General features: G+C 35.3%; 4 protein-coding genes and 1 long non-coding RNA gene across 9 annotated transcripts in view; 1 reads left to right on the top strand and 4 right to left on the bottom strand.

Annotated features, from left to right (window-relative positions):
- Positions 1-33,386: 33,386 nt before the first annotated feature.
- Positions 33,387-34,247, bottom strand: LOC112016049 (dehydration-responsive element-binding protein 2F). The gene has a single exon (XM_024048540.2). The coding sequence runs from the start codon at positions 34,245-34,247 to the stop codon at positions 33,387-33,389; it is 861 nt and encodes a 286-aa protein (XP_023904308.2).
- A 5,220-nt stretch (positions 34,248-39,467) lies between these two features.
- LOC112016036 (uncharacterized) lies at positions 39,468-47,971 on the bottom strand. Of its 4 annotated transcripts, XM_024048528.2 has the most exons (8): positions 47,816-47,970; positions 46,927-47,103; positions 46,596-46,792; positions 46,360-46,467; positions 44,219-46,209; positions 43,880-43,955; positions 42,694-42,880; positions 39,468-39,736 (listed from the first exon to the last, which is right to left on the bottom strand). In XM_024048528.2, exons 2-7 carry the CDS (start codon positions 47,024-47,026, stop codon positions 42,722-42,724), a joined length of 2,631 nt encoding a protein of 876 aa, XP_023904296.2. In that variant the 5' UTR covers positions 47,027-47,103; positions 47,816-47,970; the 3' UTR covers positions 39,468-39,736; positions 42,694-42,721. The 4 variants fall into 4 exon arrangements, 3 of the variants coding, with proteins under 3 accessions (XP_023904296.2, XP_065618293.1, XP_023904298.1); XR_002883282.2 differs by lacking the exon at positions 43,880-43,955 and having other exon boundaries at positions 47,816-47,971; XM_065762221.1 differs by lacking the exon at positions 39,468-39,736 and having other exon boundaries at positions 42,481-42,880.
- A 12,187-nt stretch (positions 47,972-60,158) lies between these two features.
- On the top strand, positions 60,159-64,499 carry LOC136062745 (uncharacterized). 2 transcript variants are annotated; one of them, XR_010624455.1, is made up of 4 exons: positions 60,159-60,347; positions 60,429-60,571; positions 61,450-61,543; positions 61,682-64,499. It is a non-coding gene; the product is annotated as an uncharacterized LOC136062745 (long non-coding RNA). The 2 variants fall into 2 exon arrangements; XR_010624454.1 differs by having other exon boundaries at positions 60,429-61,543.
- Positions 64,500-69,359: 4,860 nt separating this feature from the next.
- Positions 69,360-70,022, bottom strand: LOC112016066 (uncharacterized). The gene has a single exon (XM_024048564.2). The coding sequence runs from the start codon at positions 69,865-69,867 to the stop codon at positions 69,667-69,669; it is 201 nt and encodes a 66-aa protein (XP_023904332.1). The 5' UTR covers positions 69,868-70,022; the 3' UTR covers positions 69,360-69,666.
- A 940-nt stretch (positions 70,023-70,962) lies between these two features.
- The window catches only part of LOC112025718 (uncharacterized), a gene marked incomplete in the record, with an annotated part of 24,819 nt that continues 23,692 nt past the window's right edge, over positions 70,963-72,089 (bottom strand). Inside the window, 2 exon segments of the mRNA XM_065762213.1 lie at positions 70,963-71,102; positions 71,228-71,329. Of these exon segments, the coding sequence (XP_065618285.1) occupies positions 70,992-71,102; positions 71,228-71,329 (213 nt within the window).

Genomic DNA, 72,089 nt, shown 5'->3' with positions numbered 1-72,089 from the left:
ACCTCTTCAGATCCCTCATTGAAGGGTAACTCCACATTAGGTACCTGGGTGGTAGAGACAGGGATGGAAGACAGAGTGACAACCAACAAAGACCCATCCTTAATTGCCTGAGAAATGGTAAAAAAAGGATCGCTTGTAGAAATAACCGGTGGAGGGGCGACAAGAGAAGCTTTCTCGGTCTGGGTCATCGCAAAAGGAACAACTCCCTTTGGGGGAGTGGAAAGCTCAGTAGAAATAAGGGCAGACTCTTCAATGACTCCCCCTTTAACAGAGGGACTATCCTCTACAAGAACTGGCCTTAATAAAGGAACTAGAGCCTTAGTAGGAATCTCCCTGGTAGCAACAATGGTGGCAGAAGCCATGGCCTCGGTAACAATGTCAGCATCGTCAAAGAAGCCCTTCATGTGAATGCTAATAGCAGCAGAAATCTTCTCCTTCTTAGGACAGTACCCTCGGTAGAAGCCATACCAGTACCAGCACTGGCTTCAACAAGAGCCTCCTCAATCATGGGGTGGTAAACAGAATTGGGCCTGTCATCAATCTGAAGAAAAAAAATGATGAAATAAAGAAGAGGGTGATTGAGACAAAGAAAGTGATAAACATATGCATAAATGAGGAAAGCAAGGTTAGGAAAGAAATATACCTCAGCCTTGGGCTCATCAAGCAAAACGAACTGAGTAGCAAAAATGTCCTCTTTATGCTTGGACTACCAAAGAAAAGGAAAATGCATGCATATAGTTAGCCGTAGAAAAGCACACAAAATAATAAAAATGAAAAGAACAAAACAATTAGAGATAACATACTTTCCTCTTGGTAGCGGCAGATCGGGCTAGGGGAGATGTCTTCCACTTGCTGCCATGGGTCCTACTAGAAGGAGGGGCATCTGAAGGTTGCCTTGGCATGGAAGGCCTAAACTTGGTCACAATAGATCTCCTAGCACAATGGGCTCTAGTAGAAGGAGGAGGAGTGCTCTCAAGGACTATGTTACCGATGGGAGGAAGGCCTCCCATGTAAAGAACTATATTTGAACAAACCTCGGAAACATCTGCACCCTTCTTGGTAGGCTTGGGTTTGGTACACCTAGAGGCTGAGCCCTTCTTTGTTGATGCAGGAAGATTCACCACATCCACTCTTTTTTCCCAACCATGGGGAAACTAGCTCATGTACAAGAACCATCCTTGCTCTTTCTCTTGCCACTCAAATATAGCAGACCTATTTTGCTTCTTGGCATAGGCAATCACGAATTTGGTAGGGAGAAGTAGTCAAGGGTTCGAAGAGATTATGGCATGCAAACTGTTAGGAGGAATGAGAGAGAACCTATGGCTACCTAATACTTCCTCATTGAAGGAAGTCATAACGGCCTGCCAATAGGCATGCATAGGGGCAATACAAAGACCCACCTTTTGGGAATTGGGAATGGTGACTGCATTGAAGAGCTTACTCCAAAACTTGAAGGCATATGGGTACAAGAAGGGGCAGACTGAAGTAGTGGTGTCTAGAAGTAGAGTGAAATCAACAGGCATATCCTAGTCAAGTCCAAATTGCCTCGTCACTCTATGGGTAGAGTAGTGCACATACCGATGCCCCTTGTCAACCATATAAGGCAGCTACCCAGCATTGGTGGTAGCCAAATAAGTGATCCCCTTCTCATTATTTGCCACCAATGAAGTGGTCATGTCAGCAATACCTATAAAAGGCCCATCACAGAACCAGCACAAGTGTACCCAGCACTGAAGTCCCTGCAAGCCCTCTAAGAAAAGCCCATTCCTTTATCAAAAAACTCCACAATAGAATGACCAAAAGGCTTCAACCTAACCTAGTGGTATGCCAATAGAAACTCAATGACAAACCCCCACCCCTTCGGCACAAAAGCCTGCAACACCCTTGGACAAGACTGGAACTTCTCCTTGGCATAGCAAATTGATTTACACTTAGCCAAATCCCTATCACATTGCTCCCAAAAAAGGTGTTGTAGGATAGTACTGTGAACAGATAAAGTAACTATATGGCAGGAATCTACCTGTCTCTCATCACTCCACAGAATATCCAACTGAACATACAAATGACCCAAAAACAAAGGAGCCAATGGCAGACTCACTCCAATAGAAATCTTTATGGCTAACTAAAAGTAAACAGGCATCACCGTGTATTGTGGATGAGAACCAAAGATAAACTTACGAAGCCAAACTATAATGAATGCGGCAATGCAAGCTGCAGTAGAAGCTTTCAAGAAAGCCCCAATCCAGTTGGACAGCTTCGTGTTCCCACTGCTAAGCCCTTTCTCAACTCTGCCTCCAAGGCCACCTCCTCAGCAGAAAGTTGGATATCGAAGGGATCAACATCGCCGAGAATGGGAAGCAAAAATTGATTGGCTACATCCTCTAAAGTCACAGTGATTCCACCATAAGAGAGGTGTGAGTGGCGCTACAACACTGGCGGACCAAATGGTAGAGGTTGAATAAATTGTAGTAATGGGACAAACACCGAGAGGAAACGATGGCCTTCAATATGCCAGCCTATTCACACGGGCCTATAAAACTCGTATCAGAAAGCTCTTTGTCCACCCACTCCTTCCATCCCAATGATGTACCTAACCTAAATTCGAAGAGGATAGGTATAGGTAAATCCCAATGATGTACCCAACCCAAGAAATTTCAAAATCACGCCGTTCTATGGACAACCAAACATGGCCTAGCGGAGGAGGCGAGTAGTCACTGGGCACCACTAAAAAATGTGAGTGAATGTTGTACCATAGATCTATAAGAGGAGTGCATTCACTATTGGGATCGCAACTCACTTCCTCCTTCAGAGAACGAACTGATTTAGAGTGGGGAGCCTATTCACCTTTCTTGGCCTCTACAGGTGGTTCATCAATGATGACCTCCTTTCCCTTATGGCAAGAAGAACCTTCACCTTTCGCAAGTGACATAAAGGGAAGATTAAACGGTGAGGACGGTGAGTGTGGAAGTATGCAAAAAGTGAAATGGAGAAGAGAATGAGAGAAGAAAAGGGAGTTATGAGAAAGTAAGGGGTATCTTAAAAAGGGGAAAGTGAAGAAGTGGGAACAAATAAGAACACTAGGAAGAGAAACGATGGGCCAGCAATCAAAAGAGGTAACATATTAAATGAAACAGAGGTGGTGCTTCAGAATAATTGCTAAACTGAGAAATTTGAAAAGACAAGCTTGTTCATAGTAGAAAAGTGAATATGGTAGGGACCACTGTTCAAAAAGCCCACGAAAGAAAATCACAAAGGCATTTGCATACGAATTGCAAAAGAAATCCACATGCTCAGGGGGCTGAATGTTAAGGCCCAATTTTTTTTTTTAGACAAAGGGCCCAATAGCAGAAGAAGCCCAATGATAAGGAAAGATGAGAGGGAAAGGAAGTGGAAATAGGTAATTAGCCAAATGTGCCAATGTGGCGGGAATGACAACCAAAAGGCCCATAGGCACATCAAGAGGTAAAAGTAAAGTAAATGGGCCATGGAAACCTAAATAAAAAAGTAATTAGCCCAATGGGCCAACATGCCTGGGAATGACAGCCAACATGCCCATAGGCACAACAAGAGATAAAAGTAAGGTAAATGGGTCGTGGAAACCCTATGAAAGAGGTAACTAATCCAATGGGCCAACATGGCATGAAAGACAGCAAGTAGGCCCATGGACATAATAAGAGGTAAGAAATAAAGTAAATGGGCCATGGAAGCCCAATGAAAGACGTAATGAGCCCAATAGGCCAACATGGCAGGAATGACAACTAGCAAGCCAATGGACACAGCAAGAAAAGAAGCAATAGGTGCAAAAGCCCAACAGGCCAGATAGATAGGGATTTCTACCAAGACGATGTCCAAACCCATGAGGAAATAAGAGAAGATAGTACAAGCCCAAGAGCCCATGCCCTTCATGCTATGGAGGATAAGCATAAACACGAGAGACACGTAGCAGAATGAGACATGGCAAGAATGCCAGAAATGGTGTGGGAACAAAAGAAGACAGATGTAAAGGGTAGTAGAATTCACATACAAAGGCCAGAGCACCACCTACCTATACCAAGCCAATACGGGAGAGGCGGGCCCTATAGAGACAAGGGGGGAGTTGCCATCTAGTTTTTGCAATGGTCTAGGAACCATATATATAGCCTCCTTTTGAGGAAAGAAATTTGATCTTACTGCCAAAGTATGGGTTCGGAGTTTGGGTACACTCTTGGGAAGGTATTAGGCACCTAAGATCGCCCAACCCTAAGGTCGGCCTCCCATCATTGTGTCTTAATGTTAACCCTATTAAAAAATAATTCAATACTTGTATTCTAGACTCACACACATGCTAACATGCATCTAACATACAACATGACATCTTTCATCCCAAAATGCATATCCATCCATAAAGTAATAAAGAGCCAAAACCACATAACCCTAACATTCATCTAATCATGGCATCAAGGCATCCATCACATCACAAAACACTAATACATCTAAGCATGCTCCATCATATCATACCAAGGTAGTGAAATAAGCATTGTGGGCAGACATAGATTCATCACATGTTTCCCAATATATTTAGGCATGAAATTACACATCAAACAAGCATATTTATCATATCAATGCATGAACATTTCTAATGCATGACTTGCCCTTCACTTACCTTGCAGCAACTCAGCACCTATGGCATTATACATGAGCATGTGAATGCATGTTCATGGCATCAAATACAAAACCCTAATCTAAGCATGTTGAAAGACAAACAAGCATGTGAGGTAGAGGCACAAATACATATCACCATATGAAAAGGCTTTAAGAAAAGGGCAAAGCATGTGAAACAAACCAAACAAATAAAATAAGGAATTTGGATTAGGGTTTCTGGACAAGTGCCTGCGTGCGCAACCAGAGGCCTGCATACGAAAGATTTAACCTGTGTATGCATGCTCATGACATGCGTTAGAACTATAAAACTAACCTAAGCAAACATATAAAAGCCTAAACTACACAAAGAAACAGGATCAAAACTAAAAAGAAAGACAGAAAAGGAAAAAGGAAGAAAGAAAGAATACCTTAAAGCAAAAGCTCCTAGGCTTGATTTTTGAGCATTCCCCTCAGTCAAATCTATCACAATTTAATAAAACAGTGATTAGAAACTTTAAAATCAAAAAATTGGGACTAGAAAATTTCCCAATCAAATAAAAATGACTTGAGGGTGTTTTGTGAAAAACTCCCTTTGGATTCACTATTTTCTAGTGATCTTAGGTTTTTCTCGTGGGATTTCTGTGTGTTTTAAAAAGGCACTATGTAAGGCTTTTTATAGTTGAAAAGTAGGAGTTTGGAATGGCTTTCAAACGATGTGGGATTCATTTCAAACCACAACCATTATTGTAGAAAACTTGCCTTTTCCACGCTTCTGAAACTCTAGCTGCGTATGCAAGAATGTGCCTATGTACACATGCTTTAACCCATGCATGCAGGCCGCTGCCCATGTATGTGGGCTGAGGGCCACTTTGGTTTTTTATTTCCAAAAATAGATTTTTGTGCATTTAAAAAGTGATATTTTTCATTTTAACAGTGCTTAAGTCAATTTGATATCTGATTGGGCTTTAAACTGGCCTTGGGCCTTAAAGTTCAAGCATCATTGGGGAATGGGGGCCCGAGTCGCAAGGGGTACAAAATGTGGTATCTACATATGCCTCTCTTTTGATTCATGAGCTTCACTAATAGAATCAAAAGAATAAGAGACAAAACATTTTGTTTCAATGTACAGCTCAGACCAAACCCACGCACAGACACACATCACGCATACATGGGGCGAGGTGCAACTCCACAGAGCTGCGTGGGATTCGTATGTCTGAAGTCCCACATTTACTACTTGGGAAATGAGTAACAACAGGTTCACCATCCCAGAACCTATTTTACCATTTGCAAGCAAATGGCAAGTGACTCACTATCCTAGAGTCACTTAAAAAGAAAAAAAGAAAAAAAATTAGGGTGCTCTTACGAGCTAACCCAATAAACAACAAAAGGATATAGTCTTTATGGTGACCATCAAGGGCTCTTGCCTCAAAATTCTCCGGGTGACTTGTTCCTCTTGTCTTCTTCACTTCTTTCTCTACCTTTTCTAGTGAGGCTCTTGCCTCGGGTTGACCTTACTCTCTTTCTCTATCACTATCTCAACCCTTTCCTATCATGCCTACATATTCAACTCCTGAAGGATATGTTCATGAGTTGTCTTGATTGTTGGATCCACTAGAGATGGTGAAAACTTGTTAAGGAGTAGATGTGCACGGAGAGGAATCTTCTACCTCTCATGACTTGCTTGGGAATGAGAAACTCATTGAGGAGTATTATGGATGGACTCGCTGAGGAGTAGTGTAGATGTGTGATCCACTAGGGAAGAATTTTTTGCTTCCTTTATGGTTCGCTAAGGACTTTAAGGAAGAATCTTCTACTTCCTCGCTGGAGATTTTTTTTTTTTTTTTTTTTTTTGGTGTATTGGACTCACTGGGAAAGAATCTTCTACTTCCTTACTGGGGATTCTTTGGGGAAGAATCTTTTGATTCCTCACTAGAGATTGTTTATATGCGGTTGGGCTCTTCAATGAAGAATCTTATGCCTCCTCTATGGGGATGCTATTCATTAGGGAAGAATCTTTTAATTCCCTACTGGGGATGGTGTTCTTGATGTGCTTGAACCATTGAGAAAAAGTCTTTTACTTCCTTACTGGAGATAGTGTTCTTGATGTGCTTGATCCGCTTGGGAAGAATCTTCTACTTCCTCCATGGGGTTGGTATTCTTGATGTGTTTGAACCATTGAGGAAGAGTCTTCTACTTCCTCACTGAGGATAGTGATCTTGATGTGCTTGATCCACTAGGGATGGTTTTAGGATGTACATGCTTTATTGAGGGAAGAGTCTTCTACTTCCTTTACGCCTAACTAGGGAGTCCTTTGATAATTTTGTGCCTAAATGGGGAAATCTTAAGATGTCCCTCCTTTTGTCTTTTGAAAGAATTTTTTTTTTTTACTATTCATAACTAAACTATACGTAGTTTAGTGGTGAGGCCTAAACTACACATAGTTTAGCCATTAGGTGTGTTCTCACCTTTTCATTTTTCCCAATGATTACCAACCATTTCTTTTTCTTCTTCATTCCCTTCACCTCTCTCATCTCTTTATATTCTTCATAACTCTTCTTTTTTTTTCTCTACAAAAACCTCCTTCTCTTTCTTTTCTCCATTTCCTGACTCTCTCATTCTCTCAAACTCTCTCATTCTCTCATTCTCTCATCATCTTCTCCAATGGTGCCCAAGGCCAAGAAGACCTCCTATGTCCTTTCTTTCGATGCATTCCATCTCACCTGCTAGAGTGGGACAACGAGGTTGATGAGGTCTCCACCATTGACATACCTGCTAAAGAATCTCATTCCCACGGCTAAATCTATAAGTGCTTAGGTTTTGTTATGGTATGGGTTTAGATGAAAACCTGACATCTTAGGAGGTGTAGGAACATGTTTAGGATTGATTTTGGATCATACATGCTTGAAAATATCAAAGAACTGCTTCTGTCTATGTTCTTGCGCATGTGGGCTCAGGCCTGCATACGCAACTTGGATTCATGTGTACGCGACTCTGTTCTTGCATACGCAGGTCTGTTCTTGAGGTTCTGCTTACATGGGAATGGGCTTGCATACACAAGGTCCTGTTTTCATGCATGGGCTTTAGCTACATACGTAAGACGCCTAGTAGAAGCCCTACCTACCCATTTTCACTTATTTTTCATCTGTTTCACTCCCATATGCAATCCTAACACACCTTCTTGTCATTTTTGCACCCGAATATCACTATATCCTTCTTTTTATCTTCATCCTGCATCAAAACATTATTTTTCCTAAATTCTACTTGAATTAGGAATCTCATGTCATTTGCTTCTTTTTTGTTTACAATCATCATCCCCTTATGCTGGTAGGGGGAGCACCAATAAGGTGGTGGAGTGGTACAACCTTCTTGTCCCTGAAAACAAGGCCTACATTTGGGAGGCGAGCCTTGAGCCTATCATTGGTCTTCTTCCGGAGAAGTCTACGAGTGCTACCTTGGTGCAGTGCCTCATTAAGAGGTGGTGGGATACTACCCACACCTTTCACATTGCTAAACGGGAGATGACAGTGACTCCTTACGACTCCTATCGCATGATCATCCTTAGCTTCGAAAGGGCCATTATCAGTTTGGACAGTGTGTTGAGCATCTAGCTGGGTCTTCACATGTTAGGGAGGAAGTACTCTATTGAAACCGTCTGCTACTTTGACTTGGTATCGGATTACATGCTTCTCCCATAAAGGACTACAAAGGAGCATGTCCGTATGGCTAAGGCTTTCCTTCTTCACTTGTTGGCGATTTATCTCTTTGCCAATGGTGGGTAAACGGTGTTTTTCAAGTGGTTGAACCTCTTTCAAGACTTTGCAAATGCACGGAGGGCCAACTGGGGGCAGGCATGTCTTGCTTATCTTTACTCTACCCTCGACACTCTTAACCGGGGCACCTTGCAGCAACTGTGGGGCCTTGGAAGCTCATTGAGGTTAGTTCTCTTTCCATTTCTTGCATTCTCATTTGTAGCTTGTAGTCTTGCAAATTGTATTAACTGTTGGGATTAGTGCCCTTAAATCCTATTGTATAATGCTATGTATGATATTATGTATAACATTATGTTTGATATGATGTATGACTTAATATTGTAATTAATAAAGTTGTTTTATTATTATTATTTGAAATAATGGTAACATGAATATTTGGACATTATCATATAGTCCATGAGATGCATAATATATGATTTATGTGAAAAGTCACAGAAGATATAAATCACAAGTTCTTTGTAAACTCATAATTTAGTTCGTAGTCGGTGATGAGATTAGGCGTTTCATCTGCGAAGACTATAACATGTCAACTAAGATGATTTGTCTTGATCATGGAAGTGGTGACTTCAAGTTGATATGTTGATCTGTTTTAACAGTTAAGACATATTGAACTGGACCACTGTGAAATTTATTATTCTCCTAATGACTGTCAATTAAATAATAAATCTTACGACTTCTATTTGCATAAACTCTTAATCCTGAGAGAATAACGGACTTGATCATGAAGTGTAGGTTGCTTTGATATATCAGGAATGAGATCTAAAGTAATGGTCAAAACCTCAGTATGTTGGGCAACCACATCTAGTGTTGATGGAACATATATTCTCAAGATGGAATTCATAGTCTCTTAACGGAGATATAAAATATTCCCTTGAGATAAGTTTAATGTGTTTGTTATTCAGAGAGTTAGGCCTAACCAGTTTAGTAAGACTAAAGTATATATTTATGAAATTGGATTTCATAAATATATGATGAATAACTTAAAAGAATTAAATCGGGTACTCAAGGACTAAGATGTAGTAATTCACAAAGTGGTAGTCTTCATTCATGACTTTGTGTTATTACGAATATTTTATGAAGGGTTGCATATCCAAGCCACATACTAAAGCCCAATTGGGAAGGCCAAAAAGGCTAGCCCAATTAGATAAACAGATATAGAGAGAAACATACAGATTTTATATAATACAATGAATTTGTATGTATGTGAGTGTTGGACACTCTTCAATTCTCACTAGAACAAACTCATATAATTGATTGAGAGACCACACATCTTGGGTGTTAGTGGAATTGGAGTGAAGATTGAAAGTTTTCTCAAGAACTTCTGAATTTTCGATTTTGAATTTCACTGCTTCAAGGTACACTATCTTATTCTTTAATTCTGAAACTTATATGGCACATGTTGACAATTATGAATGAAGTAGATCCGTTAATTTAATTTTTTCGCTACGTACATGTCTGTTTCCATCATATGGTATCAGAGCGTTCTTCAATTTCCAATATGTTTAACATGTTTTACGAGTTTTGGAATTAGAGATAATAGTTTCATGATGTTAGAAGATTATATGTGTATTTAATTTTCTACATGGTTGTTGAAACTATGATTTGATGAAAACTGAAATTGATGTTATGATGTTGTTTAAATTTGAATTTAAGTAAGTTAAGTTGAACTTTAAGGCTATAGCATCAATGGAATTCAGTTTTGACATCAAATTTTGTCTATCATGTTCATATGGTGGTGTTTGTTCATAAAAAAAACCACTGGAAATTGTTCAGACCTTCCCTTTGAAAACTGAAAACACGGGTTTTTCGCGGGTTAGCTTCCCGCGAAGTTACCCGCAAGAAATGCTTCTGGAGCACAAAACCTTTTCGGGTAAGCTTTACTCGCGAAAAAGTCGTGAGACAATAGCGAAAGTTTCGGTCTGATTTTTTGAGTTTTCACTATTTTGCCTAAACTCAATTTTGCAGGAAAAGCTTAGTCGTGAAACAATAGTGAAAGTTTCTATTTGAATTTTGTGTTTTCACTATTTCATTTTGTGAGAAGAGCTTAGTCGTGAGATACTTGTGAAAATGCCACTGAAGGGAATTTTGAATTTTTTCTAATTTTTTCTTTTTAATAGAGTGCAAGGCAATGTGTAATTAGATTATGCGTGTTTTATAATTTAAAAAAAAAAAAAAAAAAAAATTAAAAGTATTGGACCTTCGAATATGCATGATAGCTTATGAGCTAAAGAGAGGTAACCTAGTGGGCTTGATCTTGGCGGAGACCCTCAATGGTTTGGATGCCTTTCATAAGAAGGAAGCAGGTTTCTTTGCAAGAAGTCCACTTCTCCTTCAAGTATAATCCCTAACTTCTGCATAGATTCTCACCTAGCGGATCCCTCTAATTTTTGCATGGTTGCCTTTCGGTTTTCAACCATCGAAGCAACTTATATTGTCTTTCATTTCCTTTTTCTTTTTTTTCTTTTTTTTTTCACTCATGCTCTCTTTTCTTTTTTTTTCTTTTTTTTTCTTTTTACTCCTCTCTCTCTCTCTCTCTCTCTCTCTCTCTCTCTTCTTCTTCTTCTTCTTCTTCTTCTTCTTTTTTTAGATATGGCTATAGGAGAGGCTTCGATTGCTTCAACCTCCCACCATACCTCTCAGCACCTACCTCCCTAGGCATCTTAGGGACCGCTGGCTTCATTAGAATGATATGGGCTTTAAGGTGAACATGGAGTTTATGGATCACCTCAAGGAGATCGACATTCAGTGGGTCGTGGAGTGGTGGCACATCCCAAGCATGGTCCATAGTTGGTGCAAGGATTGTTATGTGACTCTAGTTGGACTTCATTACTACTCATACTACTCCACTTGTTGTATCTTAAGGCAATCTAGAAAGCATCAAGGAGCTTCTCATGATGAAGGCGCCTTCCACACTGCGATGTTTACCAATAGGATCTTGGGCAAGATTAGTGAGGCTTGGCCTCACCATAGGGTCACAAAAGGCATTTTTCCTCCTCAATACATCTACCCACTGCAAGGTACAAGAAATGGTTGGAGGATGACATGAAGTGAATTCTAAAGGATGAGAAAGCTTACATGAAGACTAGCAAGAAAGCAAGGAGGACTGAGTGACCACCTCAATGTGCCCCATGTTTTACTTTTCTGCAATTTTATGATTCCCATGTTTTTGTTTTTGAATTTGAATTTAATAAAGGATTGTAATGTTCTAAATCCCCTATGAAAACAATCTTACCGTCTTTTAATTTGAGCAATAAGGAAATAACCTTTTTATTATCTTTTCTTATTGTCATTTACTCCCTTTTTTTGCTTCTCTTCTCTTTTTCCTTTGCCATGTAATTTTTGCCCATGACATCCTTTTGAAAAGTTTTGCCATGCCCATGGTATTTTCTCCTAATTTTTGCCTAGACCGCCATTTCGGGTTTTTAATCTAGAAGGGTTCCTTTTCCTTAATTTTTGCCTAGGCTGCCCTTTTGGGTTTTCAACCTAGCAAGCTTTTTCCTTTTTCTTTTTTTGTTTAGATGTGGTATTTCCGAAGTCTATCCATTTTAATTGGGCGAAGCATCTCTTCCCTATCCAAATCTGTGATTCTTGTAGCACCTCCAAACATGATCTTTTAATGATAAAAGGCCCAGACCACCTTGGCTTCATCTTTCGTATTAGGTCAAAAATCTCATCTCTAAGCACCTTTAGGACCAAGTCTCCTTCTTTAAGGTTTCTCAGTTTCACCTTCTTGTTAAATGCCCTAGCAATCCTTTTTTGGTACCCCTTGTTGGGGTTTATGCCCTAAAAATCCAATTGGTTTGCATGTCATGAATAATTAAGTTGTTTAATTATATGAGACTATATATTTATGAACTAATGGGACATTATCTTAGTCCATGAGATGCATAGTATATGATTTATGTGAAAAGTCACAGAAGGTGTAAATCACAAGTTCTTTGTAAACTCAGAATTTTAGTTCGTAGTCGATGATGAAATTGGGCATTTCATCTGTGAAGACTATAACATATCAACTAAGATGATTTGTCTTGATTATAGAAGTGGAGACTTCTAGTTGATATGTTGATATGTTTTAAGAGTTAAGACATATTGAACTGGACCACTGTGAGATTTATTATTCTCCTAGTGACTGTCAAATGAATAATAAATCTCACGACTTCTATTTACATCAACTCTAAATCCTGAGAGAATAATTGACCTGATCATGAGATGTAAGTTACTTTGATATATCAGGAGTGAGATCTATAAGTTATGGTCAAAACCTTAGTATGTTGGGCAATCGCATTTAGTGTTGATGGAACATATATTCTCAAGATGGAATTCATAATCTCTTAACGGAGATATAAAATATTCCCTTGAGATAAGTTTAATGGGTTTGGTTATTCAGAGTGTTGGGCCTAACCACTTTAGTAAAGAATTACTAAAGTATATATTTATGGAATTGAATTTCATAAATATATATTGAATAACATAAAGGATTAAACCGGGTACTCAAGGATTAAGATGTAGTAATCTACAAAGTGGCAATCAACATTCATGACTTTGTATTACTACGAATATTTTAATGAAGGAGTTGAATATATAATAAAGTCTTGGGATATAATTTATAGATAAGGCCTAGAGTGCAACTATATTTATATAGTGGTATTAAATATAGTTAATGGTAACTTTGGACTTGTCAAAAGTTGACAGAAAAGCCCAAGGCCCATTGGAGCTAGAGTCTTGTTGGTCCCTTTTGGTCCCACTCCAAGCCACATACTAGAGCCCAATTGGAATGGCCCAAAAGGATAGCCCAATTAGATAATCAATTGTATCTAAGGAGAGTAACATATAGAATTTCATTAAGGGCTTTTTCAAGAGACTTTTCATTAAGTCTTTTCATGAGAGTTCTCATAAGAAATGAAATGGTTTTCATGTGAGTGTTGGACACTCATTATTCTCTCCTTGGAAATTGATTGAGAGACTACACATCTTGAGCATCAAGTGGAATTAGAGTGAAGATTAAAAGTCTCCCAAGAACTTCTGATCTTCGGTTTTGAATTTCACCGCACCACGGTACGCTCTCTTCTACTCTAATTCTAAAATTTACATAGTGCATGTTATAGATTGAGAATGAAGTAGATTCGTTAATATTCTGCTGCGTACATGCTTATTTCCAACACCCCTGTGCATGATATTGTCCCCTAGCCCTCTTCTCATCTATCAAAGCCAACTATTTATATCTCACCTTAGCCCAATCCTCTTCTAGTACCTTGGTTTCCACCAATACCATCAAAGATTGTATCTCTACCTCAATAGGAAGCACCGCCTCACTACCACAAACCAAAGAGTAAGGTGTTGCCCTAGTCAACACACGGATAGAAGTTCTATAACCCCATAAGGCAAACGGAAGCTTCTTGGCCCAATCTTTGTATGTCACTACTATCTTGGCTAGGATATTCTTCACATTCTTATTAGCTACTTCTACGACACCATTAGCTTATGGTTGATACAGTAAAGACTTGTGATGCTTAATGTTGTACAACTCCATGATCCTTTAATCCTCCCCCCCAAAGTGGGAACCTTTATCAGAAATGACCTCTTGGGGCACCCCAAACAGGCATATGATGTTTTTTTCTAAGAACCAAGACACATGTTTAGCCTTCAATACGAAATAGGAGGCAGCCTCCACCCACTTAGTGACATAGTCAATTGCCACCAAAATGTATTCATGCCCATTTGAAGCCTTAGGATCTATCCTTCCAATCACATCTATGCCCCAAACCGAGAATGGCCATGGAGAAGTCATGCTATACAACTCACTAGGTGGTACATAGTTCAAGTTGGCATGCATCTGACAATCATGGCAACTCTTCACATAGTCCACACAATTGGTACCCATTGTATTCCAGAAGTACCCCATCCTTAGGACTTTCTTGGCCACAAATCCCTCGACAAAATTCTTCCATTACTCTCTCAACTTCTTCCTTATTCAAGCAACGAAGGTGTATACCATCATAGGATCTTCTATAAAGTTGTCCTCCACATAGGATGTATTGTGTTGCCATCATCCTAATGGAAAGACGTTCTCTCTTCTCGGCACCATCTGGAACTTCTTCTTCCTCTATGGTCATTACTGAAGCTTCAGTTTTCCCTTTGTGCACTTCCTCATAACTTTGCTCAATTTCCAAGGGTCATGTCCATACTCCCTCAGGTACCGTGGAGGGTAAGGTAGCTAAGGTATCCGTAAATTGATTTTAAGCTCTACAAATGATTGTGTATTCAATTTTGTCAAAGGTCTAGGTCAAGTCCTCCAAATATTGTTGATAAGGCTTCAAATGTTCCTCCTTCACCTTGCATGACTTTTGTGCTTGGGCTATAACTAAAGTTGAATCTCCAAAAACTTCAACCTCTTTTACCCCTAATTCTCAAAATTCTTCCATTTCGGCAATACAAGCCTCATACTCAGCCATGTTATTAGTTGCTTCAAAGTTTCAATTTGATTGTCAAAGGTATGTGAGATCCCTCGAGAGTGATCAAGAGTATTCCTATCCTATTCCTATATTGGTTTACAGATCCGTCAAAGGATTCTTGACACAGAAATCAAACACAACACTCTCGAGGGATCAGACACGACACTCCTTTTGATAGTTTTTCTAGCCACATACTTCAAATCGAATTTTGCTAACAAGATCAACCATCTTGACAATCTTCCACACTTGCTACTACCCATATTTGGAAAGGTAAGATGATATGTCTCGATCTCTGTACAGCCCAAACAAATGTAAAGTATGACTTTCGTATGGGAGTGTATCTAGTCTCATAATCATGGAACCTCTTGCTCAAATAGTATATAGCCCTCTACGCCCTCTTGTGCAAGCATACTTCCAACCACATCCCCTATGATGGAAAGGTATAGGAGTAAAGGTTTCCCATGTTGTGGAGGCACTAAAATAGGTGGGTGGAAGAGATATTCCTTGATAAGTTCAAAGGCTTTTTGGCACTCATTGTTCCATGTATGTGGTTCATTTTTCCATAGGAGTTTGAAGATGGGCTTATAAGTAGAGGTGAGCTTGGTAATGAATCGACTATTGTATTGTAATCAACCAAAGAAACCCCTAATTTCTTTCTCACTTTTGGGTGCAGGCATCTCTAATATGGCTTTAATCTTGATGGGTCAACTTCTACCCCTCTATCACTCACTAGGAAACCTAGCAATTTTTCGGTGGTTACTCTAAAGGTACACTTTTGTGGGTTCAATCTGAGCCTATATTCTTTAATCCACTCAAAGAACTTTCTCAAGTTTATGGTGTGGCTACCCCTATCCTTGGATTTCACTATCATATCATCAACATATACCTTTAGCTCATTATGCATCATATCATGTAGCAAGGCCGTAGCCATCCTTTAGTAGGTTGTCCCAGCATTCTTGAGGCCAAACTACATCACTGTGTAACAATAGATTCCCCATTCGATAGTGAAAGTGGTTTTGGTCATATCTTTGGAAGCCATCTTGATTTGGTTGTACCCCAAGAAACCATCCATGAAAGACATCATGACACTTCCCGCCATGTTATCCACCAAGACATCAATGTGAAGGAGAGAAAAGTCAACCTTAAGGNACTCATGCTCTCTTTTCTTTTTTTTTCTTTTTTTTTCTTTTTACTCCTCTCTCTCTCTCTCTCTCTCTCTCTCTCTCTCTTCTTCTTCTTCTTCTTCTTCTTCTTCTTTTTTTAGATATGGCTATAGGAGAGGCTTCGATTGCTTCAACCTCCCACCATACCTCTCAGCACCTACCTCCCTAGGCATCTTAGGGACCGCTGGCTTCATTAGAATGATATGGGCTTTAAGGTGAACATGGAGTTTATGGATCACCTCAAGGAGATCGACATTCAGTGGGTCGTGGAGTGGTGGCACATCCCAAGCATGGTCCATAGTTGGTGCAAGGATTGTTATGTGACTCTAGTTGGACTTCATTACTACTCATACTACTCCACTTGTTGTATCTTAAGGCAATCTAGAAAGCATCAAGGAGCTTCTCATGATGAAGGCGCCTTCCACACTGCGATGTTTACCAATAGGATCTTGGGCAAGATTAGTGAGGCTTGGCCTCACCATAGGGTCACAAAAGGCATTTTTCCTCCTCAATACATCTACCCACTGCAAGGTACAAGAAATGGTTGGAGGATGACATGAAGTGAATTCTAAAGGATGAGAAAGCTTACATGAAGACTAGCAAGAAAGCAAGGAGGACTGAGTGACCACCTCAATGTGCCCCATGTTTTACTTTTCTGCAATTTTATGATTCCCATGTTTTTGTTTTTGAATTTGAATTTAATAAAGGATTGTAATGTTCTAAATCCCCTATGAAAACAATCTTACCGTCTTTTAATTTGAGCAATAAGGAAATAACCTTTTTATTATCTTTTCTTATTGTCATTTACTCCCTTTTTTTGCTTCTCTTCTCTTTTTCCTTTGCCATGTAATTTTTGCCCATGACATCCTTTTGAAAAGTTTTGCCATGCCCATGGTATTTTCTCCTAATTTTTGCCTAGACCGCCATTTCGGGTTTTTAATCTAGAAGGGTTCCTTTTCCTTAATTTTTGCCTAGGCTGCCCTTTTGGGTTTTCAACCTAGCAAGCTTTTTCCTTTTTCTTTTTTTGTTTAGATGTGGTATTTCCGAAGTCTATCCATTTTAATTGGGCGAAGCATCTCTTCCCTATCCAAATCTGTGATTCTTGTAGCACCTCCAAACATGATCTTTTAATGATAAAAGGCCCAGACCACCTTGGCTTCATCTTTCGTATTAGGTCAAAAATCTCATCTCTAAGCACCTTTAGGACCAAGTCTCCTTCTTTAAGGTTTCTCAGTTTCACCTTCTTGTTAAATGCCCTAGCAATCCTTTTTTGGTACCCCTTGTTGGGGTTTATGCCCTAAAAATCCAATTGGTTTGCATGTCATGAATAATTAAGTTGTTTAATTATATGAGACTATATATTTATGAACTAATGGGACATTATCTTAGTCCATGAGATGCATAGTATATGATTTATGTGAAAAGTCACAGAAGGTGTAAATCACAAGTTCTTTGTAAACTCAGAATTTTAGTTCGTAGTCGATGATGAAATTGGGCATTTCATCTGTGAAGACTATAACATATCAACTAAGATGATTTGTCTTGATTATAGAAGTGGAGACTTCTAGTTGATATGTTGATATGTTTTAAGAGTTAAGACATATTGAACTGGACCACTGTGAGATTTATTATTCTCCTAGTGACTGTCAAATGAATAATAAATCTCACGACTTCTATTTACATCAACTCTAAATCCTGAGAGAATAATTGACCTGATCATGAGATGTAAGTTACTTTGATATATCAGGAGTGAGATCTATAAGTTATGGTCAAAACCTTAGTATGTTGGGCAATCGCATTTAGTGTTGATGGAACATATATTCTCAAGATGGAATTCATAATCTCTTAACGGAGATATAAAATATTCCCTTGAGATAAGTTTAATGGGTTTGGTTATTCAGAGTGTTGGGCCTAACCACTTTAGTAAAGAATTACTAAAGTATATATTTATGGAATTGAATTTCATAAATATATATTGAATAACATAAAGGATTAAACCGGGTACTCAAGGATTAAGATGTAGTAATCTACAAAGTGGTAATCAACATTCATGACTTTGTATTACTACGAATATTTTAATGAAGGAGTTGAATATATAATAAAGTCTTGGGATATAATTTATAGATAAGGCCTAGAGTGCAACTATATTTATATAGTGGTATTAAATATAGTTAATGGTAACTTTGGACTTGTCAAAAGTTGACAGAAAAGCCCAAGGCCCATTGGAGCTAGAGTCTTGTTGGTCCCTTTTGGTCCCACTCCAAGCCACATACTAGAGCCCAATTGGAATGGCCCAAAAGGATAGCCCAATTAGATAATCAATTGTATCTAAGGAGAGTAACATATAGAATTTCATTAAGGGCTTTTTCAAGAGACTTTTCATTAAGTCTTTTCATGAGAGTTCTCATAAGAAATGAAATGGTTTTCATGTGAGTGTTGGACACTCATTATTCTCTCCTTGGAAATTGATTGAGAGACTACACATCTTGAGCATCAAGTGGAATTAGAGTGAAGATTAAAAGTCTCCCAAGAACTTCTGATCTTCGGTTTTGAATTTCACCGCACCACGGTACGCTCTCTTCTACTCTAATTCTAAAATTTACATAGTGCATGTTATAGATTGAGAATGAAGTAGATTCGTTAATATTCTGCTGCGTACATGCTTATTTCCAACACCCCTGTGCATGATATTGTCCCCTAGCCCTCTTCTCATCTATCAAAGCCAACTATTTATATCTCACCTTAGCCCAATCCTCTTCTAGTACCTTGGTTTCCACCAATACCATCAAAGATTGTATCTCTACCTCAATAGGAAGCACCGCCTCACTACCACAAACCAAAGAGTAAGGTGTTGCCCTAGTCAACACACGGATAGAAGTTCTATAACCCCATAAGGCAAACGGAAGCTTCTTGGCCCAATCTTTGTATGTCACTACTATCTTGGCTAGGATATTCTTCACATTCTTATTAGCTACTTCTACGACACCATTAGCTTATGGTTGATACAGTAAAGACTTGTGATGCTTAATGTTGTACAACTCCATGATCCTTTAATCCTCCCCCCCAAAGTGGGAACCTTTATCAGAAATGACCTCTTGGGGCACCCCAAACAGGCATATGATGTTTTTTTCTAAGAACCAAGACACATGTTTAGCCTTCAATACGAAATAGGAGGCAGCCTCCACCCACTTAGTGACATAGTCAATTGCCACCAAAATGTATTCATGCCCATTTGAAGCCTTAGGATCTATCCTTCCAATCACATCTATGCCCCAAACCGAGAATGGCCATGGAGAAGTCATGCTATACAACTCACTAGGTGGTACATAGTTCAAGTTGGCATGCATCTGACAATCATGGCAACTCTTCACATAGTCCACACAATTGGTACCCATTGTATTCCAGAAGTACCCCATCCTTAGGACTTTCTTGGCCACAAATCCCTCGACAAAATTCTTCCATTACTCTCTCAACTTCTTCCTTATTCAAGCAACGAAGGTGTATACCATCATAGGATCTTCTATAAAGTTGTCCTCCACATAGGATGTATTGTGTTGCCATCATCCTAATGGAAAGACGTTCTCTCTTCTCGGCACCATCTGGAACTTCTTCTTCCTCTATGGTCATTACTGAAGCTTCAGTTTTCCCTTTGTGCACTTCCTCATAACTTTGCTCAATTTCCAAGGGTCATGTCCATACTCCCTCAGGTACCGTGGAGGGTAAGGTAGCTAAGGTATCCGTAAATTGATTTTAAGCTCTACAAATGATTGTGTATTCAATTTTGTCAAAGGTCTAGGTCAAGTCCTCCAAATATTGTTGATAAGGCTTCAAATGTTCCTCCTTCACCTTGCATGACTTTTGTGCTTGGGCTATAACTAAAGTTGAATCTCCAAAAACTTCAACCTCTTTTACCCCTAATTCTCAAAATTCTTCCATTTCGGCAATACAAGCCTCATACTCAGCCATGTTATTAGTTGCTTCAAAGTTTCAATTTGATTGTCAAAGGTATGTGAGATCCCTCGAGAGTGATCAAGAGTATTCCTATCCTATTCCTATATTGGTTTACAGATCCGTCAAAGGATTCTTGACACAGAAATCAAACACAACACTCTCGAGGGATCAGACACGACACTCCTTTTGATAGTTTTTCTAGCCACATACTTCAAATCGAATTTTGCTAACAAGATCAACCATCTTGACAATCTTCCACACTTGCTACTACCCATATTTGGAAAGGTAAGATGATATGTCTCGATCTCTGTACAGCCCAAACAAATGTAAAGTATGACTTTCGTATGGGAGTGTATCTAGTCTCATAATCATGGAACCTCTTGCTCAAATAGTATATAGCCCTCTACGCCCTCTTGTGCAAGCATACTTCCAACCACATCCCCTATGATGGAAAGGTATAGGAGTAAAGGTTTCCCATGTTGTGGAGGCACTAAAATAGGTGGGTGGAAGAGATATTCCTTGATAAGTTCAAAGGCTTTTTGGCACTCATTGTTCCATGTATGTGGTTCATTTTTCCATAGGAGTTTGAAGATGGGCTTATAAGTAGAGGTGAGCTTGGTAATGAATCGACTATTGTATTGTAATCGACCAAAGAAACCCCTAATTTCTTTCTCACTTTTGGGTGCAGGCATCTCTAATATGGCTTTAATCTTGATGGGTCAACTTCTACCCCTCTATCACTCACTAGGAAACCTAGCAATTTTTCGGTGGTTACTCTAAAGGTACACTTTTGTGGGTTCAATCTGAGCCTATATTCTTTAATCCACTCAAAGAACTTTCTCAAGTTTATGGTGTGGCTACCCCTATCCTTGGATTTCACTATCATATCATCAACATATACCTTTAGCTCATTATGCATCATATCATGTAGCAAGGCCGTAGCCATCCTTTAGTAGGTTGTCCCAGCATTCTTGAGGCCAAACTACATCACTGTGTAACAATAGATTCCCCATTCGATAGTGAAAGTGGTTTTGGTCATATCTTTGGAAGCCATCTTGATTTGGTTGTACCCCAAGAAACCATCCATGAAAGACATCATGACACTTCCCGCCATGTTATCCACCAAGACATCAATGTGAAGGAGAGAAAAGTCAACCTTAAGGCATGTGATCATGAGTATCAATGTGATGTTGAGCTATCTCGGGGTCAATTCCAGGCATATCTTCATAAGACCATGCAAACACCTCTTGAAATTCCATAAGGAGTTCTTGAAGATCTTTTCTTTCTTTTTCATTTAAAGTTGAGTCAATTTTAATTAAGCGTGGATTCTCATCATTGCCCAAATTAATAGTTTCAAGAATTGGTTCCACAGGTTCAATCTTCTTTTCCAATTGTTTATTAATTTCATTTTCAAATTCATTTAAATCATTTAAGGGTAGAATTTCAATTTTATGGGACACATCAAACTAAGTCAAATCAGAATTCATCTTATTGAAAATATTGAAAAGTACATTGGAATTTGCATTACAAAACTCTTTCCCCATGTTTTTAGAATACCAAACCCAAGTCCAATTATTAATGGGCCCCACAATAGGCATGATGAATTTGGAAGGATCACTTGGCTCTTAATTAGTGATGGCAAACACATCCCCACTTGTCTTCATCATGGTCTTCATTGTTTCAGTATCCATGTAGATAACCCAATCGACCTCTTTTTGTATCTCTTTGATCACCATAGTAGGCTTCTCCTTGAAGGTGAGCTTTTAATTAAAGAACATTTCCCATCCCAGATACACCTTTCCATCTTTGCCTACCCAAGGTTCGAGGAAGCCATAATAAGGGAAGTTTCCCCCTTCCTTCATGAAGTTCCCATTCAAAGTGCCTAGGTATTTCTTGATTCTATCACAATCTTCAAAGAATACTAAACCTTCCCTCATCACTTGAGTCTTGAAGTTGGGGAACTCAACTAACCCTTTTCCTTCTTTTCCAAGGCCCATACTAGGCAGGAATCCCATGTTCTTCATCATTGCAATCACCTCATGGCTACAAAAAAGGAACAAGTCAGTTAGCATACTGAAAGTTCAAAATGTGTCCAAAACACCCTTGAACGTTTAGACCCCAAAATATAAAATATCAATTCAAGCTTATAATCAAACAATTAATGTGTGGAACATGAACATAAGCCAAACACAGAATTGATAACTAATCTATGCCAAATATAAACACATCCACAACAGTAAATATAAGGCAAAGATAAAGGGAAGGAAGATGCAAATACACGGACAACACACGATATGTTATCGAAGAGGAAACCCAAGTCCTCGGCGTAAAACCTCTCTGCCGCCCTCCAAGCAGTCAAATAATCTACTAAAGAATGTAGTTGGGATACATGAACAGTAGAAGACCCTTCAAGCCTAATCTACCCAAGTACCTAAGCCCTCCAAACTTCTTGCTCTAACGAGGTTTCGCCGATCCTATTTCTTCCTTAGCTTCACAGATTCCGCTGCTAGACCATAACATCAACCAATGTATATTGCTTCCTTCCAAACTACTTCCCTTAACACCAAATGAACCTTCTCACAGACATAGGTGTGGTGAGATAAGAATTTGGTCAATGACCTCTCAAAGGTATGACAATGGAGAGGAAGAGAGTAGAGGAATTTGTAGAGTCTCTAATGTAAAGATTGGGGATGAGGCAATCTTGTTTTTCTCTAGGGTTTCTCTCACAAAAATTCTCTCTGGAAGCTCTCTCAAATTAGTGGGTATAAAGGTCTATATATAGTGGTGTGTGTTTGGAATACAAAGAGTCAGTTTTTGCCAAACAGGGCTGATTGGCAGCTTGACCTCGCGGCTTGTCCAAGTCGCAAGTTCAAGTCACGACGTAACGACTTGGCTAGCGTGGGACTTTTGTCCTATAGTGCGACAGCTGGCGCGACCCTTCAGCTTCCCTGTGTGCTTCTCACGTGCCTGCATTTGGTGGCTTGCCAGTCGTAAGTCAGCTGCGAACCCTTGCTTTCTTGCACATACTTGAGCTTTTCTTCACCTCTTCTCACACACTACCCTTACAATAATCCCACCTAAATACAGGGTTACTAAGTGCTAAATTACATGCAAATTGGCACAGAATAAAGCTAACCATTGAGACCCCAAGTATTGGCTGGTCTCCATCGACAATTGCATTTGCATAAAATTCTTTTACCAGATTTTCATATGCATCATCAAGGTCTGAGAGGAGATAATCCAATCCTTGTGGGCAAACCATTGAGGAATGCTGGTGTCAAAGAGAGAATGTTGGTTAGAGACTCTTTCAATCAATGGTGTAGCCTTTTTGAAGTAATTTTCATAAATCTGAAAAGTAGCATACGATCGGAACTTGTTCGGATCGAAGACACCAGATGGGGAACGAGTCCTTTTTGGTGTAAGGGAGAAATTATCAATTTCAATGACAGGCTCCTTTCCTTTGCTGCTACCTCCTTTCACAGCTGATCTCTTGAATGGAGACATTTTGACACTGCAACATGATTTAACACACACAAGAGACACCAGACAAGACACCAAACATTATTAGCAAAGTGTCAGTTTCACACTATGGATATCGAAGAAAATCCTAAACTCTTGAGGTTTAGGTTCAAATCATGACGAAGAAAATGAGAATACACCCAATAACCAAATTAGGTACACAAGATAAAGAAAAATAGTGTATATACCATCACAAACAGAGATTATAACCAGTAAATCAGGAACCCATGTTCAAACATGATAAACCACAAACCACAATAAATCTCCACAAAACATGAAAAGATGCCCAGAGCAGTAGGTATGAAGGGAAAGAGAGAAAACTCATACCTTTTTTATGAAGATTTGAGAAGAAATGATGCAGAGATGGATAATTTTCAAAGAAATACTCGGAGTGTTTGTGAGAGCGAAATGGGGAAGACAATGAATTATCACAATAAGGACGAGGGAAAAAACTGAAAACCATTTTAAAATTGTCTTCAAAATGCAAAACACGCATTTTTCGCGACTGGATCAAGTCGCCAGTAAGTCACCAGGGTAAGCTGCGAACCACTATCAAGCAAGATTTTTGAAAAATCTTCTAAGTGTTTTTCGCGACTAGATGGTCTACCCGCAAGATAATTGCTAGGGGAGCCGCGAAAATCTCTGTGTACCCCTCGGGACTAAACCTTCCAACCGCAAACAAGTCGCTACACTGAGCTGCGAAAACCACAAAAACTCAAATTTTTGAAAATTTTCTAAATCTTTTTCGCGATTGCAGCCTTGACTCGCCAGTGACCCGCGAAAACTCTCAGAGTGAGCTTTGCGACTGAAGCATGCGACTGGACCTACCCGCGACTGAGTCGCCAAAACAGGGCAACACTGTTTTTGAAAATTTTGACATTTTTGTAAAACAAAATACTTTCCAAAAACAAACTAAAATACTCAAAAATATTTTTGTGTTTGATCAATAAAGATTGAGCTTGTGAAAACACATTTAATCAAGTACAATCACACAAATGAATAAGGCATTCATTGAACATAGACTTGTGTGTTTTGTATGGATATCAAAAATGAGATAGTTCTTAGTCTAATGTGAAGCTTCAATGATCAATTCAATCAAAGCATACACAACTAGTACTAGATAATGTGACCTATCTCAATTATAGAAACATGCATATACGACCTCCCACACGCACTTGATAGCAATTCTTTGAAACTTTTCATTTGGCTCTATATTCAATATATCATGGCACTTTTTGAGCAAAGTAAATCTCTTTTTGAGATAGATGCCTGAAATTTTTTATATTTCAATTGATGAGTTAGCCTTTGGCTTTTTGGGCATCAAATATTTTATTTTGGTCGCTTTCCCTTTTTCCTAGTCGAATACTAGTATGTGCAACAGGCTTTTGCAGCTCTATATCTCTTTTCATTTGGAGATTTACATTTAGAGAGCTCTTTTAAGTATAAAAATAAAAAGTGGGAAGATATATAGGCATGAGTCTATGCATGTCTCAAGATCAACAAAACCATTCACTAATCATTCATGACAAGGTTGAAGATCTATTTACAACAATCACATAGATTTCAAAATTTCTTCCACAATGATATGAGTGCATGAGAGACAAGCTAAGCTCGTTAAATGCACAAAGCCATTAGTACAAAGGTACAAGGCAAAACATGTTTTGAGACAAAATTCAACAAAGCTGATCAAACTTTTTGGATTTTCTACTTTTTATGTGTTTTTGGATTTTTGACACAAAAGTAGTAAAAGATTGATCAAAAACAAAAAAATGTAAAAACATTTGAAACAAGACAAAAATACACAAAGAGATACTGGCATGAAGCACACAACTAAGCATAATCACAAACATAGGAAGTATTAATGCATGGACATGTTGTAATGCTTATGCATGAGTACCCTTTGTCACCCACACGTCACGTGCGTTTGGGGTGATATCCTTGACAGATCGAGTACGAGAATTGGGACTGTCAAACCTTCGTGTGAAGCTCTCCAAGAAATTGGTGAAGGCACCGATCATCTTCATCACGTCCATCATTCCTGGATCACAGTTTTGACTTCTTGGTTGCTCACCACCCCAAGACCTATTGTCGTTTTTTCTTCCTCGTGGCCGAGGAGCACTTGCATTGTTGTCTGCTCTCAGTTTTTGACAGTTGGGTTTGGTGTGTCCTTGTAATCCGCAATAGTGATAAACATATTCCGTTCTCGGACCCTGTTGTAATCTTGGAATTGATCTCCCTCTAGCTCCATATCTAGATTCTGATTGATTACGAGACTTATTTATCACCCGTTGATCAGCCACATTCTTCTTCTTCTCAGCCTTAATTTTCTCAGGACTGGACCTATCCACAGTCGTCTCCTTAGCCGTCACAAACTTCACTTCTTTGGTGACCTTAGTTGACGAGCTACTTCCACTGGTGTATCCTAAACTGGACTTGTCTAAGGCATGTTTCTGAGATGAAATAACATCATCTAGTTTCTTGAAGGAGACTCTATCTACCTTGGCATGAGCTTGCACTACCTCTTGCGAAACCTCACTTTTGTGTAAGCTTCTGATAGCTCACCATTTAGTGCTTCAATCTCACACTTTGCCTCTTTGTATCTTACTAGCAGATTTTTGTAGTCGTCCTGGGCTCTCTTCATCTTCTTCACAGCTGCCTTTGCTACCTTGGTATACTCACCTGATTTCTCAAGAAGCAAGGCGTAATTCTTTTGAAGACTAGATGTATCTTCTTCTTCTTCAGCCTTTGATTCTTCAACAATCCCAATGGACTCCAAATCAGAATATTCGCCAAGTTCCTTCATAAGTGAACTCAAATCATCTGATGACTCCACATGTGTAATGGTCATGAATGCGGAGTAGTTTCCTTCTCCGTCACAACTCTCTTAAGAATCAGAACTCGGAGAGTCTATATCACTTAGTGTTGTGGCATACGCCTTACCTCTCCTTCTCAAGAAATTTGGACACTCTTTCTTGAGATGCCTATGGCCATTGCATTCAAAACACATAATGTCTGAAGGAGATTGAAAATCCTTCCCTTCTTTCCTCGTAAGCTCTTTCCTATCACCTCTTGAAGATGAAAATTTTCCTCTATTGAATGGTTTCCCATTGTTCTTCATCTTTAGAAATTTGCGGAAGTTTTTTGCAAGATATGCTACTTCCTTCTCCACTCCATCTTCTTCGAACGGATCATCCATTCTTTCGGTAATGGTTTTAAGAGCAAGCGATTTACTCGTCTTGTGGGAAGGCAGTTCCAGCTCATAAGTTTGGAGAGACCCTATCAATTCTTGGATTTTGATCTCATCCAAGTCTTTGCTTTCTTCTATGGCTATAATCTTTGCTCTAAAACTTTCAGGCAAGGACCTCAATATTTTTCTCACCACCTTAGTATCTTCAATCTTCTCCCCAAGATTGAGTTTAGCAATTACAATTTCATTGAGCTTCCCATAGAATGAATCAAACGATTCATATTCACCCATCTTGAGCTCTTCAAACTTGGTGGTAAACATTTGGAGCTTTGTGTTCTTCACCTTCTTAGTACCTTCATATGTAGTCTCCAAAATCTCCAAACTTCTTTGGCTACGGTCATATGAGAGATCCTGTGAAATTCATTAGGAGACACACCACAAAAAATAGCATTTAAAGCTTTACTGTTAGCATTGGCTGCCATAAGAGCTGCCTTATCCCAGGTGGATTTTTCAGCCTCCAGCCTGGTCTAACTTATTTCAACCGCATCCCACACGGTGTCATCAATAGAGCGTATAAATGCCCTCATTCTAACTTTCCAGAAGGCATAATTGTTACCATCAAAAAATGGTGGAACATTTAAGGATTGAGACCTATCCATCTCAACAAGGGTCAGGGATCACACTCAAGTATTTAAACCATAACAAGTGTACCCGCTCTAATACCAATTAAAAGTTCAAAATGTGTCTAAAACACCCTTGAACGTTTAGACCCTAAAATATAAAATATCAATTCAAGCTTATAATCAAACAATTAATGTGCGGAACATGAACATAAGCCAAACACAGAATTGATAACTAATCTATGCCAAATATAAACACATCCACAGCAGTAAATATAAGGTAAAGATAAAGGGAAGGAAGTTGCAAACACATGGACAACACACGATGTGTTATCCAAGAGGAAACCAAAGTCCTCGGCGTAAAACCTCTCTGCCGCCCTCTAAGCGGTCAAATGATCTAAAGAATGTAGTTGGGATACATGAACAGCAGAAGACCCTCTAAGCCTAATCTACCCAAGTACCTAAGCCCTCCAGGCTTCTTGCTCTAACGAGGTTACGCTGAACCTACTTCTTCTTTAGCTTCCTGGATTCCACTACTAGACCATAGCATCAACCAATGTATATTAGTTCCTTCCAAACTACTTCCTTAGCACCAAATGAACCTTTTCACAGACGTAGGTGTGGTGAGATAAGGATTGGTCAATGACCTTTCAAAGGTATGACAATGGAGAGGAAGAGAGTAGAGGAATTTGTAGAGTCTCTAATGTAAAGATTAGGGATGAGGCAATCTTGTTTTTCTCTAGGGTTTCTCTCACACAAATTCTCTCTGGAAGCTCTCTTAAATTAGTGGGTATAAGGGTCTATATATAGTGGTGTGTGTTTGGAATATGAAAAGTCAGTTTTTGCCAAATAGGACTGATTGGCAGCTTGACCTCGCGGCTTATCCGAGTCGCGAGTTCAAGTTGCGACGTAACGGCCTGGCCAGCCTGGGACTTTTGTCTTATAGTGCGACAGCTGGCGCAACCCTTCAGCTTCCCTGTGTCCTTCTCACGTGCCTGCATTTGGCGGCTTGCCAATCGTGAGTCAGCTGCGAGTCCTAGTCGCGAACCTCTATTTTCTTACACATACTTAAGCTTTTCTTCATCTCTTCTCATACACTACCCTTACAATAATCCCACCTAAATACAGGGTTACTAAGTGCTAAATTACAAGCAAATTGGCACAGAATAAAGCTAACAAGATGGTTGATAAATTTCAACCTTACACATACGTTTCATCCTTTAACCCATAGTCAATCATATTCACGAACACAAAGCCATTCATTTAAACTCGCTTCCTCCTTCCTCAAACCTACAAACTGGTGCTAGAATCTCACCATCTCCAAGCACTATGACAATCCCTCCTATCCATGGGATCTTCATAGTTTGGTGTAGTAAGGAGAGGATTGCCCCATCGGGGTGAAGAGGATTGCCCCATTGGGGTGAAGCCAAGCACTACCCAAGAGAAAGTTGTAATTTGGGGTGTGTCCATGACATGAAATTCCACAATGGTTTCAATTGTTCCAATCTTGCAATGAGCCTTGAAAGTACCCATGACCTGCTATGGAGTGCTGTCATATGCTCTTACAGTTAAGGGAGAAGGAATGATAGTCGCCATTTCTAGTCCAAAAGTGAGGGCAGTCCTAAAGGGATAAACATTCAAGGCAGACCCATTGTCAATAAGCACCATTGGAACCTTGGCACCCATGCATTCAACGGTGATTTGCAAGGGTCTAGTGTGAGTAGCTCCTTCGAAAGGGAGATCTTCATCGGAAAAAGCAAGGAGAGGGTGTGAGGAACCCTCAACTCCCATGAGAGACAAAACTTCTTGTGGTGTAGTTTCTATAGGTACTTCTTTCCCATTCAAGGCATCTAAGATGCTTTTGAGAGGCCATGAGCAAGCCTTATGCAGGCACATGAGCTTGGGCCTTTTTCAATTGCATTAAGACCCTATCTTCTTCTTCTTTATTATCTTCTTTCCTCTAGGTTCCGTGGGCTAGGACCCTTCCCTTAGATCTTGAAAGTTCAATATGGGTATGAAACACCTTTGAACGTTTAGACCCCCAAAAACAAAAAAACAAAAAACCAATACAAGCTATATAACAAACAACGTATGTGCGGAAAATGATAAATAGCTTATATCGGAATAGAGACACAATCTAAACCATAAATAATCATACACACAGCAGTAATTAAATGGTAAAGATAAAGGGAAGAGAAATGCAAACACAAGGACAACACTCGATGTGTTATCGAAGAGGAAACCGAAGCCCTCGGCGTAAAACCTCTCTGCCGCCCTCCAAGCGGTCAATAATCCACTAGAAAATGTAGTTGAGATACATGAACAGCAATAGACCCTCCAAGCCTAATCTACCCAGGTACCTAAGCCCTCCAAGCTTCCTGCTCCAACGAGGTTGCGCCGAACCTTTTTCTTTTCTAGCTTACCAGATTCCGCTATAGCCCATAGCATCAACCAATCACCATTAGTTTCTTCCCAAACTGCTTCCCTAAGCACCAAATGGACCTTCTCACAGATGTGGGTGTGGTGAGATAGGTTTTGGTAAATAACCTCTCAAAGGTATGACAATGGAGAGGAAGAGAGTAGAGGAATTTATAGAGTCTCTTTAAATGAAGATTGGGGATGAGGCAATCTTGTTTTTCTCTAGGGTTTTCTCTCACAAAATTCTCTCTGGAAGCTCTCCCAAAATGATGGGTATAAGGGTGTATATATAGTAGGGTGAGAAGGGAATACAAAACGTCAGTTTTTGCCAAACAGGGCAAGTTGGCGACTTGGTCTCGCGGCTTGTCCAAGTCGCGAGTTCAAGTCGCGACGTAATGGCCTGGCCAGTCTGGAACTTTTGTCCTGTAACGTGATAGCTGGCGTGACCCTTCAGCTTCCCAGTGTGCCTCTCGCGTGCCAACTTTTGGTGGCTTGCCAGTCGCGATTCACCCGCGAGCCCTAGCCGCGAACCTCTGTTTTTCTTGCACACTCTTGAGCTTTTCTTCACAACTTCTCACACACTACCCTTACAATTTTTCCACCTAAATACAGGGTTGCTAAGTGCTAAATTACAAGCAAATTGGTCACGGAATAAAGCCAATTAAATGGTTGATTAAATTCACCCTTACAATCTCCCCCTTTGGCTATTCCGTGACAAAACCCTACAACAGACTTTAGACTTAAACGTGAGTTGGGAACAGTTGGAAAACTCACTCACACCTAACTCTAGATTCTGTAAAGCTCTTGAACATATGAATAAGTAACTCCTGAAACACAATAACATAGCAATATCATTGTATGCAGAAAACTTAATATGCATATGGAGTAAAATAAGCATGATCAAGCAAAAATGAACATAAGCATAAAAGCAATAATTCATGACAAGATCAACACCAGTAGTCACTTAAGCAAAAGTGATTACTATGTTCATTCACACAAGGAATGAACATCCGGACATGCAAAAATGATAAACTCAATTGAAGAGTATCATTTGCAAGTCCAACACTCAACCAATGCATAGAAACATATATGCATCTAGGAACAATCCTACATGGGCACAAGAGTGTTGTACTTAAGATAATGCAAGACATTAACAAGTACCAAAGCACAAAGCACAAAGGCTGCATATGCAAAGTTTTGCAAATACATGGCACAAACCATAAAAGCCTACAAACAGTGCATAAGAACAAGAAACAACCCTCAAAGCTTACAAAAGCAACAATGGGAAAGATTAAATCCTAATCAGAGTGTGCCCACTCTGATACCACTTGATAGGTCACAATATGAATGACCCCTTGTGATTAACCCTAATTAATTAATTTAGCCAAGTAATTAATTAATCAATTAATCATGCAATTTTATGGAAGCACAAACAAATCACCAATCAACTAAATATACAGCGGAAAATAAATAACACGGTGATTTGTTTACGAATGGGGAAAACCCCAATGGCAAAAACCCCACCGGGTGATTTTCAGGTCACCATTCCCGAAACTCCACTATTATCAAATCAAGCGGTTACAAGTAAAGGAATCCCAAGTACCTTACCAACCTACAGTTGAACCCTTACCGCAATACCCAATTGGACTTGATCTGTAGTGACAGTCTCCACCTTTGATGCACGGCTCCCAAGTACGTGATTAACCAATGCGCGGATCCAAGTACGCGACTTCAGAACACCAACTGAGGAAGAATGGTTGGCTGCAAAGTTCTTCAGTTCATCCACTTGATGAATAGCAGGAAGATGCTTGGTTACAAAACCCTATGGTGCAACACAGCAACTTCTTGATGGAAGATGAACTAGGTCAAGAACTTCGTCTGTTGATCACAATTTGCTTAAACAGAGTTTGCTCAATGATAATGCAACTTGTGTCACCCTAGACGGCTCTTAAAATAATCCTTTTATATGTTTAGGGTTAGAAGAAAAGAATGCTCAAAAACAGATTCACGAATCCCAAGAAAATCATATTGGAAATCTAACTTTTTAAATCTCGACAGATAGCAGGTGTCGAGGTAGCTGTCGAGAGGTGTCGAGCTTTAAAAACTTTGCACTTCAGCTTGCTTTCTCTTGGACAGACTTGATGACTTCAACACTTGACCTTGAAACATTGTTTCTTGAAGTATTAAAAACACCTAGAACTACCCAATTACAAGTAGAGTGCGTTTTGTCAAAGGATTAGCCAATTTACATAAATAAGTGACATATGTTCTTAAACAAGTTAAAACATATATGTCCTAACATACCATATGAATAGCAATGAATCATTTTCTAACAATATTGTAAGGTTCATATTTTATGTAATTGGCATATCTTACAAACAAAACGCACTTTACTTGTATTTGAGTCTTTGTTTCTAGTGTGTTCAAGAAGACTTTGAAGCTGACAAGACTGCTCAAGAAACTAATCAAGAAAAGCTGAAAATGCAAATTTTGATACATATTCGATACCCATCAATATCGAGAGTTAAAGAACCTCGATACTTGCTTGACACCTCTTGATCTATCAAGTCTCGAGTCATTTGAATATAAAATTCAGTTTTTGGCCCATGATAACTTGGCTTCCTAGGGATAAAATTAATGCGATATTTATGGTGTGTTTAGATATCGCTTATTTGCTGAAAACTGAAAATTTATTACTGAAAACACTGTAGTAAAATAATTTTTAAAAGTGTGAATAGTGTTTTGAGACCCAAATTTACCTAAAAATCTGCACTTTGTTGAGTTTGGTAGTCCATGAACAGTGCCGTGGGACCCACCATTTTTCAACAAAATGCACAAATTTTCATCCCAACGTTTTGCAAACGCACGCTTGATTGTGAAAAATTAGGTTACAACCTAGTTTTTTATATTCTCATGTTATTCCAATGTAAAAAATGCAGTTTTCGGTATTCTTTTAATGAAATTTGAAATTTTTTGTATATAAAATGATCAATAATGGATAAAATATGGTATTGACAATTTTATGTCACATTGTGTCACATAAAAATTAAGCCTGTTAGTCATATTATTAATTGAAAAGTCGATATTAGAAATCTATGATGATCCTTTTGTACCTAACAAACAACGCTTAAGGGAAAAATGTCCCTCTTGTGCCAGTATTAGGGAAAGATATTTTGAATAGTAAATATTTCTCCATTCTCAATAGAATAGTAATACTTGTTTCATACAAATTGTTTTACATATAGCTCCAAAAAACAATTGAAACCGTTGGGTTGTGTGTAAAACTAAACCCTAAAAAGGTCTGGGTAATAAACATAGTCCCTAATGGAATGCCAGATGTCAAAAGCCCGGGTAAAGGATAATTAAAGTTTGCTGCATGTGATTACTTTGTAACATGTTTACCTGTAAGTTCTTCAGTTAGTCAGGGACTATGCAAAATCATGCTTGGATACAAGATAATTCCATGATGTTGATTGGATAAAATGACCCAATGTTTAATCAGAAAAAACAAAAAGATCCCTTCTTTTGAAATACTACCAACGTAAGAGTGATAGAACTAGCAGTAGATTTAAAGCCAAACTGAACTACAATAGCTTAGCTTAACCGGTGACTGATTTACCCATTTCTAACTGATTTTGAACTCAGCTGAAGCTAAATCCTACTCGTTCCAAAATCAGCTAATTCTCTCAGAAATTCCAAATGGAAGTAGGGAAACTCAGTTCCTCATTACAATCATAAACTTGGAGGTTACCCAGTTCTTCTCCTTGATCAACAATCCCATGCATCTCAATCAGTGCATCCCAATTGAAAGTCTTGTCAGCTAAGGCTCCAAGTTCTTCACCATAATCTTTCAATGGAGAATCTGGCACCGCAAAGCTTCCTGTGGCATCAGTTGTTTCTGACTGTCTCTCTTCCTTCAGTATGCCCAGCTGCTGAAGAAACTCATTGAGATCAATCTGTGGTTTCTCCTCACAAGCTCCTATCATCTTGTCTGATGGAATTTTTGCGTCTTTCCCCTTCGTGGCTGGATTTTCTACTTGGGTTTTCTCACTCATGTTCTGGACTTGATCAGCTTTTGAATCACAGGAAGATGAACTGGAAGAAGGGGTATGATTTTGAACCCCATTTTGCTTCAGTTCTTGAAGCCTCTGATGAATGACATGAACACTAGGTTGGGCATTTATATTGAGCAACCCACAAGAAGGAAACATGGAAATGAAATTCTTGGAAGGAAACCATTTGAATTTTTGGGTCTTGATAACAGAACTGGAGTGGTGGGGCTGAAGGTGAGGAAGATTGAGATAAGCATCTGGGCCATACAATCTCCTTGCGGCCTCATCATAAGCCATGGCAGCTTCTTCAGCTGTGGCAAAAGAGCCTAACCACAGTCTAGTTCTCTTCTTAGGCTCTCTTATCTCAGCAACCCATTTGCCCCAAGTTCTTTGTCGAACACCTCGATACTCACACGAGGCGTTCTGAGGGCCACCTTTGCCTCTTGTTGGACCTTTCTTCCATGGTTTTAATGGAGATTTTCTGCAATTTTCCATGGCCTAGTTTGATTTTGTGGGTTAGAGGAAGCTAAGTGAGGGAGTGAGTGTGTGTTAGTAGCAGTAGGAGTTGGGGGAGTGAGGAAAATGGGTTGAAAGGCGCGGGATATGTAGGGAGTGAGAGTGTAGATTGGTTTAAATGTGTTCACGTTTGGGGAAACTTTTCTAGCCCATGTGACCCTTAGTTAAGTCTATGTATAATAATAGTCAGAGAGTTTCAAATCAGCTCTGTTTGCTAACATTAACATCCATGGATGTGTGGATGAATCTATGCATGCTCTTACTCATGATCAATGCATTATTTCACTCCATTTATTTTTTGTGATGAGTCTTCGTTTGAATTTTCTTTTTCATCAAAATGATAAATAAATAAAAACCCTTTAATTCTAAAAGTCACTATATTACGATGGATTGAACTCCAAAATTTTACGTATAGAAAGAAAAAGAATCAAAATTTTAAGAATGCATAAATCATTCAACATTACCTTGTATTAGTTGGTTTTATGTTTAATCCTATAACTATATATAAAGGCTAGATTGAATGCCTATCATGGTTCATATATAGCTTCCCTTCCTTTCTTTTAATTTCGTTTTTATTTTTTATTTTTAAAATTCGAAATAGCATCTCTTCCTTTAAACTTCGCAAACTTGGTGGAGGTAGGCTTTGATTCCAATATTCTAATATGAAGCCGACAGATTTAACAATCAACATAATCAGTAACTTCTTTATTTAGCATTATAAAAATAAAAAATGGGTTCCTTCCTTGAATTAAAGTATATATCAAACAAGAAAGTCTTTTGCCTTTTTCTGCCTAAAGATTTGATGCTTTTAAGATGGACCAGGTAACAAATATAAAATTAACACTCTTAACACTTTTGTACTTATTAATTAGTAGTGGGGTGTATCCAACATATAACCCCAAAAAAAGGGACCCAATCCAATATTTCAAATTGGTTTTTGTAAGTTAGTGAATTGAGTTGAAATTTTATTTTGAGTTTCGGATTGGGTTGGGTTCAAATTGATAGTTTTTTTTTTTTTTTGACCCAACCTGATCCATTATAAATATAAGTTTATTTAATTATCATTGTTTTAATTTTTTTTTTAGTTTGATTTATTTTTGTATTTTAAGAATTAATTTCCATGAATTTGGAAATCTACAGTATAATTTTAGCGTATTATGTTTTTTGTAATAATTTATTAAAAATTTAATAAAAGTTCAATATTTTTACAATGCTTGAAACATATAAACACAACCCTCCGAGTTGATTCAACTCAACTTGCTCCATGTGGTTTGATGAGTTGGATTGAGTTGGTTTCTATGTATGTAATGGGTTGAGTTGGGAATTTTTCAACTTGACAAACTTAAGTTGAGTTGAAAATATCATCAAACCCAACCCAACACAACCTATGAACACTCATTGTTGGAAATTCGTATATTTCATAATGTCACTCTATATGTGATCCCATGTCTTAGATATAATTAATAACAAAATTATTGTAGCCTTGTAGGAGTACTAGTTACCAATTCAAACTTTCTTGAGTTGTTACAATATTCAATGGATAACCATTTTATTTTTATAATTAAAAACGGGTCTTTTTTTTTTTTGGTGTGTGGCTATGCTTCAATGACTATAAACTAGAAGGAATTACAAGCGACGTACTCTACCCTACAAACATACTCGATATGAGGTGGAGGTTACCTAGAAAAAAAAAAATTTAGAAACTTTCTAGTTTTAAACCGAATCTATGTATCCTTGCGATGATGTTCACAACTAATTAAATTGGGTAAAAAGTGTAGCTCTCACTCTCACAGAATATATACTTCATTTTTTTTTTTTTTTATAGGAATATATATACTTCATTTGATTTATCGTCTATGCTCTAATGAGCATGAGTCAATGGAACGCTCGTAAATTTATACTTTTTTGAGTATATCTACGAAACCAAAAACATATAAATATTTATGACTACGTGAGAATAAATTTGAACATGCTTGAATGGGACAAGAGACTGAGTTGAACTCCAATAATATGATTTAAAATAGTGACCCAAATTTTGCAATTTCTAACAATCTTGTAGACAAATATTTTTAAAAAAAAATTCAAAAGAGAAAAACACAATTTTCTAATGAATAATGATTCTCTTACTTTGATACTATGACAAATTACCAACTGTCTCAAAAACTTTAATTTTCTAATAGTTTTTTATATTCTTGTCCTCGTAGATGCCACTGGAGTCATGCCGAAGTATCAATTGAACAAGTAGTGACTGTGAGCGAATACTACTAGTTAGATTGCATTAAATGTTGAGGTGGTGAGTGGAATTTTTGGCAAGATTGCTTTTTTGAGTCAAATGATAAATGCTTTGAATGAAGTCCCACTATCTCTTCCTTGGATTCTATAAGCGTTGGTTCTCCATAAATCTAAAGAGCTGAATGTTTACCTAGAGAGAGAGAGAGAGAGAAGACGCACCTCACAAACATTTTACATTTTCACGAGCTTTATTTCACATGTTTTCCTGCCATTCACAACCTGATTCCCGGGACTCTGTCCTTCACCCTTATCCCATGCTCTCTCTCTCTCTCTCAATGGAAGTACATTCTTACCAATAAGTCCTGCAAATCTCAAAATCATCTCATTTATAAACAAGGATTATGACATGAGATAATCACGATTAATGGTTATGTAATCGTCGTAATAAAGAGGATGATAACTTTGCAAGAATTTTGCAATTTGCTAATCTTGTAATTGTGGTTTTAAAGTTGCACTTTCTGTTTCTCTTTGTGAAACACGTTAACAAGGAGAATATTACAATAGCTAAGAGATTTTAACATGGGAGTTTCATGACATACAAAACAGCATGATTGCAAACCATATCTTATGAATGAAGAATATATATATTTTTATTTATTTTAATTTATTTTATGAATATAAAGTACTTGAATTTGAGACTTGAGAGAATTCTACTCTAGGGCTGTGATGGACGTATCTCATCATAAATACATTATGAGCGTAATTTTACTAGGAAATTTTCAGCTCATAACTCACTCAGCATCAACGATACTCCCAATCAGAGATGGTAAAACTAAAAGTAAAACCCAATTAATAAAACAAAGTCAAATTAGAGGAGAACCATGAAGTTGACCTTTGTATGTTGACAATGATTTTACTTAACCAAAAACAAGTTTTGATATCCATTTATTTTTTTCAGCTGAAATTATGCATAGGATTTTTACGATTTTCCGTTTAGGAGTTATACGTTCTTCAATCTTATATGGCTTGCAATTTAACCTGAGATACATTAGCCTTTTCTATGTTATAAGATATTACGCCATGTGACTATTGGTGAATAAGCAAGAATTATTAGGAGTTTATTCTTTGTCAGTTGTCAAAATTCAGATCCTCATATTCTCTCTGTTGGAGTGGAAAGTGAGATGTGGGAAACTTGAGGAGAGAATGGTGGGGTAATTACAATTTTCCTCTATTTGGTAAAGAGGAAAATGCAGCACAAAGAAAAAGGGTTGGAAGAGTATTTTCTCCCCAAACCCACAAAATCTCTCTCCAAAAAAAATTGGAATTGGGTTTGGGATCGATAGTCCCCAGCTAAGATAAGTTGGCAAATTTGCAGTTTAATCTATATCTCTCAAGTGTATTTATAAGGTATAGTGTTAAGTATTTCAATTTATCCAATTATTTTATTCTCATATAAAAACGATGCATAGAGAAAACAAAATACAATAATAAATATGATACGTTTACTTTTATATAATGCCATCTAATAATTAAAATTCTCTTCTTTGTACCAAACACACGACAAGCATGAATATCTTCTTTTCTCTTCTTCTTCTTTTCTCTTCTTCTTCTCCTCCTTTTTTTTTTTCTTTTTTTTTTTTTTTTTTTTTCATACCTCCAATTTTCATCCTCGTAAACATGATGTCATCTACACTAATTTAGCTAATTACATTTTTCTCTCATTTCTACCGAACACACGACAAACAACAGTATATTCTTTTTCTTTTTTCTTTTTTTTTCATCCTTCCTATGTTTACCGTCCCCCCACTTTTTATCTTGCACCCAAACATAATGTTCCCCCCACTTTAGCAAGAAATGCTTAAAAGGGGAAGGAAGAGAAGAATTCCATTTTAACATTTCCATTCTTTCTTAAACTCCCAAACAGAAGAATAAATCAAACATTCTTATAAAAAAAATCCCTTTTAGTTCATTCAAGACCCGTTTAGATAGAACTTATTTTGCTAAAACTGAAAACTAAAAACTAAAAATACTGTAATAAAATAATTTTTAAATGTGTGAATAGTGCCGTATGACCTATTTTTAATGAAAAAGTTGCTAAAAAGTAAAGTTTGTGGGCTAGTAAACAGTGCATAGGTGTACTGTTTACGGAAGAAAAGTCAAAATATATGGCTGAAAAAAAAAAAAAAAAAAAAAAAGTGGAAGGAAACGTGGACGTAGAATAAGTATATCCAAACGGATACTCAATATCTTTCTTCCTTTCCACTCGAACTATTATTATATATTAAATTCATCACATGCGCTTTGTGTGTGCAATAATACTCTTTTTTATTTATTTGTCTATTTTGATTTAGTGTTATAATGTTAAAAAGTGATAAATAAATAATCATTTGTACTTTTTTTTTTAAAAATAAAAAAGCAAGGTAACGTAAAATAATGTTTAAAAAACAAGTAGAAATAGTGTCCTTTTATGCTGAATGAAAAAGATAAAAGAAAAAACCCTAAAACTTAAGAATAATAAATTACTCTTTTAACTAATTTATGTTTTTAATTCAAAATTATTTAACTAAAAAATAGGAGTATATTAAAGAGTTTAAGAATTTGTGTGGTAGTATTTTAGTATGTAAAATATTGAAAACTAAACTGGAAAACTGTTATTAATAGTATAGATGAAAAGTGCTATGTTCACAATAGTTTTACAGCATTTTTACAACAAATCATAGATGGTTAGTCATTATTGGTTCTAATTTGAATCTATTACTAAAATTATTTTTTTGCTCCGCTAATAACAATCCGTAACAATCTACTGCTTAAGATTTATTATGAAAATGTTAAGAAAATATCGCAGACATGACATTTCTCATTATATATACATTATAAATACATGGTAGCTTTTGTTCTCAGTATAAGTTGAACTATCAAGACAAGTTAAAAGCGCATCTGCCTCAATCTGTGGGAGAAAGAAACAGCAAGAAGCAAATATAAAACGAATTCTATATATTTTCCTTTGTATTGGGAATGATGATAACAAGAGATGCTAAGTCCCTATTCAACTCACGCAAAGGCCAAGTGACAAGTGTTTGTCACTTCTAGCACCCAGAATCCAGATAACAACAACAACAACAACAAAAATAATAAAATAAATAAATAAATAAAACCACCACCTAGCAGTGTGATCTCTGAGGTCAAGAATCAAAAAGAACTTTCTCCCTCCCTCTTCAAGTTGACCACCTGTACAACTGTCAAAAATTGTGAAGAAATGCATTATTTAGATGAACTTAACAGCCATTGGGATAATAGTGTTAAACAAAACAGCAATAAGACCTATGTTGCTAGGGATTTTTCACAACATGTGTTATGTTTGGGAATTCTCACAAAGAGTTCCTTTAGGTTTAGTAGAACTTTTTGTGAGAATTCCCAAACATAACACATTTTGTGAAAAATCCCTAGCAACATAGGTCTTAAGACATAAAGTAAACTCCAAACAAAAAAAAAAACCAGTACGAATCTCATAAAGAAAATGTAATTCAAATTCTTATAAATATATAATTGAATTTCATTATTCATGGTTTAATTCCCAAAAATTTATCCACAATGATTGGTGCACACAACTAATTTATATATCTATATATAATAATAATAAGTGAAGCTGAGAAAAACTCAAATTAGAATTTTAAATTAAAGTTTTAATTTTGCGCTATGTGTCCTAAATATTTATTCTTAAAAAGTTTTATTTCTTAATTTTAGAATTGAATGTGAGACCACATAAAAAATATTCATCCAAATAAGTTATTAAGTACAAAAATCAAAGAGTCTAAAATAAATGAATCGTAAAAAAAATTAAAAAAAAAATAATGCTTCAGAATAATAAATAAATAAACATAGACAATTTATATTTTATATCTAATAATATCCTTACAAAAAATTTTAAAGAGTTAACAAAATATAAAAATAACTATCAATAGTATTTAAATTATATATATATAGAAATTATATTATGTATCTTATTGTATATTTTTAAGTGTATCCATACATATGCATAGAGTTACAAGTTAGTATTTTGTAAAAGCTCAACATTTTACTAGTAATTGCAAACTGCTCTATGTCCTAGTTCTTTATCAGGACCAATCCATAAGAGACCAGCAATTAAAAACTTAAGACCAGCTAATCTATCGTTCCTGTAGTTTTCCAAAAACAGAAAAACCGTTTCCAAGCCTTAACATGTACCAACAATTGGAAGTCCACTGTACAGATTCTGAATCTAGAAAAAATTGTCCCTAGCCAGACTGGGATCACAGTCCACCATACCAATTGAGATAGATAGCAGATGTATTAGGGTTTTATTTGAGGTTCCAAACCCCAGCTCAATAATATTAATCATAATATATTTCATGGTTGTTAACTGGTTCCTATTTTCATCAACAAATGATTTCAATTTCAAGGGACACCCTCAACAGGAATCCATGCTTTTAGATTGTACACTAAATAGTAAAAATCTATTGAGCCTCTATAAATATATGAAAAAGAAAACTCAACAGACAATGAAAATCATTTAATACAGTAAACACTTCATTGATAGCATATTAAATTAATATATATAAAATTCAAAAGAAAAAAAAAATGCTGTCAATGTATACTAATAAATATAAATAAATAAATAAATAGATAGATAAATTAAACGTTAAATTTGAAAAAAAAACCCCCCCCCCCCCCCCCCAATCAAACACTATCCCATAACATTTTCTCCCCACCTTTCTCTCCCCATTTCCCATCCCCACAATAATCACCCCAGCCAAATGGTCCCTCCATAAATAAAAAAAAATCAAATCATCCATAGGAATTTTTTTTTTTTTTAATTAGTACACATCATCCATAAGTGACAGGTTGTTATTAGTGAGCAAAAAAGTAATTTCAGCGGTAGGTTTAAATTAAAATTAATAACAATTTACCACTTATGATTTATTGTGAAAATGTTATGGACGTAGCACTTTTCTAAGAATTATAATTAATAAGTAAGTTTTCTCTTACTTTATCAAAAGTAAACTGTATTTACATCATCCATAGGAATTATGATCAATAAGTAAATACAGTTTTCTTTTGAAATATTTCAAGATAAGATTGATCTTATTTAAACTTTGACACCAGAGGCAATCGTAATAACTACAAGTCATTGGATCAAAGTGATTCAAAAAAAAAAAAAAAAAATTCATTGGGTCAAAGTGAGATATCAAGGGCAGATCAAAAGGGCAAAATATATCCCTATATCAATATGCAAGCTGACCGGGACAAAGCACTTTGTTTTGATCATAGTTAGTAGAACACTCATAATATAAGGTATGCTACATGTGGTTATTTTTTCATTATAAAAGACTCTCATTTACTGTCTGAAATAAAAATGCTCTGAAAACACACTTTTAAAAAGATAAATAAAAAATTAAAGCATAAAATACATATTAAACTTTTCCATAATTATACTTGTACAAAACTACTTCAATTTGACTAAACTTTGATACTCTTATTGGCACTAAAATTGTTTATTGTGCTAAGGTGTATTATTATATAAAACAATAACATTATAAAAAATTAATATATATATATATATATTTAAATGTTTAGCTATTTATATTAAATGTCAGCATTTTCATACTATTATTCCTGCCTTGGTGGGGTTCCACATCATAAAATAAAATAAAATAAACATTTTCATACTATTATTAATAATCTTGAATTTTTATTTGATTCACTTGATTTTTTATTATTATTTGAATGATTGAATCTCAACGTCCTATGTATGTATGTATATTATTATTACTAGGTTTAAAAAAACAAAAATCAAATCTATCGAACCCGTGACCTTACCCTCTTACCCATTCTTGTGGGAGAAGGAAGGGTCGTTTGAAATACAACAAAAAATTGAAAACTAAATAAGTAAATATAATAATATTTAGTTGGCTGTTGATAACATCATATGAGAATATACAAATAACATACGTAAGCTACTAAATTTGGATATAATAAAAGAAATGATTAACATACAGATGTTCTTTCAGCCCCAAAATTTTAACACAAATTCACAATATACTTATATACCTGTAAGTATTTCTATTTATGCTTTATTCATACTGTTTTTTATGCCAAATTTTTAAAAAACGTTTTTAAAAACTTGAACTGAATGAAACACATATGTAACTCTTACCATATATAATCCGTCTATATATTACAAACTACTGTTTTGACTTGGGAATTCTTTTGCACATGTTCCTCCATTTGTCCTTTAGGTCTATTGTCGTACGATCTGATCGAAACACATCACCACCAAATTCCAAAATGTTCTTCCATGGGATATTACTGTCGTTGGGGTTTGCAAGTTTCTGCACTCCCTCCTAAAATAGGGAAAAAAAATCAATATTAGAACTTAAGACATATGCAACCTCCTAAAAGCAATGATATAGATACATGATATATATAGATACATGATATATATATATATATATGTATATGTATATAATCTGAGATGAACACAGCAGACATGTTAATTATTGAAAATTAAAATATGATACAAGAGTACTTTAATCAATGATTTACATAAATAAATATTCTTAAACTCATATTATGCTAAATTTTAGTATAAAACATAGATTGATCTAAAGGACATAAAATATGTTTGAATAATAAAACTAATTAAGACAGTATTAGTTTCATAGAGAGAAGTGAGATTGAGGGAGAAAGAATAGGAAAGCTAAGTATCCCCTCATACGTGTCAGGGTGTGGCCTAGCAGTTGGAAGCTTGGGATAAATTGTAGACCCAGACATCCAAGTTCAATCCCCACTAGGAGTTCCCCTAGATTACCTGATAAATGGTTCCAATGGGTGGGGTTGTGCGTTAGTGGTTTACTCCCTAGAGGTGGGTCCAAAGGGCCCTGCCCTGGTGAGGTTGCATGTCATCAAAAAAAATGATCCCCCCCATATATGAGAGTTTCTGTATTGAATTGATGTTTGATACATCTATGACCACTAGTTTGAAGTACCAGTGCTTCTTAGTGGAAAAACAAAAATTAAGAATATAAAACCTGTTATTGTATATCTCATCAATGAACCACTGGCCATTAGTCCTAAATGAGAGCCACAAGCATACAACTTATCACGCCGACTAATAGCAACTCTCATTCTTCATCAAATGCAAGCACATATAAAAACTATAATTTTTTTATTTTTTGGGAAATTCTGAAAGAGAAAATATAAAATTTTGAGATCCAGTCTTAAATATGAACTTGAATACACTTAAACTAACAATGACTACATACAAATGTGATAAGTAAAACTATGGACTTTTAAACTACTTGTCAATATGAAGTGATTCATTCAAAAGGTAAAACAAATACCTTTAGTTTCTCTTCCTCCTCGGCAGTCCATGGAACCCTTTTTCGCCTTAGCAGAGGAGGAAGTACTGGGTATGTACTACAAATTAAAAAATTAAAAAAAATAAATAAATAAAAAGTCATTATCAATGAAGGACAATCAATGCAAACCTAGACTGCCACTCATAACCAGAGTGCATGGGGTAAGAAAACATGATTCCAAGACCAAATATGGTTACCAGAGAGCATTACAAATTTTTAAGACAGCTTCTGACTATGCAAGGTAGAAATACCTAACGCCTAGAATGACACTAAGGGAAGATGATAATTGCATTAAAAGGACTTGATACACAAACAACTTACTGATAACTCTCCCGCCTTCGTAATCTTATTGAATAATTAAAAATGATAGACTTATTAGTTTCATCTCCAGAAGTTCCTTCTCCATCAATATTAAGTGCCCAAACAGGTTCCCGTGGTGGATCAGCAATCTGTTGCCCTGAAACTTCCTGATGAAATCCTTCTTCTGCCTGTCTTTGATTGAAAGGAATAACATCTGTGTTTTCCTCGTGGTGAGCTTGTCCTTGGTTAGTGAATTCATTTAGTGTCCCAGTAGTTACAGTTGCCTCTTCCTCTCTAAGTGTTGCATTGACATTATCACTTGATGCAGAAGGTTCTGCTTGTTGCATGAGTTCTTTTGGCTGATGCTTCAAATCCATATGAATAAACTTATTTAGTTCTGTATCTGCCAAGGAGGCCTTTTTCTTAGCTTCAAGGTACTCCGAAATAGCAAGAGAATATACACAGAAGGGACAGTAAAAGTTTCCATTGCCATCAAATCTGGATGAGAAACCCAAACAGTTCTCATGAACCACCAATGGGCAATTCCTGGTGTTACATACTAACAACTGACCACCTTCATTACACCTCACACAAAAGTTATGCTCTGTACAACCAGCTGATGCTAAGGAATCATGACTATACTTGCACTGGGAGCGCAAAAATTCAAGTTTTTTCTTGGAGACATCAATTTTATAATTGTGACACTCATCGCTGTCATTTGATGTCTCTGCTTCACAACAAAGATCCATAACCTCTTCAGCTTCATTAGTGATAATCTTCTGCTGGGATCCATCCAGTGATGCAGCACATGGTGCTTTTAGTTGAAAATCATGTCCACAATTACATTGGGATTCATTTTCTAGAGTCTTGTTCAAGAGAGGAACACTTGATGTTCTAGGTTCAGCACAATTGTCACTATCATCTTTGATTTCTTCAACAGAGATCTTTTGACCAGGTTTAACTTCAGAAATGTCCTGAACCATCACACTGGCACTACAAGGAAGGAAAGAACCAGTAAATGGTCTTGGTTCAACACAATGCTCACCATCATTTTTGTCTTCGTTGACAAAGACATGTTGGAAAGGTTTATCTGTGGATGGATCTTGAAGCATTATTGTGGCACTATCAAGAGTCCCTGACTGATTATGATGGAATTCATCTTCTAGAGTCTTGTTCAGGAGAGGACCACTTGATGTTCTAGGTTCAGCACAATGCTCACTATCATCTTTGACTTCATCAACAGACATTTCTTGAACCATCATGGTTGCAATATAGGGACCAATTAATGGTCTTGGTTCAACGCAATGCTCACTATCATCTATGTCTTTGTTGACAGCGATATCTTTACAAGGTTCATCTGCAGAAGGACCTTGACATATCATTGTGGCATTATCAGAAGTCTCTGACTGATTATGATGGAATTCATCATCACTGTTGTGGCCACATCTCACCGAGACAGTATGCTCATCATGACCATCCTCTAGAACCCTGCCTTCTTTCAACGTTCCTATCTGATCTTTTGCCAAATCACAACCTTCTCTTTCAGAAACTGGCATGACTCTTGCAGAAGAATCTTCTAACGGTTCTGTTCCACGTAGAGGGACTGGGTTCTCTTCTATGGACTGAATTGAAGAAGAGGGACATTGCTTCTGCTTTTTGGCATTTATGTGGAGATTGTCACCATCATTTAATGTATTTTGGTTCTCATGGAAGTCGCCAACCATATTTTCAGTAGCAGACCTATTTCTTCCCCTCTTGGAAAGTAATAAATTCCTATTACAAGGATCTTTTTGCAATAGCTGATTCCCATTCTCAAGCATTGTTGGTATCAAGTTCCCTTTTGCTCCCATGTGTTGAGTATCAAAGCAGCTCCCATTAACTCTATGTGTAAGTGCATTGTGATTACCATTATTCACAGGAATACCATCACCTGCACTTGTCAATGTCAATCCACTCCTTTCCTTCAAGGAATCAGCATACGGATGAATACCTTCAAGAATTGAATCTTTCAGCTGTTGATAAAGAAACACAACCAAATAATGAATGACAATAGAATTTTTTTTTTTTTTTATAAATAAATTTTCAGATAATAATGAATGATAATAGATGAAACAAAGAAAAGATCATGAGAGAGAAACAGGGGGAAAAAAATCTCCCTTTACCTGTTGTAAGGCAAGCTTAGGCATTCCAGCTCTTTTATGAATAATAAAGGGGCGAACATCCCATTTTAGGAGCTCAGGTCCAGCAATTTTAAGATCTGATAATGATGTCTAACAAAAGAAATGTTCAACATCAAAATGGAAATCCAAGCTCCTAAAATTTAGAAGCAGATGATAAAATACACACGATATTACATACAAATGAAGTGTTGAAATTAGATTTTTTTTTTTTTAAATACCTCATGCAATATGTGTTGGAGAACATCTTCACAGCTTTTTGAAAAATCAAGCCCAACTTTTGAATCCAGGGTAGAACAATCACCATTTCTGACTCCATTAGAGGGATCAAATAAAAACTCCAAACATCTCAAGGCTAACATTTCCCTCATGTTTTTCCCCAAATCATCAGGTAATTCTGGAACCAATTCAATCAAATCTGAAACAAAGAAATCATGTAATATCCTCAAACCGCAACCTTTGGCTAAATGATTGATTAAAAAGATAATCCACAAAATAAACTATTACTATAACAATTTTTTTTTTTTTTTGGTAGATTTGGATTCTGAATACCATGCAAAACAGAAACGTCCACTTGCTTGAAGCGTGCAAGAACTTCCATGACCCAAATCCATGGAAGGATTGAAGCACGATTAGATAAATCTTCATCCATGGGAGACCATAAATTTATCGACCCCACACCACATACAAGTGCAAGAGCTTTGAGCTTAAATTGATGAGGAAGAAGGGCTGAAATCAATGAAACCAAAATTGAGATTCTAACAACAAGGTAGGAAACTATTTAAAAAGATTAAAGTATAGCTGCTGCAACTACTCTTTCTATATCCTACCATTTTGCACGCAAAATGACACATAATATACCCCAATACAATTTGCATGAATACATCATGAGATTAAGACTAATGAATCAATTATTCAGGAATACAGCCTCCTACATAATAATGAGTCCCACTAATTAAATTTATGGTAAGACTCACCACTTCTGTAAAAGGAGGGAGTATCGTGTCACAATATTCCAGGGTTGCCTATTAATATTCCACCAAATTAACACAATGCTATAAATTTAAACTAAAAAATAAATAAATAAATAAGTAAAAACAATTGAAGCAGGTTGATCATACTAGGGTTAATGAACATTTAAAAAAAAGTTCCCGTTTTGGAAAAATGCACCCAAAAAAGGGGAGCCTCGCCCTCAGCCTATGTTGTAATTTGTTCTCAATGTTATAGAACTGAGAATTTGAAAGGCCATTGATACGCACTTAGATTAAACCCTAAAATGTAAATCTAATTTATCATCAGTACCTCAATCGACAGAGTAAAAATATTGAGAGAGATTTTGAAAACTTCAGGGGTTGAGTTTAGTTTCAGTTTTAGTTTCAGCAAAAAGAAACAACTGCACAGAAGAAGAAATGAAATTGGAGGGGTTAGAGAGAGTTCGTACCTTTCTAATTTCTCCAACAATTGCACAGAAGAAGAAATTGAAATTACTGACACTGACACAATGACAGAGGGAAGACGGAAGAAGGGCGAAAGCTTCAAAAAATGACTGTCTATTAATTTGCAATTACTGTCTGTAGTGGCAATGCTAATGGATTGGATATCCAGGTGGCCTAATTAAAACTCGCCAACCTCAAATTATTAAATAAATATTTCTAACTCTATTCTTTCTCTCTTTCTTTTGCTTTAAATAAACCAAGCTGTGTAGAATATTTCAACCTTAACTTGAAAAAAAGCTTGTCTAAAAGTATTTTTCTTCATAATTGGGCAGAATTTATATATATATATATATATACACTTGTCTAAAAATATATTTATATAGACTTGAAATTAGATTTTATAAGTTTATATGATATTAAATTATTATTTGTAACTTATTGATAATATAAATAGTTTATTAGTGGGAAAATCTCATGAAATTGTGAAGAGAGAAAATATTTTAGTCATAGTTTCACAATATATAAGAAATGAATAAATTAATTAAATAACTCATGAACAAGTTCGAGCTTTCTCGACAAGAAATTGAGTCAAACATGAATATAAAATCTTGTTTGGTGATGAGCTCGAACTTGACTTGTGTTCAAATAAATAAACAAGCTTGAACTTTTAATACTTGACTCGGCTCGACTTGTTTACATCCCTAAAATGCAAGTTTGCTTTTACTAGATTTTTTTAAATTTTTTATTTATAATTTGATAGTTACAATGGGCAAGATAGCATTTGAATCCTATATGTCATAGATACATCAAGAGATGGTAACAAGTTGAGTTACAAGGTTTTCACTAGAGTTCTATTTCGATTTTCTTATGAAACTTTAATTTTTAAGGTAGACTGTATTGTGAATGATATGTTTTGGTTTTGTTGGCAATGGAAAAAACACAATGCAAATGAGCATGATGTTGTAGGTGAAGGTTTTAGGATTTTAGTGTTTGGAATTAATTTTGAACTTTTAGAAAATGAGGTTTCTATTTTTATATTTTAATTTAAAGCTTGACTCTATGAGTGACAGATAAGAAAATGATAATGGGCATATAGCACAGTGAACTTATACGGGTCCGTTTGGATAGCACTTATTGTTGCTGAAAGTTGATAAAAACTGATTGTTGCTGAAACACTGTAGCAAAATAATTTTTAAATGTATAAATAGTGTTGTGGAACCTACTTTTAATATTAAATATTACGTGAATAGTGCATGAACAGTATACGTACAGTAAATTTTGTCCTCCAAAGCCAACAAGTGCGGCAAAAAAAAAAAAAAAAAAAAAAAAACCCTCTTCTCCCCTTAACTAGAGCACAGAAACATCCGTAGGATGTGATGTAGCATGTGACTTGACAAAGATGTCTACAAGCTAATCTTGGAAAATGACAAATAGTGACTTGAGAGAACCTTGAAGCAGATGATGCCAGACAAAGTGACAATCAATCTTTATAAGCTTGGTCCATTCGTAAAAGTCATCATTATAAGTAATAGAAATTGCACTCTAGTTGTCACAGTAAGTTAAGTGGTAGATAAAGTGAAAGCACCAAAATCCTTTAGGATCCAACGCAACCAAAGAAATTAAAATGTGGTATCGATAAGGGCATAATATTCAACTTCAATATTGGAATAGGACACTACAGGCTCTTTATTGCTTCATCAAGAGATCATAAAGGAGCCAAGGAGGAAGCATTATATATTTGTGGGTCGTAAATTAGTGAGGTTTTGTGCCTAGTCAGTATCAAAGTAAGCTCTCAAGACAAGAAAATAGTGCCATTGAGATATTGAAGAATGCGCAAAAAACAACTTAGTAAATTGATTGTGGAGCATACATGAACTAGCTCATAACATAGTGAATTGACTGTGGAGCATACATGAACTGGCTCACATGATGCACGACATAGGAGCATACATCATTCAATCCAATGTTGATTGGTTTGGACACTCAATACCCGTCGTTAACTACTCTGATAGAGTGGTTCTTATTTCAAGTGACCTTGAATCAAGTAGTTTTATGGGTCCATGTTTGACTTGGACAGTCCTAGTCTTAGTGATATCAATTCAACGTGTCTTAAAGCCAATATTTTGTGATTCTTTCTTCTTGTGCTTGCCCCAAATTCCCAACAAGTTTCACTCTCCAATTAAATAACTGCTAAATACTTAGGGTTTCTCCTTGACTAGATAAATGCACCAGCCTAAGATACTAGATTCTTTCTTAAGAAATGACGAAAGAGGCTCATAAGTTGGAAGTCAAAACTTTTATTCTTCGCTAGAAAAGAAACCTTGATACAGTCAACTACCTAATTTATCCCAACCTCATACATGCTTTTCTTGAACAAACTTCGTGAATATTAGCAAACTCCAAAGGGACTTTTTGTAGGGTTCTAATCTAGAGAAGTGCAAAACCACTCTTATCTCTTGGGAAGTATATGACACATTAGACAAGTTCACTTAAAGTTTTCTATTGGTGTGTGTGTTCCAGTCACTAGATATACCTTGATACAGTCAACTACCTAATTTATCCCAACCTCATACATGCTTTTCTTGAACAAACTTCGTGAATATTAGCAAACTCCAAAGGGACTTTTTGTAGGGTTCTAATCTAGAGAAGTGCAAAACCACTCTTATTTCTTGGGAAGTATATGACACATTAGACAAGTTCACTTAAAGTTTTCTATTGGTGTGTGTGTTCCAGACACTAGATATTTATAGTGAATCGTATATTTTTACACCTAAATTTTCTTAGTAATTAAATTAAAATAATAATTTTTATGAGGTAGACCGAGCTGGTAGCTCTCAAGTTGCCAAGTGGCTCTTTCTATGGGTGGCAAGTGGCAACATCCTATCATGACACCTAATTGGGTGTAGGTGGTATTCGCGGTTCTTATGAGACCAAGTGCCCAATATTAGCCTTCTTTTTGTGTGAGTTATAGATGGGATCAACAGCCCACATGACTCCAAGGGCGTGATGCCGCACTAATTCCATACCTACCCCCTCTTGTAAAAATTGTAAGAGTGAAAGGAAGACTAAAAGGAAGAGATATAGGATATAGAGGTAAAAGAGTGAAAATATAGAAATACTTTTATAGAAGTAACGCATTCGCGTTAATTCTCTATTATTGTATTGATTATTCATATTAAATCTATTGTATTAGCAAAGGGAATTTGAGTATTTATCACAAATTATTTTTCTATTATTTACGCAACAATAACTTTCTTAATGCTAAGTTTTTGACTTAAAGGAACTTTTCTCTATTCACATATGACTCATATTGTGAGAGAGATGTTACATGCTTCTAATACGTAAGATATCACCTCCCTATATGGATAGGACAAAGTTTGGCTACTAAATTACTTGTAGGTTTAGGCTATAAACTCACTCAATATCTTTTTATTGGAGATGAATTTTGACAAATCCACCATTGGATTACATGTTCTTCTTATATCCTCCATACTTGCAAAATTTCAAGAAAATTAAAAATCAATAGCTATATTATCAATAAAATTTTTAAATTGCTTTTTTTTTTTGTAATTTAAAATTATGCACAAAATATAAACTTATAGATCATATAATAAATAATATCCGATTAACACAAAATTTGACATGTGTATTAAGAGCATAAAGAATATACAATTCAATAGTTAGATTTTCAAAATATGTTATAATATATATTTTATTGAGTGAGTTTGTAGCCTTAAGTTACAACCAACTTTGTAGCTAAATTTTGTCCATACGGATAAAACTAGACTATTCAAAATTGAACTCAAACCTAAAGGAAAATACTCTACCGAAAATCCGAAATTTTGACCTAGAGTAAAAACGAGTTGACTTGTGACTTGACCAGTTTTTCCTAGTCATGTTGAGTTAACCCGTCTAACTCTTGACTAGAATCATTTTTTAAACATTAAAAAAAAAAAAAAACCATATAAACTAGAAATTCACTCCAAATGCTAAATCATGTAAAGGTAACATGACACCAACCATCCAAAAGTAATGACTACTTTGAATCAAATAGCAACCACCAAAAAATTCTTTCTAGTTTGACCATAGGACAACAAGATTAAGAGAAAATTGAGCTTATAGTATAAATTTTGAGAGCATCAACTAGCTTAGATTGAAACATTTCTACATCCTTTAGCGCGCCAAAAGGCTAAAAACACCCGTCTAAACCCGAAATTCATGCAATAAAACTCATAATATCCTTGCCATTGTCAACTTCATTTCTTGCAAGTGAACTTACATCTCTCTCACTCTCTCCAAGTGAAATAAAGTATGCATATGGGAAGAGAGTCAAAGGAATGTGTCATTGTTGCCTTACGGCCTAGAATGTCATCAGAGTTATGGGAATTTTTTTTTTCTTTTTTTCTTTTTTTTTTAATTTTTCTTTTTCCTAAAATTATTTTTTTAATTTAAGAATTTTTTTTATTTAAAAAAAAAAAAAAACAAAATGACGTTATTTTTGGGCACTTAACTGCAAATCAGTTAACTTTTGTGATAATGATATTATTAGTAAATTCTGAATAGTAAGAATCATTGTTATTGATTCCGTTCCGTTCCGGCCGGAACGGCCGGAATTTTTCGTACCGGTATGCAAACCGGTACCGGAATACTCCACGTTCCACCTCGGGTCAAATTCCGGCCCGTTCCGGGCCATTCCGGTCAATTCCGGCCAATTCCGGCCGAGATGCAAATTCCGGCCGGTACCGGATTTGGCCTATTATTAAAAAAAAAAAAAAAGAAAAAAAAAAGAGTAAAGGTCCAATGGGTGATGGTAGTTCTTGGGAGTTCTTTTGATGATGAATTTGATCCTTCTCTCATGGATGATGATGAAAAGGATGAGTAAATCTTGTATTTTTTGATATTTAGTTATTGTCTTGTAAATCTTTTTATTGTGTGATGTTAAATTGATGTTATATTGATGTTTAAGACTTAAGAGTTAAGACTAAATGATTTGTATTATTTGATATTTAGTTATTTATTTATTAGAATTGACAATTTTATGTTCAACAAGAATATATATAAATTATTTTTTAAGAATCCCGAGACACCCTGAAACGGTACACCGAAATTGGCCGGTACCGAAATATTCCATTCCACTGGACAAACCGAAACGGGGTCCGAAACGGTATTAATAACAATGAAAAAGAGTAAAGGTCCAATGGGTGATGGTAGTTCTTGGGAGTTCTTTTGATGATGAATTTGATCCTTCTCTCATGGATGATGATGAAAAGGATGAGTAAATCTTGTATTTTTTGATATTTAGTTATTGTCTTGTAAATCTTTTTATTGTGTGATGTTAAATTGATGTTATATTGATGTTTAAGACTTAAGAGTTAAGACTAAATGATTTGTATTATTTGATATTTAGTTATTTATTTATTAGAATTGACAATTTTATGTTCAACAAGAATATATATAAATTATTTTTTAAGAATCCCGAGACACCCTGAAACGGTACACCGAAATTGGCCGGTACCGAAATATTCCATTCCACTGGACAAACCGAAACGGGGTCCGAAACGGTATTAATAACAATGGTAAGAATCACGCATCATTTAACCCCTTTTTTTTTTTTTTTTAGTTTTTAGTCTTTTGTTATTTTTTACATTTTAATTTTTATTTATTTATTTATTTATTTTTGCATGTGAAAGATGGAAGATTACGAATTGACCTGTTACACCATTTAATTTGATCGACGTGACCCACTCGCAGCCCGTTTATAATGACATATTTTTTACTTAAACCCAATTAATCTGACCGTTTGCCAGGTCATAACCCAATGAGCCGAAACTATGAGCTGTTCTTACGTTTGGAGAGGTTTGATAAAAGATAAAAGGTAAAAGGCAACAAACCCCTCCACTTGGGCTCACAGAAAATAATCCAAATGGTTTTATTACTTAAGTTTGGGATGATAAAGGAACAAGGTTTAGCCCATTAAGATGCTAAACTATATAATCCACTGGGATGTGGGATTTGAATAATTTGATTTCTCTTGTAGCTGTGTTTGGTTCCCGTAAAATATTTTTTGGAAAATAGCTTATTTTTTGAAAATGTTATTTTCGGGAAAGGAAAATATTTTCAAGTGTTTGGTTGCATTATAAAAATTGTTGTAAAAAATATTTTCATGTGTTTGGTTCTATTCTGAAAATGCTATTTTCCTACAATTTTTTCATATTTTCTCAGCTATTTTCTCAGCATCCAAATAAATTTTATTACAAAAAATTTCAAAATCACAACCAATTCAACAACAAATTCCGGCAGCAAATTCCGGCAATCAAAAGCCACAACCACCAAAACATTACCACCACAACCACCAAAACATTACCACCACACCACCACAACAACAACAAAAATCAAACTTAAAAAAACAAAACTGAGAGATCGAGGAAGAGAGAGTGATCAACCGGCGAGATTGAGCGAAGGCGATCGACGAGATCGAGGAAAAGAGAGCGAGGAAGAGAGAGCGAGCTCGAGAGGGCGATGAGATCGTGGGTTCGTGTCGATGGGTTTGAGTCTGGGTCGAAGGTCGAAGGCTCTAGGTTCGTGGGTCGAAGGTTGCCGGCGGTTGCTCATGCGTTTGCTCCGGGCTTGGAGCGGCAATTCGAGCTCGCGGCTCGTGCTCTCTCTCTCTCTCTCTCTCTCTCTCTTAGTGTTTTCCAAAAAATGATATTTGAAGGGAAAATAAAAAGGGAAAAGAATTTCACCATTGACTCACAGTCAACTGATAAGAATTTCCAAAAAATTTATTTTTTATGTGCAACCAAACACCCACAGTTACAGAAAAGCATTTCCGGAAGTAGTTTTCACCCAAAACAAACACAGCCTGTATGTCTTAAGTTTGACATTCCCCCTTACTTTGAAGGTTGCCTTTACCATTTTAGTTCAATGGAATTCTCAATATTAAAGTTCAATTGCTTGAGTCTTACCTTTAATGTCCAACTTTCCACTAAGTTCGCTTACCCGTGGTTAAATATCAACTCCTTCATTGTGTCCTTTTAAAAAAAAGAACTCCACTAGGTCAAAAGCCTCAAAATCTTCGAGCTAAATTTAGAGGACCCAACCACTCCTCACGCCTACTATCCATAAACCTCTGGTTTTATCCTCACTCTTAAATGTCCCCCCACAAAATAATTGTTCTCTAAACCCGTGGTGACCACCCCCCCCCCCCAACCACCCCTTTTTTTTTCATTGGTGAACTGGAGATTAAATTAAAGAAATTAAGATGTAGAAAGTCTAAGGTAAAAAATAATTGTTCTCTAAACCCGTGGTGACCACCCCCCCCCCCCAACCACCCCTTTTTTTTTCATTGGTGAACTGGAGATTAAATTAAAGAAATTAAGATGTAGAAAGTCTAAGGTAAGCAACACTCCAAGCTCCAGGTAAGCAACACTCCAAGCTCCGCTAAAAGCTAATACAAAATAAAGGAAGAGGGATGGAGATGAGGATGCAAAACAAATTCAACAGGGGAGTAAAATGGCCTTTTGCAATTCTCACTATGAATCTATAACGCATGTGCTCAAAGGGTGCCATAGGTTTATAATTTTTTTTTTTAATCAACTTGGAATCCCAGGGCCATGCATTGACTCAGGGCTGGCTCAATGAATTTGGGGGCCCTAGGCGAAAGCTTTAAACGAGGCCTTTTATTATATTTAATTATAAATTCATATATTTTTTTCAATTAAAATTTATTTTTCTTGCTTTTTGAGGGGCAAAATTAATAATTAAATTTTTGCATTCAAGTTTTCCTAACATTTCTTTTTCAATTGATAATATAGCTAATCCACTTAATCTTTCTTGTGACATAGTTGATCTTAAACTAGTTCTCTTTTTTTCTTTTTTTTTTTAGTTTTTCATATCCAGATAGATATTTTTTCTAGTAGACATTTGTAATTAAAAAATATTTATGAATAAATGAAACACAATTTATAATAATAAAAAAAATTACAATTTAACTAGAATAATATAAATTTAATGTATAAAACAATAGAACCTGTTTTATCAAAAGCACAATTGCAGCTTTACTTAATATGGTCACTTTACACTTTAAACCTACACAAAAAAAAAAATTAAAATTAATATTAATACAAAGTAAATTATTCTAAATTTATAATTTTGTTATTAGTACTCTCTTTTTTTGTGTGTAGCAATAAACCTTTTTTTTTAGTATAATGTGTAGGACTCAACTTGATTGGATCCACTAACACTAAGACCAGCCCACTAGCACAATGTGTAAGACTCAACTTGATCCACTAAGACTAAGACTAGCACACTATACCTTTAAATATGATTTCTTAAAAAAAAAAACAAAACAAAACGTGTAATACTAGAACTTCTTAGAATCAATACTTTAACTCTTTTCTCTTTAAGTGGGTCTATTAACTATTCAGACTATTCAAAAGGCTTCTAGAGAAATCTAAAGGAATCTAAAGAAATCTAAATTTAAGAGAACAAACAAAAAAAAGTTAAGAGTACAACAACCAAACTAAAGTTCAACAAAAAAAAAAAAAAAAAACTCAGACACCCAGCAGCAAACATGAAGAAGACGAAAGAGACAAAGGAAGAGAAAACAAAAAACAAACCTTCAGTGAACACACAAAGTCTATTGCCAATACCAGTTGATGAGTAAGCCAACTATTGAGTGAAAAAAAAAAAAAAAAAAAAAAAACTCAGACACCCAGCAGCAAACATGAAGAAGACGAAAGAGACAAAGGAAGAGAAAACAAAAAACAAACCTTCAGTGAACACACAAAGTCTATTGCCAATACCAGTTGATGAGTAAGCCAACTATTGAGTGTTTTTTTTTAGAATCAAGATAGAGAGAGTCAAAGAGTGAGTGTTTTTTTTTCTTCTTTCTTTTCTTATTTGTCTATTCTTTCTGTCTTTTGTAATCTTTTCTTCTGCAAGCTAAACATTTTTGCCCGTTTGTAATCTTTTCTTCTGCAAGCTAAAGATTTGGTGATGGTCTGATGGGATTAGCCTTCATGTCACATTGTCACTTCAGCTTTTTTCTCTGTGAGAAACGAGCCTCTATGAAAAACAGGCATTCATGGCCTGATGGGATTTGGTGATGGTCGTTTGAAATCTTCTTCTTTTTCTTTTTTTTTCTTCTTTTTTTTTTGGTGAGAAATGGGCCTTCATGGCCTGATAGGATTTGGTGATAGCTGTTTGTAATTTTTTTTTTCTTAGATAAAAAAGTAATATTATATAATATATTATTACTATTTTGGGACCTCTTATAAGTGGGGCCTTAGGCGGTGGCCTAAATAGCCTATAGGCTATAGCTTCAGCCGGCCCTTATTGTGTCCTTTGCAAAATATGCTAAAAATATAGATGAGTAATCTCAGCATAAGAGGGAAATGTTGGATAATAGGTGGTGGGGCCTATTAGAAATTTATTGGGCCATGGGTTAGCGGTTAGCTCATGCCATTGGTCGCACTACCAGCATGGCAGCAGAGCTGTAGGTTTTGATGTGATAGACTCGAACTAGCCAAGGACAGGTATCAACAACAACTTGATTCTAACGTTGCGATACAATTGTTAAAAGTATTAGGTAGGTTCAGGTTAGAATCTTAATCTAAACAGATTATTATTGATGATTGCAAGTCATTTATTATTATGGAAGCGCTCTAGAGGATATGAGATCAAGCGTTGCTCCAATGAAGCTCCTAGCTGCACAAACAAACTACTAATTATTATTACTTATTAGTGAAGTTCAGTAGTATAGATCATGATATCCTTTTTTCTTCTCTTTTTTTGTTTTCCTGCTCTTCCTATGAATGTAACTAAATTTGCTCAATGCAGAAACTGCATGTTGGGCATTCTTTATAAGAGCCAGGCAGTTTCAGCAAGATCTTTTTCCTACCCGAGCACAGGTAAAAGAAATTCTGTTGCCACCCACTTGGTGGAAGACTCTTGCGGGCCCAAAAGTTTATGTGGATGCAGGGCCTAAGTGAAAAGGATGTAAACCATAGTACAGATTTCAATTCCCAAAGCTTCCAAACATAATTCTCCCCTTTGTAAAACATTGTGAACAAGTGAACACCAAGAGGATTTTGTTCAAAGATCATGGCATCAAGTTGCAAATTAGGTATTAAAAAAAAAAAATACAGTTTTCATCTCTTAATTATGTGTTAGGTATCAATTTAATCATTGAAATTAAAAAATACCTCAAAGTAATTTTATGAATTTACGTCACATATTGGTCTCCAAGAAGTAAGAATAACATATGAAAACACATGGCAAACACATTAAAGTTCACAATATTTTCTATTTAGTTTGGTATTTTTGAAATATTAAATTAATGGGTTTCTATAGGTTCCAATTAGCTCAACTGTTAAAGTCTCATGTCGTATCTATAAAAAAAATTTGTGTCCGTTTAGGAATTGCTTATCTATATATCTAATAATAAGTAAAGCTGAAAAAAAATCTAATTAGATTTCAAATTAGAATTAAATTAGAGTCTAATTTTATGCCACGTGTCTCATCTAATCTAAGTTTTTAAATATTTGTGCCAAGTAAGTTAATTCAATATAAAAATTAGATTTCAATTAGAGTTTAATTTTGTGTCATGTGTCCTATCTAATCTAAATTTTTAAATTTTTGTGTCAAATGAGTTAATTTAGTGTAAAAAACGAGCAATCCAATATAAGTAAACTAAAAATATATATAATTTTTGAATGATTTTATATTAATGAGCCTTTTTTTGTATAACTAAAAACAATTTAAGTTTATATGTCATATATATATATATACACACACACATCTATATCTATATATCTATATATCTAATAATAGGTGAAGCAGAGAGAATCTCAAATTGCAATTCCAATTAGAGTTCTAATTTTGTACCAAGTGTCTAGATTTATCCTTCTAATTGTTCAAATTCAAATCAAAAATTGGAGTCCAATTTCACCTCCCCTTCTAGAAATCTGTGTTCTACATTTAAATGTTGTGCTCTTTTTTCTTTTTCTTTTTGGCTAAATAAAACCTTTTGCTCTTCTTTATATATCATTGTATCAATTAAGTTTTCTTAATTTTGCTGCTAAATGTGAAAACCAAAAAGATTACATTGAGCTTGGCTTGGGTACAATGCATCCAGCCAAAGAGATTACAATAAGAACTTGGCTTGGGTACAATGCATCCAGCCATTAAGATGGTAACACATGACTATTTTTATAGGGATGAAATGCACTGAGTTTGCTATTCATTAAAAAAAAAAAAAAAAAAAAAAAAAGATAGATGTAGAGAGAGGGTCCATAAGGTAGAGAGAGAGAGAGAGAGAGAGAGAGAGAGAGAGAGAGAACTAGGATATGCACGTAATGAAGTAGAGGCTACGTACGTATTATTTTAGACATGATACTAATTGCCATACCCCTTACTAATCAATGGAAAGTAAAGCGCTTCTATTTATTGTTCAGTTTGTATGAATATTAATCTTAGGTTTTCATAGTTTCCAATGAATATAGTTGAAGTTTTAACTTACACACATGACCCTGCCACCCCATCTAGCATACACAGTTATGCTCACATAAACTTGAAGAGCTGAAGTGCTTGGGTCCTCTAGCGAAGGTTAAATTTTTATTCTAGGTCTTCTTTTCGGCCTCTTCTAGTAAATCTTTCTCTCTCTTGTGTTTCAAATTTTAATGTGAGCATTTATAATGATTTTGAGAATACATGGGTTCAAAGTTATGTTGAAGGATTTGGAATTGTTGGTGGAAGTCTATCAACGAAACTGTACATCAAATTGAAACCTTATTTTGTTTAATAAAAATTTTGCAAACCTTTGAGCACGCTATTAGCTTATGGTTGTTCTGTTTAATGGTTACACGTTTGAAGATTTTCTTTAATTTAATAGAATTTGTCTTTTAAATATGATAAGATACAAGACATTAAAGGCAATGGAATGACCAATATAAGCCCAAAAAGACTATAGATCCTCGGAAAACAACTCCATCGTCAATATTGGAGCCCATACATAGCCAAAAACCATCATCAACTGCTCCATACTTTATTATAAATTTGTATTTTATGTATGTTTTCCTCTCATTTTTTGTGGGTTTAAATTGAGTTTATGAAATTTACATGGCCAAAAACCATCATCAACTGCTCCATACTTTATTATAAATTTGTATTTTATGTATGTTTTCCTCTCATTTTTTGTGGGTTTAAATTGAGTTTATGAAATTTACTTTTTTATATTAGAGTATTGTTACTGGAGCTTTGTCTCCTTTTTATTATTTTCCAAGGAAGCATTTCAAGATATTTTCTGCCATTACAATTGACTTTCTCTACGTATGTGTCTTTTGATAAAATTATGTTTGGATATCTTCATCTAGACCCACTATAATTAGGGGATTTAAATGGAGGAACAAAAACATCTGGATCTCTTTTGAGCCCTTCTGCCAAAGCCAAGAACAACAACAACACCGATCTCTTCACCTCCTTGATCTCAGACATCAAATCCTACTCTGGCAACGACCCTCTTCTCCCATGGCTCCGGTATGCCTCTCTCTTTCTTTGTAGGTAGCTCTTTTAATGGTTTTAAAAAGTAAGATTGTTTGGCATTTTGTATATACAAAGGGATCAGAAAGATGAAGGATTCGCTTCCTTCACAAGTATTGAACGAGAAGCTGCCACGGTTTTTGCAGAAGTGCGCGCAAACCTTTGATTTCGATCGCCGTTACAAAAACGACTTACGGTACCTCCACGTTTGGTTACAGTTGGTATTTTACTAATCCATCGCTTTTTCTTTTTTCTTTTTTTGTTTTCTTCTTGATGATTTCGATTCTGGGTCGTTGGGTTTCTTAGAAATTGTTTGGTTCCTGTGGAAATGAAGGGGAAAGATGTGAAAATCAAATTTGGATGCTCTTTAGATTTTTTTTGGTTATCTAAATGTTGTGAATTAATTCATTTATTTTAGTGCATAGATGGGTTTTTGTGGATGGTCTGAGAGCACTTTTTTTTTTTTTTTTTTACATTTTCTTATTGTTGATTTTGATGCTGGGTTATTTGGTTTTTGTTCAATTTCATAGCCTTTGTTTGGTTCCTGAGAGAAAATGAAGAAAAAGTTATGAACATCAAATTTGGAGTTTTAGTAAACAGAAGGGTTGTTTTGGGCTAAGTTCACTAGCTTTTTATTGTTATTATGATTCTCTTTTGATTTATGACATATCATCTTCATAGAAGCGAGGGAGTTGATAGGAGTTAATCGTGAATTGAAAAATGCCAATTTCATTGTCTGCATCATAATTCATAAGTAATTATTTATTTATTTATTTTGTGAGTAGATGGAGTTTGCAGATGATCCAAGAGTGATTTTCATTATCTTATGGATGATTTTGATAATGGGTCATTCATTTTTTGTTCAATTTCATAGCCCATTCCCTCTTTTTCAATGAATGCTATGAAATTTGAATCGCATCTCTCAAGATCAATGATGAATGCTTTCAGCTGTGACTATTCTTATTTAATATTTTCTGGTTATTTGTATTTTTTTATTTCAAGTATTTTGGATTTATATCTGTCAATTCCTTTCTCTATAAAGATGAGGTGGGTTCTTTCTAAAATCCTTGACAGCTCTTTCTCTCGCTGTCAATGGCAGACAAGAAATTAGGGTTCTTCACTATAAAAGAAGAGGATTATGGAGGCATAAAGAGAAGGGAGGCACGCTCTACAGAAAGAAGGAGCACCAAAGGGTAAGACCTTTCTTTTATTCTGCACTTTTATTTAGTTGCTTTTCTGAAATTTAATAATTTGTTAAGATAGAGAGAGGCTGGAACCATTACCAGTGAGTTTTTATCTTTGATTTAAGTTTGTTTATTAATTGTGATTAGGTTTTGATGTTCACAACCAACCCAATATCAGATCGCTGGAATTGCTACAGGTAAAATCGTTTATGTTAATTTTGTGCATTTAATAGAATTTAGGTTTTGCTATTTTGGTTGGTTGGTTTTGATTTAAGAAATTGGTTTAGATTTTGTATAGTCAAAACCTAATATAGATTCCTTTCAATATATAACCCTCTATATATTCCCATCAGTGGCCATAGAAGAGTGACCACTCTCTAACAAACTGATTTTATTTTGGTTTATTTGGAAATATCTCATGTCTCATTCTTTTAATGTGCTATGGCTTATAAGAGAAAAGCCAATTATGAGGAGAAGTTTGTTGATTCTATGTAGAAGAAAGCTAAGGTAACAATTCCTTGCTGATTGTTCTCTGCATAATCTATCATCTAATTGGTTATCAATCATAGAGTTCAAATACTTTTCTAGGTTTTGTTTTATAGTTCTCAAGTTTCCTTTTTTTGTGGCAGGGGGGGAAAAGGTTGAATTTGCATCAAAGAGATTCTTGGTATTCTTTCGTGGACTTACAGATTGATTAATTTTGATAGCAACTAGATTCCAAGATCCTTCAAAGGCAATGATTTTTTAAGATATAATATTTGGTTCCGGTAAATTAGCCTGTTTTCTATTGAAACTAATAGAATTTGTATTGCTCTATTTATTTATTTGGTTGGTTGAGAAATTCTGTTGATGGGTTTTGTTGGTGAGAATTTTTACGCTGAATCTAAAATTTAATACTAAATATTAAATTTGAAGTTTGCTTCTTACTTTTTTTTTTCTTGTCCTAATTTCTCTGTCTCATTGACAGGCTTCAAGCGTAGGAATGGTGCACACAATCTTTTGTTAATAACTGTGCAAGTTTGTATTAATTTCATGTGATTTTTTATTTTTTATTATTTTTATGATAGTTAGATATCTATTTGCTTTATTTCAGATTACGTTTGATATCTATTTGTTTATTAATGATATCAGATCTAACCCTCACTTAAACAAAACATAAGGTATCACATTCACAAAACTTAACGTAAGGTATCCTATGCTTTCTTGCTTTCTGAGAAAATTTCATTTCCATTCCATGTGTTTGTCTCAAGTTTTTGTTTTGTGTGTCTTTGGGTTAATAAGGCAACAAAACTAAAGTTTTTAAGGCTGTCTAAGATTGTCAACAACATCACATAATGGTAGTTTAAATTCTTCTTTCATTGCTGATTTTCTTCATTTGCTTTGATTTGTAAATAAGGACTGTGTTTTTGGAGAAGTGAATAATGACTCTAAGTTCGTTACATTTCATACTGATTGTACTGTCGACTGCCTGAATGGAAGTATGTAAGTAAGATTTCCCTAATTTAAATGCCATTGTGATTTTTTTTGTTTTTTGTGATGCACTTGAAGCATAGAGTTTCTTTATTCAAAAATTGATAGTTGATACTAGGTTAATATTTCTTCTTATTATACTCTATGGGTTTTGTTTTCCCTTTACTACACAAACACAAACAAAATTCCAATATGTTATTTATTTATGTAGTTATCCCAGATTTTTTAAAATTTGGGTTGCCAAACATTGGTGTATATGATTTAGACTCAAACTTTAAATAACTACCATTTGTTGTGATAAGATTGTATTGAAATTATGCACCATAAATGTGTATTATCCATACTTCTAAGAGGATTGGCTCTGTTCCTTCTGTGCCTACTTAGATAAAGTGGATGTGGTTTTGTAAGGTGCCACTAGGTGCCATCATCAGAGGTTCATTTGAGACCAATTGTGAGAATTTGTGGTATACGAAAATTTGAAAATAATTATATTGAAAGTTAAACACAAATCTATCTTTTAGATTTATTGGTTGAAGAGCAATTTCTTCAGAATTGGTTGGCACTGATAAGCAAGAGTTCAATGTAGATGTTGGTCATTTTGGAGTAGGAATTTGTCATGATATATGCTTCTCTGAAGTTGCTACATTCCTGTCAAGGTAAGCAAAATACTAACATTTTGAATGGTTGTAGAGATTATAAACAAAAGAGACATGCCAAATCTGCCTTCAATTAAAATGTCAGGTTTTTAGGAGTTATCTTGCAACTATACAAAGTATTTTCAACCTTTCATTAGGTTATCCCACTTGGAAGACCATTTTTTAGTCATTATTACATGTGTTTTGTGAAATTTCATTAGACATGTGATATGTAATATTTAGTCTCGATTCCCACTTTATCACATTGGATTCTTGCTTATCACGAGTGTAGACTATGTTGGTAAGGTATTGCTTGCTTTGCTAAGCTAAGTTCATTTTTTGGAGTTCATGTAATTGTATTTTTTTTTAAACTTCATTAGTCACAATTTTGCATTGTGTGCTATCCGAACGTTTGAGTTAAATAGTCAATATTATCTTGGTTTGAGAAAACCCAAAACCTAATCGGGGTGGCCAAGAGCTTCCTTAGTCTCTATATTATTAGGTGCACCAAGAGCTTTCATGTCCTTTTATTTCTATTTTTGTAGGGATCACTATTTTCATTCTTTAGATTGTATTATGAACTTTCATTATTGTTTTAATCATTTTCAAGTGTGGATTTTGAGATTAAGTTGCTCACAATTGGTGGGAGAAGATTGAAGCTTACAATTTGGGACACAGGCAACTGCTGGAATTATTTTGAATTATAGTTTCATTTTAATCTTTGATTAATGATGCTTTTGGAAGTGATAGTTTATGCTAACATGTAATCTTTCTCTTCTTTCAAGTTAGTCATTGCTTTTGGTGCATAAATAGATTGTAGAGCTATTAACAATTGATTAAAGATATGTATATATGATTTTTAGTTAAGTGAACTTTTGGATTTTAATAGAAACATTTAATCTTCAGATATTGAAAAAGCAAGAAGGTAAAATGTTCTATAAAATTTAATTTTGTGAAACTGATCAATGGCAACTTGAAGTGTTAAAAGAGACAACAATATTGACTTCGGCTTGAAACGTACTCAAAATAAACTCAAGGACAGCGTATTAGACATGTCTATAGGGGAAAAGTGCTATCTGATGGCATCTCCACTAAAAACTGTGAATTGCAACACTTCTGATTCCAATACGCTATTCATGTCCAATTTTATTAGAAACTTTTGAAGAAAGTTCCGTTAATGTCCCTTTATATATTTTAAATAATAAAATGCAACATTCTCTTTTTTCTTCACTGTAGCATCACTTAAATAACAAAATGCAATATTCTCCTTTTTTATTCATTGTTTTATCTAATGCTATCCTATGTATGATAAACCAAAAAAAAAAAACCAATAGCATTACTTAAATAATAAAATGCAATATATATTTTTCATTGTTTGATATAATTCTATCATCCGTGTGATAAACCCAACAAAACAAAAACAAAAAAAATTGGCCAATAGCATCACAATTAACCAGTCCCGTGCGATAGCACGGGGTTATATACTAGAATATATTAATAGCCAAAGCTAAAAGAAAATACAATTAAATTATAAACTAAAGTCTAATTTTGCGCCACATGTCTCATCTAATTTTTAAATTTGTCTTTCAATTGAATTATTAGGTGCAAAAATTAAAGAGTCTAAATTCATTTAGATTCTAAATTGAATTTTAATTAGAGTTCAATTTTGCGCATGTGTTCCATCTAATTTTTTAATTTTTGTAACAAGTAAATTATTGAACGCAAAAATAGAGGAGTTTAGATCTAATTAGATTCTAAATTATATATATGTAATTGTGATTGTTTTTAAATGTATCTATGCATATGCATGAAGTTGCGCACTAGTTTTCATAATGCGAGCCAAAAAGTTAAAAGCTAACTTATTTTTTAAAAACTAAAAGTTAAATAATTTGAAACAAAGTTGAGACAAAAAGTAATATAAAACGTGTAAATAATATATAATTTAAGTAAAAAGAATTAACTTTTAGACGGTTGTCGAACACATACCGGCATATTATTTTATGAGATTAGAATGTAACTTAATATGCTGTGTTGGCAACTTAGCATTATAAAAGCGCGTACAAGATAGGTTTGCCACATTAGTTATTGTTAATTTGTCATTGACATGTTGATAACTAGGGAGAGCAAAGGGTGTTTTTGAAACTTAAAAGATCTACATTGGAATATGGATTTTTTTTTTTTTTTTTTTTGAGAAGAAGAACTATGGATAGTTGATAGTTAAAAAACGTAATTAAAATATGACACAAGTTTCAGTAATTAAAAATCTTATTTTGACCTTGCAAAATATTTGGCCTTTTTTTTTTTTTTTTAAACTTACCTTACAAATTATTAGGTGATCTTTTTTGAGTTGAATAAGGGTAATTTTTATTATTAATAAAAGGATTCCCATATTTCATATTCAATTTTTGGCGTACTAAAATATCTTCATACAAATTTTGAAATAACATACTCTTTAGTTTTTTTTTTTTTTTTACAAAAAAGCAAAAAAAGTTAAAACAGTAATACTATTTTACGTACAAAAGGGGGGAAAAAAACCATTATTTTCATCACCCATTTGTATTCAAATGTCTTATTCCTATTTGTATTTGTTATCTATTTGAATTCAAATACTTCAATTATTTTATAATAAAAAAAATACAAAATTAATTCTTACAAAAAAAAAAAAAAAAAAAAAACCTACATCACGTAAAAATTCTTTAAAACATTTTAAAATTTTTGTTATCTAAATTCTATACAATTATCACAAATCTCCATCCATCCACATTGACGTATATCATCTTTCTTTTGTTCAAATCTCAAATTTATTTTTATTTATCACAATTCTTATCCCATATTTCCAATCAATAAATTCAAATGTCCCATTGAATTTTAACTTATTACAGTTTTCTATCTCATTTTTAAACATTATTCTTCGTTACCTTACCTCCTTAAAAAAAAAAAAATGCTTATTCATATACCACGTTTAAGCATTATAACACTAAACCAGAAAAATAAATACTAGTAAATAAAAAAGAGCATTATTACACGCGCAAAGCGCGTGTGATGAGACTAATGTATCCATAACATTATTATTTATACTACTAATAGTAAAATTCCCTATTTGAATTCATTATTTTGTGTACCAAAATGCCCTCAAATTCATATTGTGGGGACAATTTTTGCTTCAGGGCCAAGGGTTAGACCAGTTAAAGTCTTAGGCAATTTTTGCTTGTCCCACATTGGAAAGAATACCTCCCTCTTTGCATCTTATAAGGGATGAGTCAATGGTTGAAGAGTACCACTAATTTGGTATGAGCCAATGGTTGAAGAGTAACCAAACTAGTGGTACTCTTCAATTGGCTCATCCCTTATAAGATGTAAAGAGAGAGATATTCTTTCCAATGTGGGACAAGCAAAAATTGCCTAGGGCTCCAACCGGTCTAGCCCTTGGCCTTGAAGCAAAAATTGTCCCCATGCATATGTTTAGAAAGTTTAAATAACAATGTTAGATACATAAAAATACTAATTTAAATACTCCTAAATTTTAGATACTTATCAATATCCCTTAAAATTAGACACTTCCATCTTTCTTTATCCGTTTTGAACATTAAGTCAGTTACTAAAATCAAACATAAATAAATGCCTCTCTTCTCGTGTTTAATCTTTTTATTTTTAAATCTCATTATTTTTTCTCTCAAGAGGAAGGAGTAGCCCTTTCCTAAATGCTTTTTTTAAAAAAAAAAAAATCATTTTCTTGCTCATATGATTTTGATTGTTCTATATGATTTTAGTTGCTTCTTTCTCTTTTATTTTTTCTGGAAATTTTTTATACTAAAAAAAAAAAAAAAAAAAATTTCTCTTTTATTTTTTCTGGAAATTTTTTATACAAAAAAAAAAAAAAAAAAAAACCTCATCACACACACGAAACATGTGGGGAGGCTAGTATTTAATATTGTCATATCATTAATAAATAACCAGTTTGTACTTAAAAAAAACAAGACAAACCTAGTACAAGTCCAGATTTGGCCACTTAATACACAAAATTGCACCAAACTTAGAAAAAAAAAAGGGACGACTAGAAGCTCATGAAATGTCCAAATCATGAAAACCATCCATCCACTGTTAGGATATTTTAGGATGAAGTTCTGCTATAACTTGGTTATAGCGAAATGCTATAACTTTATTTAATATATATTTTTTCGTATATCCTTCGTACTTGCGAAATTTTTAAGAGATCAAAAATCAATGACTAGAAATTAATCAAAATTTTAAATTTTAAGTTTTTGTAATTTAAATTACGCATAAAAAATAGATATATAAATCGAATAGTAAATAAACTGACACAAAAAATTAACATGTGTGTTAAGCATATTAAGAGCATGCAATCCAGTAGTTAAATTTTAAAAATTTGTAGCTATGTTAATTTTTGTTGTGAGGGTTGTAAGCTACAACTAAGTTTGTAGCTAGACAAATTACCCTTCTCTCTCTCTCTCTCTCTCCAAAAACAAAAAAACCCCAATAACCAACTACCAAGAACCCCAATAACCAACTTCAAGACTCTACTAGGCTGAGTTCCAAACCCATTGTTTTTCTTCTAATGCCCATCAGTCTCACGCCCCCACTCTTTGGAGGCTACCTCCACCAGGTTAGTACAAGACTAACGTTGATGGGGCTGTATTCAAGGAGCGGGGTCAGTGTGGGATTAGAGTGGTGGTTCAGAATGATAAAGGCCAAATAATGGGAGCTCTTAGCAAAACACTCCCATACCTGTTGGGTGCTCTGGACGCTGAAGCCAAGGCTGCTGAGATTGGCATAATTTTCTCCTGGGAGTTGGGCCTTAGGGAGATTATTGTTGAAGGGGATTCCCAAATTGTTATGAATGCCATTGCCAGCCATGACTCGGGCCCTATTCAGATCCAGCAACTTGTTACTGGTATAAAATCTTGGGTGCCAAAGTTTAGAGCTTGGAAGACATCCTTCACGTGCAGGGAACAATACAGCTCACCTCATGGCTAAACACGCCAAACAAATTTCTTAATGTACTGTCTGGGTGGAAGATATTTCCCCTATAATTGTGTCTCAAGTTCTTAATGATGTAACTGATTTGGGTTTCAGCCCAGTTTAATGAAAGCTTACCAGCATTCCACCCCCCAACAACAACCAACTACCAAAACCCTCTCACCAGTTGTCACCAGTTGAATAGCAGACAACAAAAACTCTCTCTCTCTCTCTCTGACACACACACACTTTTGATTGCTGAATCCAACAAATTTCTTAATAGAAATTAATGATATCCGAAAATAATACTAATATAAAATTTCATTGAATAATTGGAGACAATAATTGTGCTAGATTGATATTATTTTCGAATATTTGTATTAGATTTAAATAAAGAATATTCAACAAAAAAATAAAAAAATAAAGAAGTAATGAAAAAGTAAAACTAAAAATGAATTGTACTAGACTATTAGGTTTAGTTTAAAAAAAAATGAAAATAGTAAAATGAAATTCACTCTTTCTTTGTTTCTCCAAAAGACAGAAGAATCTGACGCCACAATTTCTAACATCATCCATCTGATTGTTGGGCAAAGTAGCACTTAGGCTAAAACTATGATAATTTTAAAAGACCCAAAAAAAAAAAAAAAAAAACTAAATTAGCTCAGCATTCAATTTCTCCTCAAGAACAAATCCTTATTCAGGATCCAACCATCAAAATTTACCCCATCAATTAGTTCAACAAATTACAAGAACCATGAGTAATATTATTACAGGCACAACCATAATCCCACAAATCAAAGAACTACAAAAACTTTGAGCTCTAATAAAAAAACCCAATTGATATTATTATGGGTCATTTGCAAGTTGCAACAACAACCCCACATCCATGTACAACAAAGTAAATCATGAATCATCTCGAAGATTAAATCCCCCCTCAAAAAAAAAAAAATCCCACAAATTACAACAAACCCACCAAAAATAAGCAGACAATAATTGAGCTGGGTCTTAAATTTATACAATTTTTGATTGTGGGGTTGAATGAAAAAGAGTCTACCTGGTTAAGTGGATAATAGAGTTGAGGATACGAGAAAAAGCAAGGCGTAGACGAGGATAGGCTCTGACTGTATAGGTTGTGGTCTGGCGAAGAAGCTCTTCTATGGTCTCCACGAACAGATTTAGGCTTCGGATCGGCGGTACGTACAGAGTCAAAGGTACAGCCGAGAAGGCCACAGCGAAGAATAGTTGCAGCATTGAATTTCAACAAATAGCAGCACCACAAGGTCAAAACTTCTTCACTCTTCTTTCTACAAGCTGTTTTTGTGGATGATCGGTTTTGTCTGTTGATTGATTCTACTTGTGCCTTTGTTTTGTTTTTGTTTAGGAGTATTATTGTGCGATGTATAATGATGTTATATTTATAGTGGTTTCTAATCTTTTTTTTTTTCTTTATATGTCCAATAGTGAAAGTCACTTTTTTTTTTTTTTCTTTTTCTTTTTTCAACAAAAATCTAAAAGTAATGGTAATAAAATAACTACCATCGACATAATTTTGTATAATAATATATTATTGCTAAATCATACTGATAGTCTGATATACTATTTATTAGTTTCACATAAGTTAACTATTTATTTTATTTAATTTTAACTCTTTTATTTATAATATTTTTATTAAAAAATTAAATAAATTGTTTCCGACACTGCCAACTTCTTACCCCTGTTACAATTATTGATTAGGCAAGAATATTGTGAAAAAATAACATTACTCATAAAATAATAGGAATAGATGAGGAAAGTGATAATTCCAAAAAAAAAAAAAAAAGGGTGGTATGGGTGCCCTGTTTTGGAAAACTGGAAAAGTAATAAATGCTGCCCGCCGCCCACAGGAAGAACTAGGAAGGAAGACTGTTATGTTAACCTGGTCCTGGGTCTAAAAAGCGACGCTGAAGAGACTTTTACCAAATTCAGTTTTTTTGCACAATTTATGTTTATGGGTCAACCAAACAAAACATGTGGTGTAAGGCTTAAGTCTAAAAGTCTAAACAAAACAAAATTCCAATCCCTCACATGCTAAGTGCTAACTGCTAACCAGTAACCACCCTTTTTTTTAATTAAAAAAAAAATGTAGAAGTCGTTAAGTCTCAAAAATTTCAAACCCTTGACATAGAGAACACTACAGAAAATATATATATATATATATATTTTTTTTTTGAAAGAAATAATGTTAATAGTTAGAATAAAAAATATTTTACTATTAAACTCCTAATTTGTAATGCCGCCTACAATAATTAGTAACATTGGCAACTGAAGGAAGAGTATTCTTAACAGCCATTACTCCAATAAAAATAAGGTATCAGAAGAAAGATGGGAAAAGGAAATTAATTAGTTATACCTTCATCCCCATTCAGTGAAGGCCATAAGAGAACTGTTTCTAGCATCTTCCTAATCTTGAGCATAACAGGATGCATAACTGAATCGCTGCCCCTAATCTACAAACCAGAAGAAACCTTTATATTAGCTGTGGTATGAATCAAATTTACTTATAGTTGAAGCATATGAGAAAACCAACAGTTCTCAAATGCACGGGTATACGTTGACAGTGTAAGATAATTACCACAAGGGAAGTGCAAACTGAAAACAAACAAGCTTTTATCTTCAATATATCCTGAGAAGCTGCTGCATGTTCTAATTCAGAGCAGAGAATTGGAAATAGCACCTATAGAATTAGAAGGCAGAGACAGTTTGAAATAGTTGGAATACAAATTGAGAAGAAAAATAAATGCATAACAAGAAATTAAAAAAAAAACAATATCTGTCATCTAACTTGTTCATATTCTTTATATATATTCATTAGGGTCAATTACACAAACCTCCATTGAAGTTTTATACCACTCCTCCCTTGAGATTTGTTTAAATGCAAGTTTTCACTAGCAGTTTCCATTTTATTATTGATTCCTATTAATTTATAGATGTTTTTGTTGGGGGGGGGGGGGGGGGTGTGGTTGGGGTGGGGAGAGAGAGTGTCATGCATTCACAAACCTCAAGGGAAGCGAGTGTCATTTAGTTCATAGTTTGGGTAAGAATCATTTTTAAAATGGAATATTCTGTTGGTTTAATCATAGTTTGAGAGGGCAGGGAGTTAACTATTGCATTTATACATACCTCAAGGGGGTTATTCATACAAATGTTTGGAGGAGTCTCATTTCAATAAACCTCAAGGGAAGGTGGTCTAATTTGGCCTATTTGTTATACACAAGGTTATTGTGCTTAGAACACAACTTTTGAATATACATTCGAGCATATTCCAATTTGCTATCAGAACATGATACAGTACGATTTTTTTACCAGAACTGACAAACACACTGGCCGTAAAATTTAGAAATAAAGAACAATTAAAATCCAACACTAACTGAATCCCAGCATCCCCCCCCCCCCCCAAAAAAAAAAAAGCAATATATATATATGAACATGATTTT

The sequence above is a fragment of the Quercus suber genome, unplaced genomic scaffold, assembly GCF_002906115.3.
Source record: "Quercus suber isolate HL8 unplaced genomic scaffold, Cork oak 2.0 scaffold_448, whole genome shotgun sequence".
Lineage (NCBI taxonomy): Eukaryota > Viridiplantae > Streptophyta > Magnoliopsida > Fagales > Fagaceae > Quercus > Quercus suber.
The sequence above is the reverse complement of the archived record's forward strand: the minus strand, read 5'-3'. Positions and strand labels throughout refer to the sequence as shown.

Coding starts and splice junctions, on each gene's coding strand:
- LOC112016049 (XM_024048540.2), bottom strand. CDS start 34,247: ATGGAAAATTGCAGAAAATCTCCATTAAAACCATGGAAGAAAGGTCCA.
- LOC112016066 (XM_024048564.2), bottom strand. CDS start 69,867: ATGCTGCAACTATTCTTCGCTGTGGCCTTCTCGGCTGTACCTTTGACT.
- LOC112016036 (XM_024048528.2), bottom strand. CDS start 47,026: ATGGATGAAGATTTATCTAATCGTGCTTCAATCCTTCCATGGATTTGG. Junction 46,210..46,359: donor CTAAGCTTGCCTTACAACAG/GTAAAGGGAGAT, acceptor CTTTATCAACAG/CTGAAAGATTCAATTCTTGA. Junction 42,881..43,879: donor AGGAGGAAGAGAAACTAAAG/GTATTTGTTTTA, acceptor TCCCTATTTTAG/GAGGGAGTGCAGAAACTTGC.